Source organism: Lolium rigidum, chromosome 1, assembly GCF_022539505.1.
Source record: "Lolium rigidum isolate FL_2022 chromosome 1, APGP_CSIRO_Lrig_0.1, whole genome shotgun sequence".
Lineage (NCBI taxonomy): Eukaryota > Viridiplantae > Streptophyta > Magnoliopsida > Poales > Poaceae > Lolium > Lolium rigidum.
The window spans coordinates 42,780,198-42,852,063 of NC_061508.1; the positions used below are offsets into that span (position 1 = coordinate 42,780,198).

Genomic DNA, 71,866 nt, shown 5'->3' on the forward strand with positions numbered 1-71,866 from the left:
GGCGGCATAGTCCTACATGAGATCAATTCTTGTATTTAGGTACCCATTTCACAATGGGTCCTCTTTTGTTAGCAACAAGGGTCTTTGGGACCCAAATAGACCAAGCAACATAACCATCATATGGGCCAACATATTTAGCATAAACATCACCATAATAATCTTTAAATAGAACATAGTGAGGGTTAGCATTTCCTGCATCATCATCATTAATGGTTTTGCCCTTAGGGGCTTCACCATTAGTGATATCTTTCTTCTTCACTTGTGCGGGCTTGGCCTTTTGCTTGTTTGCCTTCTTTGCCTTGGTCTTATAACCAAGGCCCTCCTTCCCATTGTTTGATCTTTGCTTACTCAAAAGATCATCCAAAGAAAGTTTACTTTGGGGAGAGGAGGCCTTAGCAAGTTCATCCTTCAACCTAGCATTTTCCTCAATAATATTTGCATGATCACATGAAGGGGTAGAGGAACTAGGCACATCATATGAAGCAAGCCTAATTTGAAGTTGCTCATTTGACTTGGATAGGAGAGTGTATTCACTCTTCAAAGCTTTGTGAGCTTTGTCTAGTTCATCTAGATTCTTCACAAATTTCTCATGATCAACACCAAATTGGGCCTTTTCTTTTTTAAGCACTTTAGTCTTAGCCCTAGCAAGATCTCTAGCTTTGATGAGTTTGTTAATTTCATCTTGAGGCCCTTCAAGATTTTCTAGTCTCTCCTCAAGAGAAGCTATAGTTTCTTGACTTTCCTCAAGAGCATTTTTAAGAGCATGGATTTCAAGAGAGTCTTCTCTCTCTATTTGACCCTTTTTTTCAAGAGTATCATTTTGTTGAGCTATACGAACCATGAGATTTGAAACATGCTTTTTAGTGTTACCTTGTAGGTTAAAAATGAATTCATCAAACTCTAGCATTTCTTGTTTCACTTTTAGACTAGCATCATCTACCCCTAGATCACTTGATATGTTAGGCATAGAGAGGCTAGGAGATGATACCTCGGAGGATTTAGCCATGAGACAACTTTCTTCCTCCACATGAATGACCTCATTGGGGGATTCACTTGGTGATGAAGAGTTGATGGAGAGGGAGGCAAGAGCGACCAATCCATTAGAGGTTGCATCTTCTTCATCATCAACATCATCATCTCCGGAGGTGTGGCGACCCGGACCTAGAGAGATCCGATGTTTACGTGCATCCACTGTACTAGTCCCAAGGATTTGCTAGTACGCACATTCACGAGATAAATATCACAGTCATATCATTATTACAACGCATCAAATCCGAATACATAGTCATTTATTACATAAATGCCCGTAGGCCAAAGTAAACAGCGGAAGACAAATAAAGTGGCGAATCCAGCAAATGTGCCACAGGCAATCGACTGGAGCACGTGACCCTATCATCGTATCTCACTCGTCATCGGAACAACCTGCGACATGAGACGTTGCAGCCACGAGAGTGGTCAACACTTTGAATGCGTGGCAAGTTACACCAATGCAATAATATACCTATTTATACATGCTTAGGGATATCAAAGGAAATGGCTATAGGGTTTAACATTTGCGCAAAACAATATTTTACATTTAGCAAACCACATTTTAACATTTCCAAAGTTCTAACTCGTCCTATCTTTAATAAACAATTTTATCAAGTAATATATGACTAGAGGTCACACAGGTCCAACTAGCCTAGATGAAAGTACCCGTGAGCGACACACGAACACAGGGCTTTCCCCAAAATCCCACCTATGAACGACACACGGACATAGGGTTTGAAATTCATTTTATGTTTAGAAAGAAAAAATTGAGAAGAGACATCTTCAAGTAAAGGTTACTCAGCTTCGCCCGTAACCGTGGGCACGGCTAATCGATTAGTTCTACACCCTGCAGGGGTTGCATACTTTCACCACATGGCACAACCCGAAGGTTATGCCGAGGTCTTTCCCAAATGGCTAACTACTTATTTCCAGGCACGCCCGTTCCAAAATAGACACAAAGTCTCATACCGATGACGGTCCTTAAGTAGGTTTCCACAAGATAATTAACCAAGCCGAGCCCATATGACATGTGGTTGCACGAAACAACCGAGCAATTCTAAACATGAATTTGTTCTTTTAGGGGTCCCTAGGCGGCGGACCCAACCAATTTGAGCACACAGCTCCACACGCGATGACCCATCATACCACTCCGCCCAGGATGAAATAATTTTACATTTTAATTTGGTAAACACCTTTCAAAAACCATTTCTATTTTATAAACATTATTTCATTTGAACCCCCCAACGGATTTTATTTTAGCACGACTAAGCATAACTATATAGTTCAAAACTTTACTAGAACTTAATCTAGCATATATTTACCTAAGGTTACAAAGTGGGTGATAATTCCTTTGGCTTATTTCTACCATAGGACATAACTATATAAAACATCACCATTTCTAAAAATACTTGTCTAACAAAATAAAACTATCGCATGCATTCCTACTTTTATAATCAAAGTAGCATAGCAAAAATAAATGGGACAGACATGTAGATGTAACTTGCCTTTTTTGATGAACTATTAACTCTTTCTTGTCTCCAAAATACTCTCACGATAAATCTCCGTAATATCTATACGCGAAAACTATCGAATAAACTCCAAATTTAAAACATAAGAACCAAAGAGATTTCAAATATTACAAAACGTAAATATGTTTATAGAACTAGCAACCAAAGGCGCGGCGTCACGCCACGCCCATCGAGGCTATGAAGTGAGAATTCAGGAGGCATGGCATTGTAACATGCAAGACTATTCGGTTGTGACGCGGCCTAGAAGCTTAGTGCATCGTCTCCTCTATTTTTGGCGGTTAGCTATAGCAGGTAGTGTTGTTAACCGTGTGGCGTTGCGTTTGTATCGTGGTATCTGTGTGGCGTTGTGTTGTATCGTGGTGCCCATTGGGCGTTGTTCCGGCCATCTTGGTCCTTCTTCTATGCGATTGATACACCTTCCAGGGTGTATTCTCGAAAAAATTCTATGCGACTGATACACCTTCCAGGGTGTATTCTCGAAAAAAACCTGTTACACCATTTTTCATCTATTGCAAGTATCTTTTAGCTCTTTCTCGGTACATATCAATAGGCTCAATACATTTCCCTTTCTTTGTAGGAGGAAGTCATTCAAATATGTAGTTTAGATAACCAAATAAATTGTGGATTCGAAGACTAATATGGCAAAGCAGAGCTAACTACACCGAGGGAGTAAAATGCAAAAAAATTAAAGAATACTTTGATGCACAAATCTGAAAGTTATTAATTCTGTTAGCAAGAAATTCGAGAATGCAATTCCAACTGTCATAGTGTACTAAGAGACATTCAAAGAGTGGTATCACAACCAAATGAGAAGTGCAAAATTTTGCATATAGAAGATATCAACTAACACCAAACAACAGATCAAGAACATCAGGTATGTAAAAATGTGATGGCCTGAAAATGACAAACTGATCAACCAAACAACAGTTAGGTCAACTTCCTTGAGCACTGGCAACAATTTTCAGAAAGTAACACAATATATGTCCATAACTTTCCTTAATTTTACCACCAATACTTGAGAACTTTACTTTCTGAAGTGTACAATTGTCAAAGTAAGGATTTTTTTTGTGCTAGATCTGACGATTATTTTTGTCTCGCTAAGAGAATATCTTCAACTTGCTAACAAAATCAAAATGTGTTTTTCTTTTGGTTGGAAGTGAGAACACAGTTTTAAGTTCAGAACTACCACTTATACCTCTAAAATCTAAGAGCACACAGTTCTTGCTCTATCTTGGTGGTTTTTGCAGAAGATCTTTTTGGACACCACAAGGCTGGTCGCAAAATACATAGATAATCTACTCGTTGGGCTCTGGAATTACATAAAGATGGAAAGCTTGTTTAGCTCCTGGCTGCTCAAGAACATATCCGCATGGGAACTTCCTGCAAGAAAAAAGGAAATAGTAAATCGGATGGGTTTCCTACTATCTGTGAACGTATTCTCGACAACAATATTACCTTACAGTTGGGAAAAGGCCAAAACAGAATAGAACAGGAACAAGTGGATGCAAAGATAAAATTTAATCATAAGGCAATGATGCTTGCTCGTGTCATTTTAAAAGCTGCTGAAGACCTTGATTCATACATTCAAAATTATCTAGAGGTATCACATTGTTTGTAGTTCCAGTTACAGTGCCTCTATTTACTAAATTTGCATGCACTGATATAAACTAATCCCTGTGTTAAAAAAAAACTAATCACTGTTTTTTTGGTAATTTATGAATTAGCCTGATCGATATAAAAAATGCTATAAATACTGTCACTTATTGAGATAAATAACAACATGTGTAATCTATCCAGAACAGGTTATCATCTGAAATTAAATGTTATATGTGTAGTTCAGTTTACTCAAATTTGGGAGTAGCGATAGCTCACCATTCGGAACCATTCTGTGTGTAGGCTTTCTTGTTCAGTTAAATAGCGTGAAAGATCAAAACATAAATGGGAGATTTGATTACAGTTTCAATGCACTATGATCTGTTTATCTTTGTTAGATTGGTTTCAGGCTTTGAGCTAGAACTCAGTATATTATTCCCGTAAATAGGAGAAGGGAAAGAAAAGTTCAGTGGTTGAATATCTATGTTAATCTTATACAATGTTTAAAAACTATAACCATTGTACACCTCTGAAGAGAATATCAGAATATAAAGTAGTAAAAGTTAGAACCAGTGTGATTCTTTGTATTTCAGCTGTTCAGGAATTACGGATGTCTGGTAAGATAAGATGTTCAATGAATCGGGGGAATCATGTTGCACTTTAAACTTATACTTTTTCAATAGTCTATCGTGCAATGGTCATGACAACAAATATATAAGATAACAATATGGTAATTACATACCATGTGAAAAAAAAGACACCAGGGTACATGTCCGTGTCTATCATTAAGTCTGAACCTAACAGTACTACATGAATCTATCTCAATCAAAATTATCCAACCATATGTATCATGAAATTAATCTTGAATTCTTGAAAAAAATCTTGCGTGCTTGTTCCACACACAAAACTCCAGTACACCAAAGCACCATTTTGTATAAAATTTCATCAATTAGCCAGCGAAATAAAAAATTGTGGGTTGATTTGCCAATAATTTTTTACCACAATGAGCAATAACACGGAATCTCTAAAACAACCATTTAAGCCAACCTAAATGGTCCCTTGTTCATTTATCTATCTATGATAGATAACAGGGGCATATAACTATAAGTACGGACAAGTAAAAGTAGTGCAAATATGTACTTATTCTTCTCCAAAGTTGTAAAGAACATAGAGTTAAACATATAAGATTATTGCATCAAACAAAAAAGAATATAGAAATATACTGTAGCGCAATTAAATTGCCAGTTAGCTAGGCAAATTCCCTCTTTTGAGAGTCCATATCAATTGTTAGTAGTGCGCCATGGCCATGAAGGTCTATCATGCAGACCAAAAGAGGACACAATGTGCCCATCCAGATGAACATTGACTAATAGCACGAAATAAGAGGATCACCATTCCACCAACAGTAACACTGGATGTACATCTTCCAAATGGTGATGGAGAAGTTAACATTGACAGTAGCACGAAATAAGAGGACCACCATTCACTAACATCACTGGATATCTCTTTGGCAATTGGTTTGAATAAAAGGCAGGACTGACGGGCCTGCATGGTTACTTCTGCCTGCACAATTTTTTCCCATTTGAGCAATGTCTTTATTTTCCTCAAAGAAAATAGCAATGTCTCATTTCTGTAGGTTGTTCGTTTTGTATCTCAGTGAAACGATGAAAACAAGAAAGAGGAAAGAGAGAACATCGGAGCTCTGATATCAGGGCAGTCGCAGGAGCAGACGCGGAGGCGAACAGAGTCCTCTCCTGCGGCGGCGGTCTGCGGTGGCTGATGTGGCTGGCCGGAGCCCTTTCCTGCACCGCGCCACGGCGGTAATTCGGCCAACATCAGTTGTGCTCGCGGGAGCAGACGCAGGCGGAGTCCTCTCCTACGACGGCGGTTGGCAGTGGCTGGTGTGGGCGGCGGAGCCGTCTCCTGCACCAGGGCGTCGTGTTGGTTCAAGGTGGAGTCCTTTCCTACGGCGGCGGTTGGTGTTGGCTGATGCAGGCGGCTGGAGCCGTCTCCTACGTCGGGGCATGGTGACGTGGTGGTGGTTCAGGTCCTGCCACTCGGCCCTTAGCACCGGCAGCGGCGGTGCGAACAGGCGTATTAGGGAGGGGCAAGATGGAGGCGCCACCGAGAGAAGGAAGGAAACCGGTCAGCGGAAAGTACTTCCGGCGGACCTTGAGTACCCAGGAGTACATCAAATCCGATATGCAACTAATCGAGTAATTGGTAGTTCGGTACGTTCTTCTTTCTTGGGTCACTGAAAACGATTTTTCGTATGTGCTACTACTGCTATCTAGTTAGTCCAGCTAGCTTGGATTTTGTCCTTTTCAATTAGAGAGAGAAAATCTTTGCACTTTGAGTTCTATCTTCAGTTGATTAAACACAGTTCCAAGTTCTCTCTGCACAATAAGCTAAGGCCAATGTAGATTTAGAGCACAGACCTGGGAGTACAACTTCCTTGAGGCTTGAGAGAGATGGTAGCTCCGAAAGCGACTGGCTGTTGATTTCTACAGAACAAAACTTCAAGAGCTCGAACGGCGTACCCCTTCATACTTCAACGACAACACAGCATTTACATTCTCCAGCTCGATCCAGAGCCTAACACCACGGTGTAGAACGTTAGCAGCCGAGGAACACTATTTCTGACACTGCAATGAAATGCCATCCCCTGGTCCATAAATCATATGATCAGGTCTGTCCATGAACAATAACAATCAAAGGAAGAAAAAAAGTAGACGCAACAGGACATATAATCCATGTATTTTCATCACAAATGAGCATATCCATTGGGTGCAGCACCATACACACGTAGAATTGGATTGAAATACGATGATACATTGGTGATACTAAACATAGTACAGACGCGTATAACTGAATTGAAATACAGTGTTACATTGGTGATACTAAACATGGTAGAGGCGGGAAGCAATTCAGATAAGTTGGTCAAGCATGTGGTGTCCTAACAATGGATCTGCACGACCTAAATAATGAACCAGTATGAATAAATTGAAGCTTCATTCTTCTGGCATGCCCGACGATGGGAATCTGCTGCAAAGCAAGATCTAGTTCTTCAGGGGCATGGATACCATATGAACAGAGCATAGCTTGATATGGTAAGAACTTTGTTCTCTCAAACGAAATGGTGAAGACTAATATATCTTTGGCTTGATGCGGGCACTGTCAAAAATGGTAGCAAGCAAGATTTCAAGTCTGTGTGCAAAGTTTGAATTAAATCAACAGAGCCTATACCTCAAAATTAAATCTCCTCTATTCCGGCGACTTCCTTTGGGAGCTATTCCATGTCCCTGATGAAATCTAGCAGCCTGGATTTCACCACCAATATGTAGAAAGCTTCTCAAATTCCTAGAGAAGGAATAGCGAATTGATTTATGTTATCATCATAACTGACTCCCACTTCTGATGAATAAAATACAAAAACAGATTCCCTTAATTCATTGCTATAGATACCTATATGATCATTCCCTTGAAAAATGCAGTATTGTATTTCTCTTTCCAATACCATAAATAAACTTCAAACATCAGTACATAAGCACCAAGATAAATGCCGCACGGCTCATGAATCTATCTGCTAGAAATTCCTATAATTGCAGAACTTCACCCTATAAATTTTTCATGTGTCTATAAACATGCAGAAAGATGTCTAGCAAACATTGTCGTTATCATGACAACAAAATAATATGGTGGAAATTCAATCGAATTAATTCAATTTACACAAGAAACATAAGATCTCCAGGGAACCAAAAAAAAACAACTACTTTTCTGTCCAAGGTGCTACGGCGTGAAAAACGCTGGCATGAACAAAAAAAAACTACACACATTAAATTTCACCTGAACATTAGAGTAAATAAGAAAATATTTAATCTCCAGCTATCAAAATCCAAGTATGCAGCTATCTCCACCAACTCCCCAAAGCCCCAAACAGCAGTTGCAAGTATTGTAAAAAAGAGAAGGCAAAGTCAATCATTAATGAGTTCTTATTATCACTTTTGCAAACAACATAAAAGTGGAGAATGCGCTATAAAAGACCTAAACATTACATATCCATTGTTTTCCTTCAAACCCTTCCTACCAATAATCAACCGAGAAGATCAATCTTTTTTAGAGTTCGTGTCAAACTAAATGGAGAAAGATGGAAACAAAAAGTATTTATAAATCAGAGAACCAAGCAAAAGAACAGCATAAACAGGATCACCATTGATAAACTGCAATAGAAGCCCCAGGTGAACTTTTTAGGCTTCATAGACATATGATCGAACAGTTTTGCATGCACAAATTTATGTACATCAGGGAGAGAGGAGCAGCAACACCTGCCATGTGTGTGAGAGAGGAACAAACAACAACACATGTGCTAGAGGGAGGGGACACCATCTGCAGCTATATGGTGCAGCACATACACAAAAGAGAGAGTAGCTGCCACACAACACGCGCAAGAAAAAGCAGCAGCACCGGGTGAAGATAGTAATGTAGGAGCTTGCTGAAATAGTTTCCTGTGTAGTGTCAAGTGCTTCAGTTGATCAGTGGGCTGAAAAAACTTCAGTTTCGTCTAACAAATATATATACTATTCATGTATTTTTGTTCATGTACAAAATGTCACCTTGAGGAGTGGCTCTCTTTCTATAGAGTATCTGGAGCAGGATTACGACCCAATGCTTCATCCAGCGCGTCGATCATCAAGGTGGCTTTCCAGGAGCACAATCTGCATCCGAACATTATAATAATCTTGTTATACCAAAGTGATGGACAAATTCAGCATCTAAACATAAAAACTTGTGCCAGTTCTTTCAAGATTCAGGATCTGATACCTCTTGCATGTGAGCTAAGAACACACAAAATCGGTTCTTGCCTCTTTTCTCAGATTTCTGTGCGTCGCTCTTGAGCTGGATTCTCTTATTGGCTCCACCATGTAGTTGAGAGTTTCAGTTTCTACCATGCTGGAACAGACCACATGAAAAAAAAACGCTCAGTACTGAGAACCAGTGGTATATAGTATAGAAGACAAACAATAAGAACTCACCAACTTCTGCTGATTCAGTGCTTTCTGTGAGAATGCATCCCTGGCATTTTTCTCCTCTAAATCACTTTCATTACACAAGGAATAAAATGTTTCCTAAATATCATTTGTTGGCATCAACATGAAAAGCGAACACAAAAGTTTGCAGGGGAAAATATCATATTTCAAACCTTTTGGAGTACTTGTGCTTAGCTAGGATGTACAATATAAAACTACACAGATGAAGAAATCTAATGAACCAGAAACAACACCTCAGCGTCATCTTCGTTGCCAGCTGAAAGTGAAACAGAGAAGATGACAGACAGAAAGAATAATAAGAAGCTAATTGGGGTAGATGTAGATACTGCAAAAATCAGTGGTATTTGCAAATAGTAATTTCAGACCTGCACTACCAACCCCTCTAGAGATGTTGAAGGGCAATGCTAAAAGGAGATAATTGTGTTGGTTTACTAAAAGCAAATGCATCTCGTACATACCAGCAGATGTGACATTGGTGCCTTCAATCGGCCACAGCACCTAAAAAAATGCAGTGACATCATAAGCATGGTTTCAGTACAGAAAACAGAGGATCGCAGCAGCTGCAGATATAAAACCTGATCCAATCCTTTGTGAACTCTACTGTAAAGAGCAAACTAAGGGGAAAATACCTTAAATTCAGTTTGGAGGATTAGATTTCTTGAGGGGATTGGGATTCCTGTGACTTCTCCATGGATATGGGTTGAAATAGAAAGGGGGTGGAAAGAAATTCCCACATGGAGCACATGGAGGCGGCCGGGCTCCATCGGAGCTGCTCCTCACGGCGCACACTGACCTCCTCTTGGCTGTCCCCGATCTCCGGCGCCATGCCGAGGTTCTTGATGATGTACCGCACGGCGCCTCTAACACGAAGTCGCGGCTGCGCGACCCCGTCGCGCCCTTGGAGATCGTGCCTAGAAACTGCCGCGCAGAGATTCGCCGAGGCCGGCCACCGCGCCGGCGACGGCCATCTGGTTGGCGATCTTGCTGCTCTGGCCGCTGCCGGGAGGGCCCATGTAGGCCTGCCGAGATGCGAGAAGAGCGGCGCGAGCCAGGCCACCACGGCCTCGTCCCCGCCGGCGAGGATGGCGAGCGTGCTGTCGCGGACGCCTATGTCGCCGCCGGAAAAATGGGTGCGCCGACGGCGTGGCAGTTAACGGAGGCTCCGCTGCGACGACCTCGGGAAGGATGGGGAGGAGGAGAGATTTTTTGTTTTAACTGAAGGAGAGAAAATCTTGGCTGAAAGCGGTGAGCCACGAACCGACCGACAAAACAAAGCGGTGGGCAGAAAATTGTCTAGGAAACCCCACCACTATCTAGCAAGGTCATAGCTACGACCACACTGGAGAAAATACCAAGGCAGCCCACTACTGAAGTCTAGGACGGCAGGCCGGCAGCACAGGTAATTAAAATTTCCCCAAAATGCTACACAACCGCAAACTGTACACAAGATAACCCATGCAGAAATCAAGCCATCCTACCACTGTAGATTTGAAAGAAGCTCAAAATTCTAAGAAAAATCGAAGTTGTTAAGGTTTAATATAGTACTTATATAATTGATACTATGAATCTATGATACTAATTCTGAGTACTACATGAATTTGGGCTTAGGAAAAGGAATGGCCGGAAAATGGTTTGCGGGTAGCTTTCCAACTTAAGTTTAAGCTAAACAGTTTTAATTGGTTTGAAAAGTGAAATAGTAAGTGTCAAAAGAAAGCATTTTAATTCGTAGAGCTACTTACGTGCATTTAAAGTTTGGCCAAAATCTGTAAAATAAATTGGGTTCGGGCTATCGCCATACATTGTCTGCTCGTACAGCTTTACAGGAATCAACTATACGCCATCGGTTTTTGATCTAGGCTGAAACCAAAAACGAAACAAAAGAAAAAGGTGCAACGGTGAGGTGCTCACGGTGTGTGGCCGGCGATGGATTTTGCAACTCCGGTCGTGGATGAAGACGAAGCTACAAACGTCGGATGGTTTGGGCGAGGCTTTGAGGCGATGCTGGTAGATGTGGCGGAGATCCACCGGCTGTCAGCTGGTCCCGGCGAGGTTGGATAAGAACGAGAGCGACGTCCGCAGCGTCGGCGTGTTCGGCTCCCGTTATCGCGGATGCTCCCGAACTTCTATGGAAGAAAGAGGGCATTATTAGGGAGACACGAAAGGACACGGAAAAGACCGAGGAGACATTAGAACGACGAGGCAACCTTTACAGCGACGAAAATCGTCGCCGGCGTCGAAGAAAACGGCGGCGGCTCCTCGACAAAATTCGGGCTACGGGGAGCCCGAGGGAAGATGGGAGTGTGTGGTGTTGTGGAGGTCAAGAGGGTCTCGGGGGTCTCTTATATAGGCGCAGGGGATGGGCGGACATCGCGAATTTGGCGGCGGCGGCCGGCGGAGCAGCGCGCAGAATCCGCGAGGGTGCGGGTGGATTAGGAGAAGATAGGGCCGACACGTGAGGGGATAGGAGTGGCGTCGCTTATCCCTCCCTAGGGGAGCTGCACCTGGACGCGGGGAAGCCGGGGGCACAGGATGCGCGCGCTCTCGCCCAGAAAAACGCAGCGGCGGGCAGAGGTTGAAGATGAATGTTTAGCTGGAACTCCTGGTAGCATGTGGGCCAGCTATCGGTTGGAAAAAAAACAAATACGTAGGAGATAAAGAATAAACGAGAGTGGAGGTGGACTTGATTCAGTCAAACTGATTTCGTTCATGATGCATGCGTGAGTGACCGGTTCACGTACAGGTAACTTCCTTTCTTATTTCTTTCATATTTATTTTCTTTTATTTATTGTTGTATCTTTTCTTTTTCACTAGAAAATACATAGGGCTTTTAACAACAAATTGCTTTCTGAAAAATCCAGAAAAATTATATAAAATCAAAATAAGTATATAGGGCTAGGGAAACTTGTTTCCAAACCAAATGAAATTTTATAAATACATTTCCTTTGCAAACCTTCGGGGAAGTCATTTCATCCACTCTCTCGAACATTTCAAAAAGTTTTAAGAACATTCAATAAATCTGAGAGTAATCAAATAAAAATCCAATTGGAATAAATATAAAAGTTCCTCACCATTTGTTCACTGATTTGAACAAGGTTTAGAGAACATTTAATTAGCCCTCAAAAAGTTTTTATTTCTTCAAAAATTCAACACACATCAAAGCACTCATTCAATAAAATATTTATTTTATTTAACATTCCAAAATGGTAAATTTTGGGATGTTACAAATCTACCCCCCTTTAAAAAAATCTCGTCCTCGAGATTTGAAATGGCTAGAAAGAAAGAACACTCGTCTCTCACTTGTTTTCCTTATTACATGAATCTCTCAAGAAAAGTAGAAAGAAGTTGGCTTCATTTCTCGATGTCGACCTGCTCTTTGTCTGGGCACTGTTTCGCATAGTGACCAACTTCCTTGCACTTATAGCAAGTGATTCCCGGGGCAAAAGGGGGCTCCTCACTTGGTCGTTTGTGCTCTTCCACGACCTCCTTGTGGTTATGTGACGAACTAGATTTTGCAACCTTTGAACGGTCCCTTGTACGGAATTCAGGAGTATTGACCTTCCTCTTGCAACCTTCAATCTCCTTTTGTTTTCCCTCCAGCTTGATTGCCTTGTTGATCAGTGCCTGGCATGTTTTGAAATCACCGGAGGTCAACTGGAAAGAGAGATCGTCATTCAGACCATCGAGAAACCTCTCCTGCCTACCCTCATCCTCTGCCACATCATCAGGAGAGTAGCGAGCAAGCTTGTTGAAGATATCTAGGTACTCAGCCACGGTGCACGAGCCTTGACGCAGCGCGCAAAACTCTTTCTTCTTCAAAGACATAAGCCCTATCGGCACATGGTAGTCACGAAAGGCCTTCTTGAAGTCATCCCAAGTAACATCGTTGATATCAGCGAAGGATAGTTTGTAGTTGTCCCACCAAGCTGCAGTTGGACCCTCCAGCTGGTGAGTTGCATAGAGAACCTTCTCCGGCTCCGAGCACTGCACAGTGTCGAGCTTGTTGGAAATAGTGCGGAGCCAATCATCAGCATCAATGGGCTCATCAGAGCTTGAGAAAGTGGGAGGCTTGAGTCGCAAGAAGCGGGTCAAGCGATCAATGGGAGGTGGTGGAGGTGGGGAATTGTTGTTGTTATTGTTGTTCTGGTTCAGATGCTGAGTCAGAAGCTGCATCAATTGTGCTTGACCTTGGAGGAGTTGCTCCATGGCCGGAGACACTTCATTGTTGCGAACCATCTGTTAGGTATGAGAATAATATAAGGCGAGACATCTAATGGGTATTTGACGAGAGTAAGGAGAGATAGACTCGAGATAGAAAGGAAGAGAACTACCCCAAAACACTTTTGTAAAACTTCCAAAAATAACACATTCATAACTATATCTCAAACATTCAAAACAAATTTAAACATGGATGTTGACAATGATGGATTACAACTCGAGCTGCATACTAAATATTTATTTCTATTGACTAGGAGGGTCAAAACTGGACATCTAAGTGGAAGATGCGTGGTCACATAAACTAGCGCAGATCTATCAAGCATTCCCAAATTTGTGCTTCTTGATTGCCATCTCCGAGAGTATCCAACTCTTCTTGCACATTACAAAGTTGCTTCCTCGTGCGGCGCATCTCGTACAAAGCGTCCTCTAGGGAATCATTAAAGGCTCGAGTCAGATCCACTTGTTGGACAAGCTTCGGGTTGTCTTCAGTTGTGGTTGGGGAGTAGTAAACTAAGGTGTCATCCGAGTATTGCGTGGGGAAGTACTCGAAGCGAGTCCCCTCAAACATGGGCTCATAGAGGCCCATCAACCCACGAACAGCTTCACGGGCGGCATCCTCGACACCAGCGTTGAAGTTGTCACGAGGGATAGGTGCCTCGAAGACACGTAGTGGTTTCGCATCTTCTAAATTCGAGTAGACATGCACCTCCACATTCCACAGCTCCATTCCTGCCTCGGTGAAAAGATATCCCTGATACACCGGCCGAGTCTTCATCCGAAGGTGAGATATCATATCCCATAGCAAACGAGTCCAACGACCAGCATTTACTCCATGCGAGATCTCGGTAGGGACTTTGGCCATCTACAAGTTTGAAAGAGAAGAGAATGAGTAAACTTTAGAAATCGATGGACAAGAGTATCAATTTTTTTTTTAAAGATACTTATTAAATATATTTCCTAAGGTTTCCAAACCTAGGGTCACGACCTAGAGTCGATATGACTCTGATACCATTTGTGGCGACCCGGACCTAGAGAGATCCGGTGTCTACGTGCATCCACTGTACTAGTCCCAATGATTTGCTAGTACGCACATTCACGAGATAAATATCACAGTCATATCATTATTACAACGCATCAAATCCGAATACATAGTCATTTATTACATAAATGCCCGTAGGCCAAAGTAAACAGCGGAAGACAAATAAAGTGGCGAATCCAGCAAATGTGCCACAGGCAATCGACTGGAGCACGTGACCCTATCATCGTATCTCACTCGTCATCGGAACAACCTGCGACATGAGACGTTGCAGTCACGAGAGTGGTCAACACTTTGAATGTGTGGCAAGTTACACCAATGCAATAATATACCTATTTATACATGCTTAGGGATATCAAAGGAAATGGCTATAGGGTTTAACATTTGAGCAAAACAATATTTTACATTTAGCAAACCACATTTTAACATTTCCAAAGTTCTAACTCGTCCTATCTTTAATAAACAATTTTATCAAGTAATATATGACTAGAGGTCACACAGTCCAACTAGCCTAGATGAAAGTACCCGTGAGCGACACACGAACACAGGGCTTTCCCCAAAATCCCACCTATGAACGACACACGGACATAGGGTTTGAAATTCATTTTATGTTTAGAAAGACAAAATTGAGAAGAGAAATCTTCAAGTAAAGGTTACTCAGCTTCGCCCGTAACCATGGGCACGGCTAATCGATTAGTTCTACACCCTGCAGGGGTTGCACACTTTCACCACATGGCACAACCCGAAGGTTATGCCGAGGTCTTTCCCAAATGGCTAACTACTTATTTCCAGGCACGCCCGTTCCAAAATAGACACAAAGTCTCATACCGATGACGGTCCTTAAGTAGGTTTCCACAAGATAATTAACCAAGCCAGAGCCCATATGACATGTGGTTGCACGAAACAACTGAGCAATTCTAAACATGAATTTGTTCTTTTAGGGGTCCCTAGGCGGCGGACCCAACCAATTTGAGCACACAACTCCACACGCGATGACCCATCATACCACTCCGCCCAGGATGAAATAATTTTACATTTTAATTTGGTAAACACCTTTCACAAACCATTTCTATTTTATAAACATTATTTCATTTGAACCCCCCAACGGATTTTATTTTAGCACGACTAAGCATAACTATATAGTTCAAAACTTTACTAGAACTTAATCTAGCATATATTTACCTAAGGTTACAAAGTGGGTGATAATTCCTTTGGCTTATTTCTACCATATGACATAACTATATAAAACATCGCCATTTCTAAAAATACTTATCTAACAAAATAAAACTATCGCATGCATTCCTACTTTTATAATCAAAGTAGCATAGCAAAAATAAATGGGACAGACATGTAGATGTAACTTGTCTTTTTTGATGAACTATTAACTCTTTCTTGTCTCCAAAATACTCTCACGATAAATCTCTGTAATATCTATACGCGAAAACAATCGAATAAACTCCAAATTCAAAACATAAGAACCAAAGAGATTTCAAATATTACAAAACGTAAATATGTTTATAGAATATAATTGATACTATGAATCTATGATACTAATTCTGTGTACTACATGAATTTGGGCTTAGGAAAAGGAATGGCCGGAAAATGGTTTGCGGGTACATAGATACAGACAAAATAGCTTTCCAACTTAAGTTTAAGCTAAACAATTTTAATTGGTTTGAAAAGTGAAATAGTAAGTGTCAAAAGAAAGCATTTTAATTCGTAAAGCTACTGCAGCAAGAAATTCTGAATTTTGAATAAAACTAACTAAGGTACGTGCATTTAAAGTTTGGCCAAAATCTGTAAAATAAATTGGGTTCGGGCTATCGCCATACATTGTCTGCTCGTACAGCTTTACAGGAATCAACTATACGCCATCGGTTTTTGATCTAGGCTGAAACCAAAAACGAAACAAAAGAAAAAGGAGCAACGGTGAGGTGCTCACGGTGTGTGGCCGGCGGTGGATTTTGCAACTCCGGTCGTGGATGAAGACGAAGCTACAAACGTCGGATGGTTTGGGCGAGGCTTTGAGGCGATGCTGGTAGACGTGGTGGAGATCCACCGGCTGTCAGCTGGTCCCGGCGAGGTTGGATAAGAACGAGAGCGACGTCCGCAGCATCGGCGTGTTCCGCTCTCGTTATCGCGGATGCTCCCGAACTTCTATGGAAGAAAGAGGGCATTATTAGGGAGACGCGAAAGGACACGGAAAAGACCAAGGAGACATTAGAACGACGAGGCAACCTTTACAGCGACGAAAATCGTCGCCGGTGTCGAAGAAAACGGCGGCGGCTCCTCGACAAAATTCGGGCTACGGGGAGCCCGAGGGAAGATGGGAGTGGGGTGTGGTGTTGTGGAGGTCAAGAGGGTCTCGGGGGTCTCTTATATAGGCCCAGGGGATGGGCGGACATCGCGAATTTGGCGGCGGCGGCCGGCGGAGCAGCACGCAGAATCCGCGAGGGCGCGGGTGGATTAGGAGAAGATAGGGCGTGGCGTCGCTTATCCCTCCCCAGGGGAGCTGCACCTGGACGCGGGGAAGCCGGGGGCACAGGATGCGCGCGGGCTCTCGCCGAGAAAAACGCAGCGGGGGGGAGAGGTTGAAGATGAATGTTTAGCTGGAACTCCTGGTAGCATGTGGGCCAGCTATCGGTTGGAAAAAAAAGAAATACGTAGGAGATAAAGAATAAACGAGAGTGGAGGTGGACTTGATTCAGTCAAACTGATTTCGTTCATGATGCATGCGTGAGTGACCGGTTCACGTACAGGTAACTTCCTTTCTTATTTCTTTCATATTTATTTTCTTTTATTTATTGTTGTATCTTTTCTTTTTTACTAGAAAATACATAGGGTTTTTAACAACAAATTGTTTTCTGAAAAATCCAGAAAAAATATATAAAATCAAAATAAGTATATAGGGCTAGGGAAACTTGTTTCCAAACCAAATGAAATTTTATAAATACATTTCCTTTGCAAACCTTCGGGGAAGTCATTTCATCCACTCTCTCGAACATTTCAAAAAGTTTTAAGAACATTCAATAAATCTGAGAGTAATCAAATAAAAATCCAATTGGAATAAATATAAAAGTTCCTCCCCCTTTGTTCATTGATTTAAACAAGGTTTAGAAGAAAATTTAATTATCCCTCAAAATGTTTTAATTTCTTAGAAAATTCAACACACATCAAAGCACTCATTCAATAAAATATTTATTTTATTTAACATTCCAAAATGGTAAATTTTGGGATGTTACAGGAGGTATATTCTTCTTGAGTTGATAGCACAATAGATGTGTCGAAGGAGGACCTTGCCATGAAGCAATGTACATTCTTGATATGAGGATTCTCAATGGGGGATTCAAAGAGAGATGAAGAGGGAATGTTGGTGGTGACAATGGCGGCTACTTCCTTTGAGCTTTCTTATTCTTCATCATCACTAGAGCTTTCAACTTCATCGGAAGAATATTCTTCCCAAGTCACTAGCACCACTCTTGAGGGCTTCTTATCCTTCTTGGTCTTGTTGTTGTAGAATTTCTTGTTGGGGGCTTTTGAATATTTGCCCTTTAAGTCTTTGCTCTTGTCCTTGGGAATGAGCCTTCCATTATGATTCTCCCTATTCTCATAGGGGCATTCGGCGATGAAATGGCGCTTGTCATCATAGTTGTAGCATGATCTTGTTTTTGGACCAAAGCTAGTGAACCCACTTTTGTTGTTTCTCTTGATGTTGTCTTCCTTGGCCTTGGAAGGATCAACCCAAAAGGACTTTGCATGGAAGGCCATGTGATCATGATAGTGGCATTTCAAATCTTTCGGATAGGTCATACTCCAAGATGCCCTATATTGTTCTTGAGGGTGCACTTCTTCTACGGAGTTGACCGTCAAGGCAAGATTGTTCCCTTTTGACATACCAATGGCACGATTGCGAGAATCATGGGAGTTTTGCTCGAGCACCTTGAGGGCTTGCATCCCGTGCACGGCTTGTTGAGACGTGAGAGAGGAATAGCATTCTCTCCCAACAAGAGTCTTGACATCAATGGGTTCAAACGGCATCATGCAATCAATGTACTTATCCTTGATCCAAGAGTCATTGATGTGGGATGCACCCACATTCCGGAAAGCATCGGCAACGGTGATGAGTCTTGCATACATGTCTTCATGATCTTCATCCGGTAGCCTCATGAATCCTTCGGCTTTATTCCGAAGAGAATGGTACTTGTTTCTTCTCGTGCTTTCACTTCCACTGCAAGTAGCGGCCAAACCATCCCAAACTTCCTTGGCGGTGGTGAAGTTCCGAACACGAGACAATTCCTTTGTCCCCACACTAGTTTGGATCATGTGCAAGGCCGTGACATTGAGTTGACTATCAACCGTTCTCTTCTAGTGAACTTGTCGGGGTTGTAGGGCTTGAAGCCCTCCACGATGATTCTCCAAAGTTCATTGGAGGCACTACAAACATGAGAACGAAACTCAAATTGCCATGTATCGAAATCTTTAACATTAAACTTAGGTGGGTCACCCCGAATGTTCATATGAGGATGGGGTACCGGGATATCGGGAGATAGGAAAGGCGGAGCCACTCGATTGTAGCTCTCACCTCCACTAGTTCCCCTAGGAGATGCAATGGGAGATTTGATAGTAGTTGAGTTATCACCATCCACGGGTTTGGTAGAGGAGGGTAATGCCGAAGCACCTCCCTCTTCTAACACACTCGTGTCCTTTACCTCTACGGCGGGAGCCATGGGAGGGACCGGAGTCAAAAGCTCGGAATTCATTTTTCTCATGCCTTCCATTTGAGCTTTCATGGAGGACCTCAACGAATTGAAGTCATCCATGGAGACCATCTTAGCGGCCCCTTTCGCAGGCCCATCGTTCGGCATACTCTTAGGCGGTTAAGCCCGAAATAAGAGCCGAGGCTCTGATACCAATTGAAAGGATCGTATGCCGCACCTAGAGGGGGGGTGAATAGGTGCTAACTAATTTTTAGTTCTTTTTCGATTTAGGCTTGACACAAAGGTAAATTCTCTAGATATGCAACTATGTGAATTTCCCTATATGACAAGGTCAACAACTAAGCAAGATATGGCTACGCAATATATAGAGGAGATAAATGATAGGTAATCGAGAGTGGAGCACACGGAGACACGGAGTTGATTCCCGTAGTTCCCTTCCTTTGCAAGAAGGTACGTCTACGTTTGGAAGAGTGTGGTCGCTACGAAAGCCAGACCAACAGTCACGAAGACTTCGCTCAGGTCTCCTGTGAGTAACGCCACGAAGGCCTAGCCCACTTCCACTAAGGGATTTCCTCGAGGCGGAAACCGGGTCTTTACAAGGTTCTTGGGGCACACATCCACAACCAAATTGGAGGCTACCAAATCTGTAACAACACAATAAATCAACAAGCATACATCATCAACAACAACTAAGGATCCAAAGAGGAACACTAGCAAGGGGGCCCTCAAGCATAAGAGGGGGAAATGAAAAACGCTTCGGTGAGGATGTAGATCGGGGTCTTCTCCTTCGATTCTCCAAAGCACAAGGGATTTGGGTGGTTGAGGGAGGAGATCCGGCTGTTTTGGTGTTCTTGGTGGCTCAGCAATGGTGGATGAAGATCTTAGGGTTTGAGCAACAATCCAAGGTAGGTGAAGGGGGGTATTTATACCCCACCAACTTTTCTGCCCGTTGGAGTAGAATCGCCGGCAGTGCCGGCCTTGAGACGCCGGCAGTGCCGGCCACTTTTTTTGTTCAGCAGGTCGACAGACAGGCCGGCAGTGCCGGGCCAGAAACGCCGGCAGTGCCGGCCACTTATCTTATTCAGCAGGTCGACATACAGGCCGGCAGTGCCGGGCCAGAAACGCCGGCAGTGCCGGGGAGCACTCACCGGCAGTGCCAGCCTGGAACCACCGGCAGTGCCGGCCCTCAATCACTGACAGTGCCGGCCATGGACAGGCTTCAGCTTGTTCTTCTTTTCTTCCTTTTTGAGTGGGTCGAGATTTACCCGTAGTCTTTTCTATATCTGTAATCCACTTAGCACATAGTTAAATTGTCACCGGTGTTGTTAACAAACACACAAAACCTCAGAGATCATGAAATGTTCTTTCAGGCTCTGGGAGAGGGGTGGCGGGCGGCGGGGGACAGGTCGGGGGACTCGGGGGACGGGCTGGGTGCGGGATTAGGGTTAGGTCGGGGCTTATATAGTTCTGTGTGTGCTGTCGATAATTTCAAACTTTTCTAGGGGGTTAAATGCAAATGTGACAGAACCTTTGCCTGGGTGGACTTTGCACGAATCTCCAACAAATCTATGGTATAGATAGTACGGGGGGCCTTCCCAGGTTAGGGAAATCCGCACTCCTTCACCATGCTCCTGCTCATAACACGGACACCTGAAGCATAATCATCCTTGGGCATTTCGGCTTGCCCCAACTACAATTAAGCAATCCCTTTGTTATTATCACTCCGCTACGTACCACCACTAGCTACGTGTTGTTGTAGCCCTCTCTCTTATATAGCAGATACAATGATCAGCGATGGAGCCGCGTCGAGCTCAGGTGAAGAGGTGATCTGTCCATTTTTTTCTTTGATGTGGCGTCTCCCATGCTTGATAGTGCATATTATGCTATCCATGATTATGTTGTTGCTGATACTATCAAGACAAAGTTTTTGTTCCTATTTCTACCACGCAAGAAGAAGATACAGAAAGCAATTGGAGTGCGATATTGGTGGAGTGTTTTGTCCTTGAAGGAGTCCGGTTGGGGTCCACCTAGAAGCGTGTTGAAGATGGCGGCGCACCTACAAAAGAGTCTTTTTTTTGCTTTAGTGTGTTGTTTTATTTTCTATTTAGGAAAAGTGGGTCCGGATCAAGTTGTTTTTATTTTCATAGTGGTTTTTCTTGTACGTCAAGTTGAGTCGGCTACTATATAAAGCCAGGGGTGTGCACCATTGTAAGGGGAGTTGAATTTTCGAGTTGAGAATATACAGGAAAAGGTCCCATGTCGGGGGACACCAATATCGTTTGTTTTGCTTGCTGATTCGTAAGGATCTGTTTGTGGTTTCGTGGGGTAGATCTAATCTGCTCAACGACCGAAGTTATCTACCCTCTACCTCGATCGCCGTGAAAGATTGGGCCAAAAACCCTATTGGATCACGTTGATCCTCATCATCTTGGTATCAGATTCGTCGGGTTTCTCACGGCGATTTTACCGCTGAGATTGTTCTGATTTTCGATCTGCTGGAGTATTGCTGCCGGAGGCTCAGGCCAAAACACCGGTTCTGATTATCTGCTGGTTCTACTGGAGGTCCGTGTTTTGGATCGCGACGGAATCCCTGCCGCCGCCATACCAGTTTGTTGCGGCGATAGGTCTTATTGCCGTTTGGTCCCTGTCCTCGATCGAGTACTGGACCGAGCCGGACTCCAAGATTACATCTGATCTGTGTCGTATTACTGCAGGACTGCTCCGAGTCCTATTTCTTGGACGTGTGCTGCTGGCTGTGGAGTTTGGTGCTAGGTAGTACTAGCGGTACTACTTGCAAGATTTGTTGTGTTGTTTGCTTCGGATCGAAACCAAAGGAAAAGGGAAATCAATTGGAGCAGATTCACGTATTGTTCAGACTCAGCGCGTCCCTGTCGCGCCTCGGCCTGCCATTCAATTCTTGTGTGCTCCGCTTAGTCCTACGTGTGACGGCTACTACTCTTTGCTGCTGCTCAACTTGAGACTATCTTGAACGTTAGTCTGCAGTGCCCTGTTATCTGTCCGACGGACCTGCAGCCGACGCCAACGTGTACTGCTGCATGTTCTGCTCAGGCCCTGGTTCTGCTGATGTTGGATGCAGTTATGGAGGAGAAATCTGTTTTCTCTCATTGGTTTCAGAAGGAAGAGAAAGGGCATGCTGAGCAATTGTTTCATACCCGTGTGATTATACAAGACCGAGTGTGTGCTTTAACCATCGATCACACAGCTTTAATCAACGCCGTTAGCAATGAGGTTGTGGAAAAGTTAGCATTACCGATGACACCAATTCAGCAGCCATATTTTTTACGTCTCGGTGATATGAAGCTTGCTATCACACATCATATACTGGTTCAATTTACTTTGGGAAAATTATCTTTTGCAGTTTGGTGTGACGTTATTCCTCTCCACATGGTTTCATGTCATCTTCTTCTGGGAAGGGCATGGTGCAAGGACCAAGGTGCATCATATCACATGGAAAATTACTACTATACCAAGTATATTATTCCCTATGAAAACAAGACCTACAATCTACTGTCCATGGGTATCGTGAAGTACAAGGCTTGGAGAGATGAAAAACTTCAGCAAATTCACGAGGAAGAAGAGAAGGAAAAGCAGGAGCCTAAGGAACAATTCATAGCGCATGAAGAAGCAAAGAAGGAGGCCGAAGCTACTGAAATCGTCTCTGCACCTGTTGAAGATACGGAAGAGACTGCCAATACTATTGTGGCTGCAAGTAATGAAGTGTTAGTCACATCTCCACGTACTTTTGTTTTGAGTACAGACTTGAAACCGAGGACGGTTTCTCCTGAAGAAGGGGAGGATGATGTGGCGTCTCCCATGCTTGATAGTGCATATTATGCTATCCATGATTATGTTGTTGCTGATACTATCAAGACAAAGTTTTTGTTCCTATTTCTACCACGCAAGAAGAAGATACAGAAAGCAATTGGAGTGCGATATTGGTGGAGTGTTTTGTCCTTGAAGGAGTCCGGTTGGGGTCCACCTAGAAGCGTGTTGAAGATGGCGGCGCACCTACAAAAGAGTCTTTTTTTTGCTTTAGTGTGTTGTTTTATTTTCTATTTAGGAAAAGTGGGTCCGGATCAAGTTGTTTTTATTTTCATAGTGGTTTTTCTTGTACGTCAAGTTGAGTCGGCTACTATATAAAGCCAGGGGTGTGCACCATTGTAAGGGGAGTTGAATTTTCGAGTTGAGAATATACAGGAAAAGGTCCCATGTCGGGGGACACCAATATCGTTTGTTTTGCTTGCTGATTCGTAAGGATCTGTTTGTGGTTTCGTGGGGTAGATCTAATCTGCTCAACGACCGAAGTTATCTACCCTCTACCTCGATCGCCGTGAAAGATTGGGCCAAAAACCCTATTGGATCACGTTGATCCTCATCATTCTTGGTGGCTGCTACGGTGGTGCCAAAGAAGATGGATAGGCGTTGGTTTGTCACATAGATTTATCCTATCTTTCCAGATCTGTAAGATCGGTGTATACGTACTTTGTATCTCGTCTTTTATTTATCAATGAGAATCGTATTACCATGCAAAAAAAAAAGATACAATCACATAAAGATACTCACACGCGGCTGAATTCGGCGGTCACCCACGTTTTCCCAAGGGTGGGCGATGGGGGTTCGCATCGCGTACCAGTTTCTAAAAACCGCGTGTGAACTGGCAAGTTTGGGAAAACAAAACGTGACAGGATGCCTTCTGTATTCCTACCGACGACATAAACTCACATGTCGTGTGACACACAAGAACTAGGAATACACCAACACCACAAAAATTCCTGCATTACTCTAATTTGTGACACTTTAAGTGTCATACTTCCTCCGTCCCACGAAGTTTGTCTAATGTTTGTTACAATTTGGATGTACAAATCTCAAGAAAACCTTCAAGGGACGGAGGGAGTATATCTTACCAAAGATCAGGTATTCTTTTTTTGCGAGGAAACCACTGATATTCTATGAGAGAACAAAACATATTGATGTCATGTACCATTATATTCGCGGCATTGCTGCATAAGGTAAACTAAAGGCATGAAAGATTAGCACTCATGATAGTCAGTTTCTATTGCCAAGTTTGAGCTCTGCTAGAGCTTGCTTGGTATAACTGTTTAGCCCTAGTGTATGTTTGGGGCCGAAAGTATTTTCTTTGTTGTTTAGGAAATTGTTATTGTTGATGCTACAAGATGAAATTTATCTCAATGTGGAGTTTGTTATGTTGTGATCCAAGTTCATATAAAAGGGGCCTCACTTCTAGCTAGCGAAGCGAGGACCGTCGCCGGGAGGCTAAGGCCGAGAGATGGCCCCAGGATCTTCGATTTTCCTTGATTTTCCATCTTGTCGCCTAGCTTCTCTGTGTCGCTAGAACTCCACTCGCGGGCCGCCGGTCCTTCGCGTACGCTGCCAGCCCAGGACCTCTGCAATCTTGTCCCCCCCACTTGCCTGGCCATCGACCATCGCATCGCCCTGGTAACCGTTGACACTGCTTCCTCGCATGCATGCGAGCCCAGAACAAGTGCCTATACATGGAACTCGACGGAAGCTCCTCAACCAACAGTCACCACCTCAAACTTCGCCATTTCGTCTCCCCCACCACGGCGGAGTATGCACTAGTAGGAAAAAGCCTACCAGTCGCGGGTCATTTTTGCTACCAGTCGCGTGCCCTGGCCCGCCACTGGTACCTCGCCAGTTTTAAGTCTTAATAGTCGCATGTGAACCCGGCACGCGAGTACTATGGCAGGTACTAGTCGTGTGCGGGCCTGGCATGCTGCCACTAAAGTACTAGTCACATGCGCCTATCAGATACGCTGCTAGTGTCATTTTTTTGCAATTTAAAAAAAAAGCTGGGACCATTGCCCAGCTATCCACGTGATTTTACACAAAACACCTAAAAATAAAAGAAAGCAATCTAGTCCATGTCGTATCCTTGTGGCGTTGACGAGAGGAGATGGTGCGGAGGAGGAGGTCGCCATCGCCGGAGGAGGAGGTCGCCATCGCCGGAGGTGGTGTGGAGGAGGAGGCAGTCGCTGCCTCCGTAGGTGGTGCAGAGAAGGAGGCGGTCGTCGTTGCCGGAGGTGGTGCAGAGGAGGAGGCGGTCACCGTCGCTAGAGGTGGTGCGGAGGAGGAGGCGATCGCCATCGCCGGAGGAGGAGGCGGAGCAGGGCGCCGGATGTGGGCGGAGGAGGCGGTCGCCATCGCCAGAGGTGGTGCTCATCTTTGGGGAGAAGGGGGGGAACTGGAAGAGGGGGAGAGGAGGAGAGGAGAAGGTGGAGAAATGGAAGAGAAGAAGAGAAGAAGGTGGAGAAGTGAAAGAGTAGAAGGGAAAAGGTGGAGAAGAGGAAGAAGCGGAGAGGATAAGGTGGAGAAGGGGTAGATGAGGAGAGAAAAGTTTAAAACTAGAGAAAGAGAATTCTTTAGGAATTTCTTAGATTCAAAATTTTTTTGCGCCAAAATTTATGTAATATCCCAGGTATTGGGGTTACAAAAATAGAGGAAACAGATGTGTGCATTGCATTCATGCATAGAAAATCCGGGGAATTTTCGCGCTTTAAAGTAAAACAGTCACAGTAACTGAAGTTTCACTTGACCTTGGTGGAAATAAAGTAGCTCATCAAGTCAAGCGCTATAAACCTCAATGTGACTTTATTTAAAACCTTGTTTTGGGTAGAGATGATTTGATCTAAAGGGTTAGATCAAATGGAACTAAAACCAACACAATAACATATTAATCAAGGATCAATTACTTGATCTTATTAAAGATCATAATATGGTAATCCTTGCCATAACTTATGAACCATCCCATTTAGGAAGAACAAGAAACAAATGAGAAATCATTCTTGACTTATCTTTTCCATATCTTTAACAAATAAATATTTCTACCATGAACCTCATGGTATTTCTTGAACTAAAATTGTGAATTTAACACCAACACAAGCTTATCATTAGACCCTAAAGGTGGGAGAGGTCTATACCCATCAAAGAGATAATAAACAAAATCTAAATTATTAACACTTAAAAGTTGAGCAACTAACTTTGGGATATAATTTAATTCACTTTAAAACTTATTATCAAATATGGTAAAACACAAGGACCTAAGTGCATAAAAGCCACACATTCTGATTTTAATCATAACTTATTAAATATGTGGAATATCACAAAACTAAATTCGTTTACATTATGAATTATAGTTCAAACTATTTGAATAAAATAAACTATGAGTATTTTGAAACTCATATGATCATGCCTTGGTGAAATCAAACATCACCATTCAAAATTGGGGTATAATACTTGTCTTTGACATTTTGATCCCAATTAAAATATAAATATAATCATATATGATATAGTGACTCAACCACAAGCATAAAATCATTCACAAGATATTTAGTAACAAAAGCCACTTGGCCATCCAAAAAAAAAATCAAATGAGGGGATAATACCATGCCACATAGGATGAAAATATCTACATAGCTTGAATCCTAAGCTATGCCACCTCATGCTTAAAGGATTGCTATGGATGAGAGCATGACAACCAAGCACCTTACTCATCAAATCAAAACAAGAGTCACTCACCTATGTGCATGACACTAGAGCATGCCCAAGCCTATAAAAGGAACCCTCTACCTCATTCATTCCATCATCTTGTACCATGATACAAGAAAACCAAAGAGTTGGGCCACTCCATAATTTAGATAGGACCAAGATGAAACAGCTAGGAGGTGGAGGCATACCACAAGAAGCAGGTTTATCGGAATTCCTCGAAGAACAAGCTTCGAAGATAGCAAGGTAGAATTATTAGGCAAACCACATATTCAGATAATCACATCATCATTCCTTGAGTAGAACCTAAGAACTTGAGGTAGAATATATTAAGAACTAGTTGATCATGTCTAACCCATGGCCATGCTTTGGAGATATATAATTACCAGTTAAACCTTAGTGGGTTAGGCAGATACAATCCAGTGCATAAAATCATAGGGGAACTACTAGCAACTCTAAACCATTTCCCATAGGTTAATTAGAGAGACAACTGAATAGTAACAAACCTTGCATAGTTCAACCCTATATCAATCAAAAGGATTTTTGATTGAATAACCCTATGAGTGGTGAGGAAGAGCAACCCTAGTCAATGTTATATGGTGTGAAATCACATATAGAACCTATACCCATATCTCCAACTAACTTGTGAATTAAATTGATGACCACAAGTAAAACCCTATACCATACCCCAATTCTAGTTTGTGTATCACTTGGGGGATCACAATTAAAACCCTAGGTCATAATTAAAATCAAACCATGATGGAAACAATACCTACCTTAGATAATTTCTAAGATAATCATAGTGTTAACCTTACAAGGGGGTTATAATGGAAATTATAAAACCCTAATAAATTGGTGCTCACATAAAATCATATGTAAGTCATCCAATTCCCAAATAGAAATCAAATCTTAATAACAACCTCTGAAATAGTATGAGTTGAAATTATCAACTCTATTAATTCCAAATAGATTTGATTCATATAGAAAAGAAATTAAGATAAGAATACAAACTCATGTTTAATTGCTATTTTGAATAATCCCACATATATGAAATTTAATCAAATATAAAATACTTTCTTCAATTGGGAGAGTGGTGTAATATTTATTGCACTAGATATTAAGTAAATTAACACAATTGAAACACCTGCAAAATAGAAAAGCATTCAAAATTGAATTAAAAACAGAATACTAAATAGAAAATAAAAACAGAAAAGAAAAAGAGAGAAAAACCTTACCTGGCTCACCTGGCCGCCACAGCCCGTCACCGCAGCCCAGCAGTAGCCCACGGGGCAGCCCAACAGCCTCAGCCCAGCACGGCACAGACACGCCCAGGTACCCCTTCGCGTGGATAAAGACGAGGAGACGTCGTCGTCTTCGTCTCCGTCTCCGGACGCGCGGGAGGTCGACACGGCGACGAATTGAGCCACGTCCCGACCGGCTGTTGTGGACCGCACGACCGTCGACGATCGCCCTTGACCCTATAAATACCCCGCCACAGTCTCCACCGCTCGCGTTCTTCTTCTTCTTCCAATTTCCGAAACCCTAGCTCGTCGGCCACCAACTCGCCCTGGCGATTCCGACCACCCCAGGGTCTGCCGTTGAGCTCAGGAGGAGCGCCCTGATGTCCTCGTTCATCTGGTATAGTGGCGCGTCAAGGGGAGCTCGGAGGAGAGCGAGCTCGGCCATTCCCTTCCGCGAGTACCGCGAGGGAAATGGCGACCGCCGCGTCGCCTTCGTCCTCCATCGACCCCTTCTTCAATCCCTTCACCATCAGGGTGAGCATGCACATCTAAGGAGCCTATTACTGCATCCTAGTTCGCCTTGTAGCCTGCTGTCGCCGTTGCTCGCCGAAAACCGCCGCAGTTCATGGCCACCGGCAAGGTTCCGGTGACCATTTCTGGGCGGCGCCGCCACCATATTGTTCGCCTCAACGTCCTCTTCACAACGAGCACGCGCACGCCCCCGCGGGAACCCGGAATCACCGGCGTCGACCACCACAGGCCGCCGGTGAGGCACATGGTTGCCACGTCGTGCCACCGTGGCTGATGACGTGGACTAACCCCACCAGTCAGTGACTGTGTGGGTGTGCCAACCGGGTAATCTTAGTAATTTCCTTTTAAAATTTAAATCCAACAATTACTGCAACTTTACCAATTTATATAAAATTCATTATCACTCAAAAAAAATATAAATGAGATATCATAATTCTTATAAAAATAAACTCTATCCAATAAAAATATAATATGAAATTTTCATTTTTAATAAAAATTTAATTGTTTAATAATTGTTATTTAAGCATTTCTCTTATTCTTAATTGAATTAAAAATTCAATAATTAGGATAACTTTCTAAATTAAATAAAAACCAATTAGAAATGAAAGAAAATTTTAAAACTAATTTTCTTTATTTTTTATTTCATTAAATCCTTATTACAAGGATTTAAACCCTGATTAATAATTATCTTAATTATTAAATTCCTCTAAAATAATAAAATGCCAAATCCAATATTATTTTTATTTCAAAGTTATTAATAACTTCAACTTATTAATAAAGTTATTACCTTAATAACTATATGGTGGATTAGAAAACCCTAATTCCTTATTGAATAAAATTACAACCTTATCACTTCATGTGAAAACCCTAAAACCCTAATTCCATTTAGGAACTTTAGCTCCACTAATTCTTGTGAACCTAAATTTACTTCTAACCTAAACCCTAGGTTGGATCATCTGATCATGATATTTTCTTTCAAACATAGAACCATGATAGCAACTAAATAATTGCCATGACCACATAAAATGTAAGAACCCTATCACTAGTTAATTGCTATGCTATGTTCTCATCTAAATAAAACTTGTTGATTTAGTAGGATCAACCAAGTATAAAACCCTAGTTCCTATTCTCTAGACCACCGTCCTTAATTATCCATAATTAGCATCACACCATTGTGATGAATCCTTATGGCAACTATGCTAGTGTTGACATCATATCCCATACACACTAAACCCTATTAGTGTAGATACTCATAAGCCATCGTATTTAGGAATCAACCATTCCTTATTTAGTAGATCCAATAAGAAACTTTAGACAACCTCAACTCTAATTGTTATACTTCTTATTATTTAAGAAGTATGTTCTTCAAAAGTTATTCTTTTGAAGTAAATAAAGAATCATCATCAACCCTGCCTTATAGGACCGATAAACCCTAGCTAGCTATCACCAGCAAGATAAACCAACCTTGACAACAACCTTGTATAATGAATTGCTTAGGATGTCTAGGCTTATCTCAACCTTACAAGCCCTAGTTGTTGATGAATCCAACTATGTTGTGATCCATCTAATACTTACTCCAAAAACCAATTGGAACCATAGAAAACCATAGAACCCCACAAACCCAACTGTCATACTTGTTCTTTATTAAAGAACATGTTCTTCAAAAGTTATCCTTTTGAAGGATATCACAAGTAATAATTAACCATGCCATATAGTACTAAAACGGACAACTGTTCTTTACATGTTAACGTTATGCCAATTATCATTCCTTGTGTACTATATTGATTACTATGCTTTATTATATAACTTGTTTATAATACCAAGTAACCAAACCTTAATAATAAGAACCTTGTTTGTGAATCACTCTAAAAGTACAACACACCCTAAACAAATCACTACAACTCACTAATCCTAAATCATCGGGGTTAGGTCACGCTTAGAGCAATTGCATCTCATACTTATGTATTATTGCATTCTTGCCAATCTTTTAAACATCGTCCTTACGGACGATGATGCTATTTCAGAATTTGGAGTTATTGCGTATCGAAGACCTTGACTGCATAATCTTGCAGTCAAGAAAGGCAAGTTCATCGCTTGCTCATGTCGTTTGAGTATTTTTACCAAATTACTTGCAAAGTACTATACTTATCACTCTTGCATAAAAAGCAAAAGAACTACTTTCATAACTATGAATATGACTATGTGGTGGGCAATGGAACCATGGTATGTGTTGATATGGTGGAGGTTCCATTGCACGGGTTTATATCCATCTAGGATTAAACAACAAATGTCGTCCAGTGATTCTTGTGCCGTAATAACCGTGTTAACCATAATATCTGGAGTGGGACGGAGTAGCCAATTGTATTTCCACCTCTCGTACATCAACGGATGCGCTTACCGTAGACACTTGACCCAGGTTGGGCAAGCGGTGGGGTGGGGATCCCATTCTAATTCCCCACGGAAAGTGGTCTATGATGGGTTGCAGCTACGGCGAAGGAGTTTGGTTAACGAGTCCCAAACTATTGTCGTGGTCGGGGTCCATCCTTAATTGGTGTAAGAGGACCGACGAGGACCCAGGGTCGGGGTATGCAACAAAGGGTGGGTGTGCGAGGTAGCGGAGGAATATGAACGGCTAGGACCTTATACCGGGCCTCACACCAAAGGAAGTGTGGACGAGCACGCGGCTCGGTTGGCACCAAGGTTAAGATCTCTTATGGGTAAAGCAACACACCTCTGCAGAGTGTAACGAACTGTGACCAGTCACTCCCTGTTCCGGGATATGGAACTGCGAACGCGGCCGGAAAGGAACTCCATGAAGTTCTAGTCAACCGGTGAAGGCTGACGGACATAGCTCTTCGAATAAAAGCAACCTTTTGAAGAAATGTTTACAAAAACTTGCATTGCCTATGACTTTCCGGTCTATGGCTGTAGCTAGTGCATTAAACACCTCTTTCCTATAATGAACTTGTTGAGTACGCTCGTACTCATCCCACTCTTAAATCCCCTGCTTAGGTATGGAGGCATCAAAGGAGGATCTTCAGTGCAACTCGAAGGCCGAGGAGTCAACAACTACTTCAAGAGACAGGACCATGTCAGAAGAGTCAGATACCACATTCAACAAGGAGAAAACCTAGATTAGCAATAGAAAGGAACTAGTTTCCTAAACCTAGCTCCTATTTAGCTAGAATCTATTCATAGCCTCTATATCTAGTTAAATACTCTACAAGTAGAGTTCGTGATAGGATTAGGCTACGAGTCGTTCTTTTGGAGTTTATTTGCAGATTTACCTCATTGTAAAGTAGGAGGCTGTGCTGATCTTCTGTAACAGAGTCGGAGTTGTAATTCTATAGACATGCCTTGGACCCGCATATGTTTCTGTTGTACCACTCTGAGCGATATAATACTAGTGGAACGGTGTTTCATTGGTGTTATATCGGACTTGCATACTACACCATGCGAGTGGTATGTCGGGTCACCACAGTTGGTATCAGAGCAAATGCTTTGACCTTAGGATTAAAACCCTTTAAAGGAGACCTATAGGATTGGTAGTGTCTATAGGAATTTGTTTGAGCTAAACCAAATTCTCTTATGACTTGAGATGGGTATTCACTTGAGAATAATCTTGACACACTTGAGTCAACCTTTCTTACCTATATTTCCTAAGTAATGTTAGTTAGCTAGTCCCAAGTATATAGTATACCATTAAGTCCTTAAAATAATATATGAGTAGACCACAGTTGGTATACAATCCATGGTAGTCCAAAGAGAGGATACAACCATAAGGAAGATATCCTATTGGAAGATGTATACCAACACATGTTGGGTTCAAGTAAGAGTTATCCAGACCTATAATAGGAGTATTATCAAGTGATAAAGATAACTAAGATATCCTATTATAAGGTGTAAACCAAGACAAGTAATGGGTAAGTAGAAATCTATCCAAACTCGTGCAACAACTGGTAGTAAGTGATAAATATAAGTTATATGAGGTAGTATAGACAATTATGAGTCAATCATGGGAGGTAAGGAAGAGTGATAGGAATATAATATGTATACTCTCATAGTAGAGGTAGTAATCATATATGATTCACTTGAGAATCATTATGTGATGGAGTAGAACATCATAAATACTTAAGATGAGTACAATAAGAAGTGAGTGGTTCAACGATAGTTCAAGATTTATATTCTAGAACCTTGGCAACTGTGCCAAGTATGCCAGAACCATAGTTTATAGTCTGAAGTAGGATTTATAGAGCATAGCTTATGGAGAAACCCTGGAATTATAGGTGATATACTCTAATAGTTATGAGTTTAGAGTAGCTATATTAGAATCTAGAGATAGCATGTGTAGTAGTCCTCAACCAAATGGAAGTTAAGTTAGTACTTACAAAGGAAATTAGGTTAACCTTAACTACCCTAGACCCTTTTGTTTCAAGTTTATCTCATTGCAATTGTGCAATTCAGGTAAATGTCCAGGCAAGTAGTAGAAATCCACATATTCGTGCTAAGTATCACGATATAAACCTATCTTATGTGGTGTTATATACTACACATATCAGAGCCTGATGTTTAGAGATGTCTTACTCAACTATTCTATTCAGGCTTATGATGGTGTGTATTATCTGCACAAAGCTGAATCTTCTTGGATTTTATTGGATTTTCATTGTTTGACTAGATCCATACATGAAGTTTGACTTTGATATGCAAATGCATGTTGCAATATCAAGTTTTTACTTGATGCTATAGATCTAGAGGGTAATGGTATTCGTGTGAGGAAGTGACGAATTCTGGAAGATTCCGAAGATAAGATGAAGGTTCATCAGAAGAAATGAGAAAAGTTGTGGGAAGCAACCACAATATTCAGAAGGAAGTACCAATCTAAACTCATGCTTTACCTCAACAGAGGAGTACTTTAGTACATAGGAAGCATGAAGGGGAGAATATGCTGATCATGGTGAAGCTCAAGCAGATCCCTAGTCATCATGGAAGAGGGAATGCATAGGAGATCACTTCGGATACTATATTCATAGTGTCAGCTAGTGGTATTCTTGCAAAATAAACCCTAAATGAAGGAAGATGATATATGAAACTATAGCAGATATAAGAAGAACATAGTTGATATCAGAAGACCACAATTGGTATAGGATCAATACTCGCGAGATAAAGTAGAAGATGTCTCGTCCGATTGATCGAACCTATAATAGAATCCATTTTTTTGATATCAAATAGCCACGATTGGTATAATAACCACAACTGGTATCAGTTGGTATTACTGAATAGTCCACGATTTAATTATTTGTAACAAAAGTTTGTGAACAAATAAAAATCTTGTCAGCCAAATAGCTAGATCTATAATCATTTAGTCGAAGGATTCACATTGGATGTCCACAATTGAGTGGATGCACCACAGATATTCTTCGCAAGACCTTAGAAGAGTACAAACCATAAGCTAGACCCAGACCAATATTCTAACCATAAGTCCAATGTTTGGAAGAAAAGGAGTTGAAGACCATAAGAAAACTCTAAGGGGTAGAGTAAAGATTGAGTTGGAGGTACAATGACTCAATACTTTGAGCCAGATAGAAGAAGAAGGTCTGAACTGAGAGGAAGTTCAATCTTATTTTCATAAGATAATTGGACACTACTTTCAGAAGGATGTCACACCAGAAGCCGAGGTTTAGACCTCGAGGAAGTAAGAAGTGGACTTTAACTTGAGAAAGTGAGTAGTATTTACTCAGAAGTACGAAAGCTCAAGTAAGTCAAGCATAAAGAAGTTGGACGAAGAAAATACCATAGACCAAATACAACTCAAGAATGCCAAAGACCGAAGGAAATTGACCATACCAGAACCACAGACTAATAGAATGATTCCTTTCATGGAACCTAAATAACCCAAAATAGTTATAGGTATCAACTATAAACCATGATTGGATAGGCTAAATGAGTCTAACCTTCTTAGTAAAAGAAACCGTCAAAATCATTTCCATGGTAAGTACCTTACTAAGTACCATTATTGCAGCTTTGGTAGTACGGGAAAACAAAGACCTATTTTACCAATTAGGAGTATGTTATCAAATTAGTCCTCAGTTAAGACTAGCAGCATCAGAAGAAGTCTCAATCATTGAATCTTCAATGAGAAAGGAAACAAGATTATGATATTGAAAGAAATCATGGTATTAAACTAAGAAGCCATGGTTCAGAGACAGAGGTTAATGGATTCCAGGAAGAATCTGGACAAGGGATATATACAATTATATCCAGTGAGATCACCACGGAGTTCGAGAGAAGTCATAGTCTGCACAAGTCAGATCCACACTCCGGAAACGTGAGAGAGTTCAAACTTCGAGGACGAAGTTTAGTTTAAGGGGTAGAGACTGTAATATCCCAGGTATTGGGGTTACAAAAATAGAGGAAACAGATGTGTGCATTGCATTCATGCATAAGAAAATCCGGGGAATTTTCGCGCTTTAAAGTAAAACAGATCACGATGAATCGAAGTTTCACTTGACCTTGGTGGAAATAAAGTAGCTCATCAAGTCAAGCGCTATAAACCTCAATGTGACTTTATTTAAAACCTTGTTTTGGGTAGAGATGATTTGATCTAAAGGGTTAGATCAAATGGAACTAAAACCAACACAATAACATATTAATCAAGGATCAATTACTTGATCTTATTAAAGATCATAATATGGTAATCCTTGCCATAACTTATGAACCATCCCATTTAGGAAGAACAAGAAACAAATGAGAAATCATTCTTGACTTATCTTTTCCATATCTTTAACAAATAAATATTTCTACCATGAACCTCATGGTATTTCTTGAACTAAAATTGTGAATTTAACACCAACACAAGCTTATCATTAGACCCTAAAGATGGGAGAGTTCTATACCCATCAAAGAGATAATAAACAAAATCTAAATTATTAACACTTAAAAGTTGAGCAACTAACTTTGGGATATAATTTAATTCACTTTAAAACTTATTATCAAATATGGTAAAACACAAGGACCTAAGTGCATGAAAGCCACACATTCTGATTTTAATCATAACTTATTAAATATGTGGAATATCACAAAACTAAATTCGTTTACATTACGAATTATAGTTCAAACTATTTGAATAAAATAAACTATGAGTATTTTGAAACTCATATGATCATGCCTTGGTGAAATCAAACATCACCATTCAAAATTGGGGTATAATACTTGTCTTTGACATTTTGATCCCAATTAAAATATAAATATAATCATATATGATATAGTGACTCAACCACAAGCATAAAATCATTCACAAGATATTTAGTAACAAAAGCCACTTGGCCATCCAAAAAAAAAAAATCAAATGAGGGGATAATACCATGCCACATAGGATGAAAATATCTACATAGCTTGAATCCTAAGCTATGCCACCTCATGCTTAAAGGATTGCTATGGATGAGAGCATGACAACCAAGCACCTTACTCATCAAATCAAAACAAGAGTCACTCACCTATGTGCATGACACTAGAGCATGCCCAAGCCTATAAAAGGAACCCTCTACCTCATTCATTCCATCATCTTGTACCATGATACAAGAAAACCAAAGAGTTGGGCCACTCCATAATTTAGATAGGACCAAGATGAAGCAGCTAGGAGGTGGAGGCATACCACAAGAAGCAGGTTTATCAGAATTCCTGAAGAACAAGCTTCAGAAGATAGCAAGGTAGAATTATTAGGCAAACCACATATTCAGATAATCACATCATCATTCCTTGAGTAGAACCTAAGAACTTGAGGTAGAATATATTAAGAACTAGTTGATCATGTCTAACCCATGGCCATGCTTTGGAGATATATAATTACCGAGTTAAACCTTAGTGGGTTAGGCGGATACAATCCGAGTGCATAAAATCATAGGGGAACTACTAGCAACTCTAAACCATTTCCCATAGGTTAATTAGAGAGACAACTCGAATAGTAACAAACCTTGCATAGTTCAACCCTATATCAATCAAAAGGATTTTTGATTGAATAACCCTATGAGTGGTGAGGAAGAGCAACCCTAGTCAATGTTATATGGTGTGAAATCACATATAGAACCTATACCCATATCTCCAACTAACTTGTGAATTAAATTGATGACCACAAGTAAAACCCTATACCATACCCCAATTCTAGTTTGTGTATCACTTGGGGGATCACAATTAAAACCCTAGGTCATAATTAAAATCAAACCATGATGGAAACAATACCTACCTTAGATAATTTCTAAGATAATCATAGTGTTAACCTTACAAGGGGGTTATAATGGAAATTATAAAACCCTAATAAATTGGTGCTCACATAAAATCATATGTAAGTCATCCAATTCCCAAATAGAAATCAAATCTTAATAACAACCTCTGAAATAGTATGAGTTGAAATTATCAACTCTATTAATTCCAAATAGATTTGATTCATATAGAAAAGAAATTAAGATAAGAATACAAACTCATGTTTAATTGCTATTTTGAATAATCCCACATATATGAAATTTAATCAAATATAAAATACTTTCTTCAATTGGGAGAGTGGTGTAATATTTATTGCACTAGATATTAAGTAAATTAACACAATTGAAACACTCTGCAAAATAGAAAAGCATTCAAAATTGAATTAAAAACAGAATACTAAATAGAAAATAAAAACAGAAAAGAAAAAGAGAGAAAAACCTTACCTGGCTCACCTGGCCGCCACAGCCCGTCACCGCAGCCCAGCAGTAGCCCACGGGGCAGCCCAACAGCCTCAGCCCAGCACGGCCCGGACACGCCCGTGTACCCCTTCGCGTGGATAAAGACGAGGAGACGTCGTCGTCTTCGTCTCCGTCTCTGGACGCGCGGGAGGTCGACACGGCGACGAATTGAGCCACGTCCCGACCGCCGTTGTGGACCGCACGACCGTCGACGATCGCCCTTGACCCTATAAATACCCCGCCACAGTCTCCACCGCTCGCGTTCTTCTTCTTCTTCCAATTTCCGAAACCCTAGCTCGTCGGCCACCAACTCGCCCTGGCGATTCCGACCACCCCAGGGTCTGCCGTTGAGCTCAGGAGGAGCGCCCTGATGTCCTCGTTCATCTGGTATAGTGGCGCGTCAAGGGGAGCTCGGAGGAGAGCGAATTCGGCCATTCCCTTCCGCAGTACCGCGAGGGAAATGGCGACCGCCGCGTCGCCTTCGTCCTCCATCGACCCCTTCTTCAATCCCTTCACCATCAGGGTGAGCATGCACATCTAAGGAGCCTATTACTGCATCCTAGTTCGCCTTGTAGCCTGCTGTCGCCGTTGCTCGCCGAAAACCGCCGCAGTTCATGGCCACCGGCAAGGTTCCGGTGACCATTTCTGGGCGGCGCCGCCACCATATTGTTCGCCTCAACGTCCTCTTCACAACGAGCACGCGCACGCCCCGCGGAACCCGGAATCACCGGCGTCGACCACCACAGGCCGCCGGTGAGGCACATGGTTGCCACGTCGTGCCACCGTGGCTGATGACGTGGACTAACCCCACCAGCCGGTGATCGTGTGGGTGTGCCAACCGGTAATCTTAGTAATTTCCTTTTAAAATTTAAATCCAACAATTACTGCAACTTTACCAATTTATATAAAATTCATTATCACTCAAAAAAAATATAAATGAGATATCATAATTCTTATAAAAATAAACTCTATCCAATAAAAATATAATATGAAATTTTCATTTTTAATAAAAATTTAATTGTTTAATAATTGTTATTTAAGCATTTCTCTTATTCTTAATTGAATTAAAAATTCAATAATTAGGATAACTTTCTAAATTAAATAAAAACCAATTAGAAATGAAAGAAAATTTTAAAACTAATTTTCTTTATTTGTTATTTCATTAAATCCTTATTACAAGGATTTAAACCCTGATTAATAATTATCTTAATTATTAAATTCCTCTAAAATAATAAAATGCCAAATCCAATATTATTTTTATTTCAAAGTTATTAATAACTTCAACTTATTAATAAAGTTATTACCTTAATAACTATATGGTGGATTAGAAAACCCTAATTCCTTATTGAATAAAATTACAACCTTATCACTTCATGTGAAAACCCTAAAACCCTAATTCCATTTAGGAACTTTAGCTCCACTAATTCTTGTGAACCTAAATTTACTTCTAACCTAAACCCTAGGTTGGATCATCTGATCATGATATTTTCTTTCAAACATAGAACCATGATAGCAACTAAATAATTGCCATGACCACATAAAATGTAAGAACCCTATCACTAGTTAATTGCTATGCTATGTTCTCATCTAAATAAAACTTGTTGATTTAGTAGGATCAACCAAGTATAAAACCCTAGTTCCTATTCTCTAGACCACCGTCCTTAATTATCCATAATTAGCATCACACCATTGTGATGAATCCTTATGGCAACTATGCTAGTGTTGACATCATATCCCATACACACTAAACCCTATTAGTGTAGATACTCATAAGCCATCCTATTTAGGAATCAACCATTCCTTATTTAGTAGATCCAATAAGAAACTTTAGACAACCTCAACTCTAATTGTTATACTTATTATTATTTAAGAAGTATGTTCTTCAAAAGTTATTCTTTTGAAGTAAATAAAGAATCATCATCAACCCTGCCTTATAGGACCGATAAACCCTAGCTAGCTATCACCAGCAAGATAAACCAACCTTGACAACAACCTTGTATAATGAATTGCTTAGGATGCCTAGGCTTATCTCAACCTTACAAGCCCTAGTTGTTGATGAATCCAACTATGTTGTGATCCATCTAATACTTACTCCAAAAACCAATTGGAACCATAGAAAACCATAGAACCCCACAAACCCAACTGTCATACTTGTTCTTTATTAAAGAACATGTTCTTCAAAAGTTATCCTTTTGAAGGATATCACAAGTAATAATTAACCATGCCATATAGTACTAAAACGGACAACTGTTCTTTACATGTTAACGTTATGCCAATTATCATTCCTTGTGTACTATATTGATTACTATGCTTTATTATATAACTTGTTTATAATACCAAGTAACCAAACCTTAATAATAAGAACCTTGTTTGTGAATCACTCTAAAAGTACAACACACCCTAAACAAATCACTACAACTCACTAATCCTAAATCATCGGGGTTAGGTCACGCTTAGAGCAATTGCATCTCATACTTATGTATTATTGCATTCTTGCCAATCTTTTAAACATCGTCCTTACCGGACGATGATGCTATTTCAGAATTTGGAGTTATTGCGTATCGAAGACCTTGACTGCATAATCTTGCAGTCAAGAAAGGCAAGTTCATCGCTTGCTCATGTCATTTGAGTATTTTTACCAAATTACTTGCAAAGTACTATACTTATCACTCTTGCATAAAAAGCAAAAGAACTACTTTCATAACTATGAATATGACTATGTGGTGGGCAATGGAACCATGGTATGTGTTGATATGGTGGAGGTTCCATGCACGGGTTTATATCCATCTAGGATTAAACAACAAATGTCGTCCAGTGATTCTTGTGCCGTAATAACCGTGTTAACCATAAGATCTGGAGTGGGACGGAGTAGCCAATTGTATTTCCACCTCTCGTACATCAACGGATGCGCTTACCGTAGACACTTGACCCAGGTTGGGCAAGCGGTGGGGTGGGGATCCCATTCTAATTCCCCACGGAAAGTGGTCTATGATGGGTTGCAGCTACCGGCGAAGGAGTTTGGTTAACGAGTCCCAAACTGTTGTCGTGGTCGGGGTCCATCCTTAATTGGTGTAAGAGGACCGACGAGGACCCAGGGTCGGGGTATGCAACAAAGGGTGGGTGTGCGAGGTAGCGGAGGAATATGAACGGCTAGGACCTTATACCGGGCCTCACACCAAAGGAAGTGTGGACGAGCACGCGGCTCGGTTGGCACCAAGGTTAAGATCTCTTATGGGTAAAGCAACACACCTCTGCAGAGTGTAACGAACCGTGACCGATCACTCCTCGTTCCGGGATATGGAACTGCGAACGCGGCCGGAAAGGAACTCCATGAAGTTCTAGTCAACCGGTGAAGGCCGACGGACATAGCTCTTCGAATAAAAGCAACCTTTTGAAGAAATGTTTACAAAAACTTGCATTGCCTATGACTTTCTGGTCTATGGCTGTAGCTAGTGCATTAAACACCTCTTTCCTATAATGAACTTGTTGAGTACGCTCGTACTCATCCCACTCTTAAATCCCCTGCTTAGGTATGGAGGCATCAAAGGAGGATCTTCAGTGCAACTCGAAGGCCGAGGAGTCAACAACTACTTCAAGAGACAGGGACCATGTCGGAAGAGTCGAGATACCACATTCAACAAGGAGAAAACCTAGATTAGCAATAGAAAGGAACTAGTTTCCTAAACCTAGCTCCTATTTAGCTAGAATCTATTCATAGCCTCTATATCTAGTTAAATACTCTACAAGTAGAGTTCGTGATAGGATTAGGCTACGAGTCGTTCTTTTGGAGTTTATTTGCAGATTTACCTCATTGTAAAGTAGGAGGTCATGCTGATCTTCACGTAATGCAGTCGGAGTTGTAATTCTAAAGACATGCCTTGGACCCGCATATGTTTCTGTTGTACCACTCTGAGCGATATAATACTAGTGGAACGGTGTTTCATTGGTGTTATATCAGACTTGCATACTACACCATGCAGTGGTATGTCGGGTCACCACAATTTAATACCTTGAAAAAACTCTATTTTCCTTTTCTTCCAGGCGTTGAAATTGTAAAATTTTGTGTAGATATGTATTTATAATAAAAAGATTTTCATCAGAGTTCGTATGCAACCAAAAAAGCCGTTTTACCGAAATATGACGCCATTTTACATAATATATAAAAATTCATGTTTGTTAATTTTCCTTCAAACTAGATAACATAACACATGGCCATCTCAAAGTATTTTATTTTTTGAATTTTCTATCATTTTCTATAAAATTTTTTGAAAACTGAAAAGGCAATATCGATTTGAGGGATGGAAATCCTAAGATTAGTAGCAGGGTGCCCAAAGTTGGGCAGGCTACTACTAAGTTGATAGTACTTATGTTCAAAAAAAAAATGTTGATAGTACTAGTATTTTACCTGATTCGCGCCCATCAGTGTACTATATTGGCAGCGGGCGGGCAAAGGCACACGCGAATGGTATGGATATAGCAGTTGCATGCCCCGTGGGCGCGCGCTGCGGGTACTTTATGGATCCGAGTATAACCGTGCCACACATACTAGTCATGTGCCCTGCCCTATGCTACGCTGCCATTATCCGCGTACTAGTCGTGTGCATATTTTTGGCATGCGACTACTAATACCGGTCGCATGCGTTTAGACAGGGGCGCTACCAATGAGCGTTCCCCTATAGCGTTTTTCCTACTAGTGAGGGGTGGCGCCGTGAGTGAGGAGGTATGCGACTAGGGGCACAACCGACCAAGAGTTGTGCATGTTGCGACGACGCCGCCGGTGAGGAGGTCCGTGGCTAGGGGCACTGCCAGCTAGGAGTTGCTCAGGCGGGGCGGCAGTCGGGCACGAGCGGCGAGACGACGTCCAATTCTCCAAATTTATACCTTTTTTTCTTTTTCCAAACTAGTGGGCCCACCATTTCCCCCTAGACAAGCCGTTGATGGTGTGCCGTCTCTGCATGCCACGCCTGATTTTTTTCGATAAAGTGAATATATTAATATCAAGAGATACCAATTACACAACCTCTGCAACAACGAAAGACCTTAATGGCAATACGGATGCACACAACAAAGAAAAAAATAAAAAGAAACTAGGAAATAAAAGTCCTGCTATGGAATTTCAGCCCTAGCAGCAACAATATAACCACCACAAAGACAACACATAAACTCCAATCTCTCTAAAAACGATGCCTCTAAGAAGAAAACAATGCACAAGCACCGTCGTCGTCCGATCAAAGATCTTAAGTTTTTACCCTGAAGATAGTCCCCAATCTCAAAGCACAACCAATTAAGGCCAGACGTTGGATTTTTATCCTGAAAGATAAGACTTTGAATTTCACATGTGATGCCGCCCCCACTTACATACTGCTGTTGTGAAATCTGGAACACCAAGCAAGTCCCTCAACAGCGCAGAGACTCGAACCTCCATTGCTAGTCCTCCAATCCGGCCTCCATGATATTCTCCGCCTCTGACTTCACCATGGACCAAAATGTCACATGGTTGCAAGAAAGAACAGAGCTTCGCACCACTCCCTCTAGAACCAAATGGTAGGAATAAAAGCATGAGAGCGCACAACCCAATACCACCCATTCCAGCAAACCCTAGTCATAAGGTGCACTGTTACATTCGCTGGAGAGCCTTCCGGAACTCAACACGTTGGCCAGATCAAGAAAGCCCGGCCTCAGGTAGGTCTTCATCTTCGCACAAGAGAAACCCTAGGACAGCCACCTTTATTCAATGATGCAGACGAAGGCCCCCATGCCGCCAGTCGCCTCCATGCCGGATAGGTCGGAGAGGAAAGAGGCAGTCCAGGTGCAAGGTTGCAGGTGCCTGCAATCCGAGGAGCCGCCAGACCACGTCGCCCCGACCGTGGCTGAACCCATCTAGCGAGATCGGCCTTAACCTAGATCTTGGACCGATGATCCAGCACGCCGCATGCTCGTCGAGGACTCACTAATGGCGCACCACCTCCTCGTCGCCGCCACACCGACGGAGGGCCTTAGGCCCCGACTGGAAAGCCTCGCCGCCCCGTGCTCCAATCGGAATTCCCCATCTCCCAAGGAACCTACCGGGTGGCACCTCGCCATCCCAGCCGCCGTCTTTGACGCGGAGGGCGATGCTACCGCCGCCGGCGAGGGCAGCGGCGGCGGCCAGTGGGGCAGGGCTAGAGGCGGCGGGGGGTTAGAGATGGGAGGGCATCTCCAGAGTCGCCCGGGAGGAAACAACTCGGGAGAGAGTATTTTGTCTAGATTTGGAAAAAATGGGCAAGCATTTTGCCACGTTTGCCTGAAGAGTGTTTCCCACTATCAGATTCGTGGTTTTAGTGCACCCTGCGAAAAATATGAATGGTAAGCATTTTATCACGCTGATGTAAAATGGTATTTTCAGAATTTAAATTGAAATGTGGTAGTTTTATGCTAAAGACTTGACTCATGATAGTCCTGGTGATATGATGACAAGGTCAATTTTTATTGCCAAGTTTAAACTCTGCTCGAGCTTCCCGTTGGTACAATTGTTTAACCCTAGTGTCTAAAAGTGTTTTCTTTGAAATTACTACTGTTGATGTTGCAAGATAGAATTTGTCTCAACGTGGAGTTTTCTATGTTGTGATTCAAATTCATATAAAAGAAGTCTCACTTCTAAGGAGCGGATCGAGGACCATCGCCAGGAGGCTTAGAGTCGAGAGATGGCTCCAGGATATTTGATTTTCCCTCGTCGCCTAGCTTCTCCGTGTCGCTAGAAGTCCACTCGTGGGTCGCAACATTTGGGGCCGCTGGTCCTTGGTTCTGCTGCCAGCCTGGGACCTCTGCAAGCTGCTCCACCCCCCCCCCCCCCCCGCCACATGCATGGCCGGTCGACCAGCACACCGCTCTGGTAACCACTGCCACCGCCTCCTCACATGCATGCGAGCCTAGCAGACGGGCCTTTACCTAGAACCTGACGGCAGCTCTCAAGCAACAACCGCCACCTCAATCTGCGCCATTTCTTCTCCCCGACACAAACATGACATCTTTAAGGGCGACGCGGGTGGAGTATGGCTGTATGGGCGGCGCTGCGAGTGAGGAGGTCTGCGACTAGGGGAACCTCTGACCAGAAGTTGCACGGGCAGGGCAGCGGTCGGGCGGGAGCGATGAGATGGCCTCCGATGCTCCAAATTTATTTTTTTCTTTCTTTTTCCTAACTGGTGGGTCCCACCATTTTCCCCTAGACAAGCCGTTGATGGCGTGCCGTCTCTCCATGCCACGTTTGCCTCAAGAATGTTTCCCACTATCAGATTCGTTATCAATCCGTGTTAAAATTGGTTTGAGTGCACACTACGAAAAATATGAATGGTAGTATTTTATCACGCTGACGTAAAATGATATTTTTCAGAATTTAAATTGTGATATGGTACAGTAGTTTAATGCGACTCCGAATGATAATCGGGAGAACCGAACTGCGTCTCAACAAGAAAAAGTTAGAGTGCTGAATAATGTCAGGCTTGTCAGCTCAAACAAAACGCCTATCCGTACAAAAAAACGAAACCTTCCAAGAACACGTTAAACTATCAGTTTCTGCGCGTCATGGCACATAGTGGGGTGCGTGCATGGATGCATCTCTGATGCCTCGGAGGTCGGAGCATGGAGATGCCGGCTAGTGCTCGCCACGACGCCGTTGACCTCTCCCGGAACGCCTCCCTATGTATTCGCCGCTGCCTGTCTCTCCCACCGGGCTGGGCTTGATGAAGCGATCGAGAGGGCCGTACACGATCCACCATCGCAGCATGTCCAAGCGAGGAGGATGGCGCCGGGTCGTCATCTTGCTGCTGCTCTCGCTGCCGCTGCTTCTGCTGCTCCTTCTCTCCGCCGAACGCCGCGTGCTGATAGCGTCAGAGTACCGGCTGCTCCGGCTCGTAACGGCAAGAGGTACGTTGATCGGTGTGTCCGGATCATTAATCTCAGATCTTGCCTGGGTTTTCGAGTTTTCTCTACTTCTAGTAGATCCGGATGTTCAGCTGAACCGTCAATGGGGAAAATGTGATCTTGATGTGGTTAGTTTACGATTTTCTCACTCGATCGACGTAATTGGCAGGCAGGCATGTGCGTGGCTTAAATGCCTAGTCAAACTCGTCGGTTAAAAATGTTTTAGGCTCGAATCTACAGATCAATGGTACAGTAGTTCTCTCCTCCCAGTCCTCCGTCAATGTCGAATCACACATTCAGCGGCAGCGCCGGCGCTCCTTCGTTCAATGCTGAATCACGCAATCAACGCAACAGTTATTCAACGGTGCCAGTGCCTCAATCTAATTTCTCCCAGCGAGGTTTCAGATCGCGTTATCTCTGCAACTGGTTCGAGCTAAGCTATGACCAAAGGCCGGCTGGCAGCTATCACTAGATAATACAGTACCGTTTAATAGAGTATTTTGAAGTATTAAAACTTATGACAAAAAATTCTACAGGTATATCTTCACAATATATGTGTGTTCTTCAAATTTCATGAAAAAAAACAGATACTCCCTCCGTTCCTTTCTATAGTGCCTATCGTTTTTTGGCACGGAAATTAGCGCAAGCAAATTTATTCACACAAAACCCCCCAACACTATTTGAGTGAAAAAAAGAAATTGGAAACAGATCGGACGTGATCTGCTCCCTCGCAAGAAAATACGCGGCCGTTCCTTGAGTAGTACAGTTTCCTTAACTGTTACAAATACTATACTCCCTCGCGGCCAAAAAACGTGATCTGTTTCCATAACCGACGCCCACGTGATCGGCCAAGTCTGATCGCTCTGGATACTGCAGAACAGACATACGTATTGGTTACCATATTTTCAGGAACGAGATTTGTTTCCAGATTTGCTGACCAAAACGTCTAGGTGGAAGGGGTTCTTTGTAAATAAAACATAGTATTACTCTTATATTCTGAAACAAAAACGAAAAATCAATAGGCATTATAGAAAGGAACGGAGGGAGTATTTTTTATGGTCAATGTAAAAAAAGAGAAAATTTATCTTATGAAAAGTCTTATTTTTAGTACCAATATTTGTTTTTTTGCACACATCACACGAAAAGTCGATTTTTCATGAAAAAACTTTGTGAGCGTGTACGTGCGAATTTTTGGTTTCAATTTTTTTAACATTTCAAAATGTGTCTAAGATGCATTTTAAAATAAAGGAAGCATATGCTCCCAAATGACAAAACACCACTCCCACAACCACAATTCGGTTTGCGTGTAGTTTTAATAATACTTAGAATATTAAAGTATATAAAACACACGTGAAAAAGGCATATCAAAATATTAAGAAGCCATAATTTTATACATATACTGGCCCTTCTTCATATCACCAATTTTCATGTTTGGAGAGCAAAAAAACTAGCCAACGACATATTTGGGTATGCTTTGAGTTTTCAGTACATTTCACCGTATAATTAACGGCTAATCTAATTGGAGGACGTGTCCATTATGCACCTAGAACATCACGTAACATGAATTCAGGAAAATAGTCCAAGAAAAGACAATACAGTTCAAACTTGAAGGCAACATAAACCATGCACTCAAGGCATACAAAAAAAAAGGTTCGTTGAATCATATTAATATGTGATCTGGTTTTGGCGCGGCTAGCATGGTTGTGAATATGGATCATGAATTCGATGCTCGGCTCAACATGAATTTTACATTTCATATTTAATTATAAAGAAAAAGGAAAAAACAACCAAAGCAACAAAAGGTACAAAACGAAGAAAAAAGGAATTATCCATTGAAGGGAGGCTAAAAAATTTCATGAAAAGATCTAGTTTTATAGAGCTAGACATGACTAACACGGCCGTGAATACGGATTGTGATCTAGACTCATAGTAAAAACTATTTTCTTCTTCCAAATCAACAAAAACATAATGGCCCAGCAAAATTCATCCCTAGCCCACACCCACCATGTAATTACCAACAGCTTGACATGATGTGGTTCACCTTTGGGGTGAGAGAGCTCCCCACAGCACCACTTGTCGTGTCAAGGAGACTACACCTTCTTTAGAGAGGATGCCCTTTTTTTTTTTGCAAAACTAATGGTGTATGTGTAGTTTTCCTTTTTTCGATTGTGCTATTTTGTGCAGAAAATATTAGAAAACTGGTGTGTCGCAAATAACGAGATGATTTCTTATTTTATTTTAATTTTAATTTTTTTTCCATATATATATACCACCATACGGAAATATATACGACACATTATCGGTTTGAGTATGTTCCTACACTATATCTAAGATACTTCAAACCAAGTTTGGTAAAAATTAGATATGAACACGTAGTTTGTACTATAAGTTTAAAATACATTCATATTTATACTTAAAAAATGAGTAGACGTATAAAAATATACATACTACCTACAAAGTAGTATATATACTACCAAACTAGTCTTATATATTTCATACTACATGCACATACTATACATTACGATAGATATTGCCTAGATTGTGTGAAACACACGTGGGTCTACACCACCCATGCGACCGTGTCTGGTGCATTTGTTTATTGTTTAAAATATCAAATGAATACTTTATGTGTAACACAATACTTTATTTTTAACTTGTAACTATTATTTTGAACTTTGAATATTGTCTCTCACATGAACATATTTACAAGTCCTGACTATTTTTTTAACGGCGTGATTTTTTTTTGTCATACTTCCTTCGTCCGCGAACAAATGTACTTCTAGCTTTGTCTTAAGTCAAACTTAGTGTTAAATTTTACTAACTTTATAAGAAAACATAACAATCTTTATGATACTACGTTAATTTCGCTAGATTTGTCTTAAAATATAATTTCAATCTGCCAATTTTACATTGCTGGTACTCATTTCTATAAAGTTGATCAAATAAAATTGTCTTAGTACAAAGCTAGAAGTACACTTATTTAAGGATGAAGGGACGATGTAATTTTGTCAACCTCGTGAGCAATTGTTTTCTAGCTCTATAAACATTATTTCTATACTATCTAAAGTATTTTTAGCAAAATATTATTTGTAAACATTTGTCCCTCGGTTCCCGACGACCATGGCGCACGGTGAGTGCGAGGAGTATAAGCTGTTCGGGTTCAGCACGGTGCCGGATGATCCGGTTTTAGAAAGCCCATGAAGTTTGCCAGCTCATCGGCATCAAGAGGAGCAGAGAGCTATGATCTTGAATTTTGCTCGTGGAAATCAGGAGTAGCTTTTTTTTTCAATATTTGTTCTCTGCTCTTTTATTGGAATTCTTCTATGATGTTTGTTGTCGATGGTCACCGAGCAAGTTTTTTACCCAAACCCCATTCTGTGTTGTTCCAATTTGGTTGTTTACAAGATTTTTTTATGGGACATTTTTGTTCATGATTTTGTTTATGGGACATTTTTGGCGAAACCAATATGTACTAATTGGTCCTAATATTGTACGTAATAATTATGTACTAATATTGTACGTAATAATTATGTACTAATATTGTACGTAATAATTATGTACTAATTTACTACTTTGCTCCAACCCACCTCCTCTGGTATAGGAAAAATGGAAAATGCAATGCAAAAGCCTATTATTTCCGGAATCCCATATCCTAGAATTATTGTTCATTGTTCATGGTAAATTGTATAAGATTTAAAACTGATTGTTTCGTGATTTGTTACAATTCTAAAAATTGAATGCAGTGTTGAAGAAAACGAATTACCAAATTTGAGTCTCTTCTTTCCATGTCAGATTTGTTGAATAAAATTTGGTCCATGGGATTACCATTTGCTATTTTAAAGGTTAATTGATTGGAAATACATATGCTTGGAGGGTTTTCTTATCTTATTAAAAATGCACGAATCTAGAGGCACCTTGGGGGCCTGGATAAGAACATGAATGCAACTGTGGGAGATGCATATTTCTTTTTATAAAAAATACAATATGATTTCGTCTAACGATTTCTTATTATGTTTGTATGGCAGGATCAGCAACCGGACAAGACAGGCTTCTCGGCGGCCTGCTTGCCGACGGCGTCGACGAGCGATCCTGCCAAAGCAGGTACCAGTCAGCCATGTACCGCCGGAAAGCCGGCAGGAAACCCTCCCCTTACCTCGTCTCCAAGCTGCGGCGGCACGAGGCTCTGCAACAACGCTGCGGCCCGGGCACCGCCGCCTACAGCGAGGCCGCTGAGCAGCTCCGGTCAGGGAAGACTGCCGGCGTAATCGGGTCACCCAACTGCAAGTACCTTGTCTCAATATCATACCGCGGCCTCGGGAACCGTATGCTGGCCGCCGCGTCGGCGTTCCTCTACGCGATGCTCACCGACCGCGTGCTCCTTGTTGACCCGAGCAACGAGATGGGCGAGCTGTTCTGCGAACCCTTCCCCGGCACGACGTGGCTCCTGCCTCCGGACTTCCCGTTGACGAGCTATACAAACTTCAGCGCCGACACCGCCGAGAGCTACGGGAACATGCTTAAGAAGAAGGTGATCGGTGCCTCGTCCACAAAGGCGGAGCAACTGCCGCCGTTCGCGTACATCCATCTCGACCACGACTACACGGATGAAGACAAGCTGTTCTTCTGCGACGAGGACCAGAGGGTTCTCCGTGATATTCGTTGGCTGGTGATGAGGACGGACAACTACATCGTGCCGGGGCTGTTCTTGGCCACCGGCTTCCAGGAGGAGCTCGACATGCTCTTCCCGGAGCCGGACACCGTGTTCCACCACCTCGGCCGATACCTGTTCCACCCCAACAACCACGTATGGGGCCTCGTCACGCGGTACCACGACGCATACCTCGCGGCGGCGAACCAGCGAGTCGGCATCCAGGTGCGCGTCTTCGGCAACGTACCAGAGTCACCGGAGGTCCTGGAGCAGATCACCTCGTGCACGCAGAAGGAGGGTCTGCTGCCGGAGGTGCTCGCCGTGGGGACCGCCACCGCTCCGCCAATGCCTGACGGCAAGTCTATAGCCGTGCTCGTCACATCCCTCAAGACCTGGTACTACGACAAGATCAAGAGCATGTACTGGGAGCACGCGACGGCCACGGGCGAGGCGGTGGGCGTGCACCAGCCCAGCCACGAGGAACACCAGCAGTTCGGCGCCAAGTCGCACGATGCCAAGGCGTGGGCGGAGATATACCTGCTGAGCCTCACCGATGTGCTGGTGACCACCGGCTGGTCGACGTTCGGGTACGTGGCGCAGGGCCTCGGCGGGCTCACACCGTTGATAATGTACAAGCCAGACGACAACGGCTCCGTTGTGCCCGATCCGCCGTGCAGCCGGGACCTGTCCATGGAGCCGTGCTTCCACGCGCCGCCGTACTACGACTGTAGGGTCAAGAAAGGGGCGGACACCGGGAAGATGGTGCCGCATGTCCAGAATTGCAAAGACATGAGCTGGGGATTGAAGCTTGCTCCTCGTAGTGCATAGTGTCTAACTCTATATATACTTTTGCCCGCATAAGTGAAGGAGAGAAATCCGGCCATTTACCCCAACCCTGTTTACTTGGGGTTCTACTTCACCAGTTATAAAAGATGTCTCGCTGTCCCCAAGTACAACAACACTAGACGGATGTTCAAGTGCAAGTTTCACCTCGCCGCCTACATTGCGTTTAGGCACTAACTCTTGGTCACGCTTTTGGGCCTCGCGTGCGGAGAAGGCAAGGGTGAGGTTATATTTCTCGATAAAGAGAATATATTAATATCCTGAATATAACAATTACACTCAGCCTCAACACCAAAATGATGTCCAAAGACATCACGGCTGCACACGACCAAGAAACACACTAACCACCACCAAAGACAACACCCGTGCTACAAACTAAATTCTCCAAAAAAAAACAACACTTCCAAGAAGGAAACAATACATAAGAGTTGTTGACGCCCGATCAAAGATCTAGGACCTCGGAGAAAACCCGAGTTCCCAAAACAATGTATTCAGCAAAACCGCTGCCAGATACAACCAATTAAGGCCAGACCTTGGATTTTCACCCTACAAATCGTGCCTCGATAGTGGAGGAGTGCCACCAAGAATGCAATTCACCTATGCTACCACCACCCCCCCCCCGTGTTGTGGGATGATGGAGGATGCTATCAAGCCTATGAACTTGGTAGCTCCTAGAGACTAAGTTTACCGCACTATTACGAAAAACCTTATAGGTAGAAATGTATTATGTGGTGCACCTAAAAGTGCGTGCTCGACAAAAATATTTCTGTGGCGCATAGGTTAATATGCTCCACAAAAAATTTCAACTTATGTGGCTCATCAAACAGTGGTGCGCCATAGAATTCTTGCTTTCTGTGGCGCATGTATCCAGATGCGGCACACAAACTTTGGGAGGCTGACGTGGGTTCCGGTACTGCACATCGGTGAAAGAAATTCTGTGGCGCATGTGCCAAAACACGCCATAGAAAGATGGACTTCTGTGGCGCACGATGCGCCACCGAATTCCGTGTGGGGGCCTAGACCTGAAATGTAGCTGTTGCGCATATGTTACAGAAGTTTATCTTTCTGTGGCACATGTAGGCATATGCGCCACAGAATGTGTAGTTTTTTTTTGTTGCTCTCCACGCAGCCTACCCACCCCTGGTGGATCGCCTTTTTTTAGTTTTGTAAAATACAAAAGAAATAGATAAAAAATTCAAAAAATAAAAGACTTCGAGGTGCCCATGTATTATGTCATCTTGTTTTAATGAAAATCAACAAACATGAATTTCGATTTTTTTTTTGCAAAATTGCATTGTGTAAACTAGATTTCCGGTTGCATACGAAATCGAAAAAAACGCACAATATATCAAAATGACCGGGAGAAAATTCTACATCAACTTTACCCGGGTTAACCAGATTAGCCAATTTTTAGAATCGGCAAATTCGAAAAGAATAAAAAGTTATGGCAAAGTCAAGATGTTTTCCTTCAAAAAAAATTCGAAAAAAAATTCGGTGGCGCACCATATGTACATGCACCACAGAATTCTCAGCCTGAAATTTGAATTTCAACGGTGTCCTTCTGCTCCTCCTCCTCTCCTCCACTTCTCCTCCACTCCTCCTCCTCTCTTCTTCTCCCTCCTCCTCCTCCTCCTCCTCCTCGGGCGGCCACCACCACGTCCTCCTCCTCCTCCTCCGGCAAGCTCCACCTCCTTCGGAGACCACCAACACCACCTCCTCCTCCTCCTCCTCATCCTCCTCCGGCGACCATGACCACATCCTCCTCCTCCTCCTCCTCCTCCACCCACCACACCACCACCACCACCTCCTCTTCCGGCGACCACCACCACTGAAATCGATGTCATTCCACCCGGGGGGATTGACGCGAGGAATGACTGCGTTGAAGGCGCATTAACGGGCGCGGGGGGCGCGGTGGCTACCGCTGCCGCCGACCGCCGCCGAAGGTTGATGCTCCCACTCGGAGGCCTGCGGATCGAGGGAGGACCGGCTGTAGTGGGCAATGCATCTCCCGCCGGGTCTAGGTTCGCGGTCTTTGTCGAGGAGAGAACAGAAAATCAGCTGGTGGTGGAGGTCTGGACTCTGGAGGAAGAGCATCCGGGGTAGGAAAAGCAGCCAATGAAAGAGCCGAATCCACCGACGGCGGGCGATGGAGGGCCGGCGGCCCGACTCTAGGCCACAGATGGACGATGTCGCGCGCTTCCGAGGGTATCAGGAAGAAATAGCAAAGGGCGAGCCATGGGCGGAGAATACGGGATGGTGGCGGGTTGTGTGAGGTTGGCGGCGGCAGGCGTCGGTGGCGGCCGCCAAGAGCCAGGAAGACGACCCTCAGCACTTCATGGGAAAGTAGACAAAGTCACACAGTGTGCTGGGCTGTAGCATCCGGCTCGCGACACCGAGCCGAGCCTCGAGCTTGACCAGCCAAGCCTTGAGCCCGTTTTTTGAAGAGCGGTCAACAGCAAGCCGAGCCAGGCCTGGCTCGAGATTTCACGAGCTTGGTGGAGCTGAGCATCGAGCTGACTCGGCTTGGCTCGATTCCACCCCTACACGAAGGGTGGTGGTTTGGATAATATATCACGTGCAAGGATTACTAGGGTTTGGATTACTTCTTCACCATGAATCTCCGATACAACTTTCGTTTCTCACTCGGGAAGGAGACGGGAAAAGTAGAAGCAAGGAGGAAGGGAAACCCCGTCGTTCAGCATGATCTGGATAGTTTGCCGAAGCTACACGCCATCGTATATGTACGTGTTCACTGGCCCAGTCCGCACCTCGGAACTTGGTGTGAAGCTTGGTGGGCCACATCCATCTTCGCCTCATTGGTGGGCCTTCCTTGTTTGAATGGTTGACCATTCCCGCACTTGCCTCCTTCTCAATCACCTGATCATCCGTGTGGTGCTTGTCCCGTCATGAATCCTCACTTGATCATCTGTGGTGGTGCTTGTCCCGTCATGAATCCTCACATGCAGAAAGGATCTTGGAGCTCACGTGCATCCGAGAATCTTACGAAACACTGCCCAGAACAGCTTGGCTAGAATGCAGTAAAAGAAAATGTGATTTTGGTATTCCTGAAGACGACAAAGAGGGACGAGCCTATCTCTGAGCCCATGTCACCACTAGGGATTCTCCCACGGGCCATCTTCCATATGAAGTGTTTAACCTTGAGAGGTATCCTGACTTCCCATGACTCCTTAAATCTGAACACGGTGGCCTCAGCGCTCTATACGGGAACCAGTAGAAAATAGTCCAAGATTCAAGAACAAAGATAATTTATCATCATCGGAGCTAAGGTTGACCAAGCGCAGAAAAACGTGAAGTCAAGCCATTGATTTCTTTTGAACTTAGTTTTAAAAGTTTTTATTCATTTTTTAGTCTATTCTACTTGGATCTTTCCACATGCAAGATATCCCAAACATTGTCGGAGCAAAGTAATTTCCCATTCAGGCAACACAACAATTTTTTTCCTTCATGTTTCTGAAAAGAATTTTCTTATTTTGTTTTCATTCACCTCAAGGATACGAATGATTTTAGGAGCATTTCTTATTTTTCTATGATACCACCTTTTGTTTTTCTAGTGTTTGTGCAAATCATTAAAAATGTAAATCTTTCAAAAATCACCCACTTGTACTATAGTGGGAATGTAGGATAGATTTAAAATATTGCGTAAAAAGTGGTAGCTCATTTAAGTTGAAAGTGACTTTTACTCATCCGTTATATTTTCCCAAAAAATGGAAATAATAAAATTTGAAGTAATAACCAGAAGAAACCTATTTGGTCCAACAACACACACCAGCAGAAAAGGAATACGCGGGAAAAACAAAATTGACGGGCGTGGGAGAAAAACAGTGCATGGAAAATAGGGAAAAGACGCCGGTAAATTGGTGATTTGGTCCAAATCACAACGAGTGAATCAGTGAATAAACATTTGAGCTAAGTCCACTACGAGAGTCTAAGTCTACATCGTGTCCCATATTCGTCGGTCAGAGGCTCTGAGCTGAGTATCCCAACTTGGATTCTAGAAAGAGTGCCCGTGAGCTGCCTCGATTTTTATTTACTTCACGTTTTACATAGTTTAGTTAAAGTTTATTTTTTTAGATTTGACCAAAATCATAGAAAAATATATCAACAACCATAATGCTAAAGCCATATAATATGAAAACATAGTTTTTGACTAAACCTATAATTAACATAATTATAATTAATGCATTAGCCAACTATTTCAAAAGTCCAAATTGATAGAAAAAACTAGGTAATAAAATACTCCTTCTCATATCAAACTATTTTAGTGTGAATTCAGCATTTGCCGTTGAATTTTCCTTTTCTCAATATGTGTCAGCACAGTCTTAAAACTGAGAGACCTCGTAGATTTTGTACCCTATAAAATTAAATTAATGCAGAAACTATTCTAAAAGTTCGAAACTCGATGGGAAGAGACTAGGGTATATTTATTTAACACCACGCACACTCCCATTACTAGTGTAGCGATCGATGCCGCAACTGGACGCTGAGACGGGCAGCGTTGGCGCTGCGGCGTCACTGAGGGAGCAGAGGCAGCGGTCGGCTGCGGGCTACTGGCAGCACGCCGAGGAGGCCGCGCCGGCGTTCATGGCACCACGGTTGAAAAGGCCGGACCGCAGGTACAGTCACTGGCGCTGCATGGTCAACGCCGTGCTTCTAGCCGTCATTGTCACCGTGCCGCCGATGATCTTTCTCTTCCCCGCACGCACCAGCACGCCGCCGGTCTGGATCGGCGCCGCAAAGGCCTTACGCCCAGGTATGCTAGTAGCTTGAACGTGTACACGCAAATGATTCATGTCTGTCGTCAGTGCACATATGCAATCAGGATTCAAGGCATGAATGCAGTTGTGGCAGCAGATGCAGTTTATCACAAAACGATTCTGCCTGACGATTTCTTAATCTGTTCTGTATGGCAGGATCAGTGACAGGACACGACAGGCTTCTCGGCGGCCTCCTGGCCGACGGCGTCGACGAGCGGTCCTGCCACAGCAGGTACCAGTCCGCCATGTACCGCCGGAAGGCCGGCAGGCAACCGTCCCCTTACCTCGCCTCCAAGCTGCGGCAGCACGAGGCTCTGCAACGACGATGCGGCCCGGGCACCGCCGCCTACAGCGACGCCGCTGAGCAGCTCCGGACGGGGAATAGCCGCGACGGCGGCACCGTGTCGCCGGACTGCAAGTACCTGGTCTCGATATCATACCGCGGTGTCGGGAACCGGATCCTGGCCGCCGCCGCGGCGTTCCTGTACGCGGTGCTCACCGACCGCGTGCTCCTTATCGACCCCAGCAACGAGATGGGCGAGCTGTTCTGCGAGCCATTCCCCGGCACGACGTGGCTGCTGCCGCCGGACTTCCCGCTGACGAGCTACACCAACTTCAGCATCGACAGCCCGGAGAGCTACGGGAACATGCTGAAGAAGAAGGTGATCACTGCCGCGCCGACGGCAACGCAGAAACTGCCGGCGTTCGCATACGTCCATCTCGACAACCACCTCACGGATGAAGACAAGATGTTCTTCTGCGACGAGGACCAGAGGGTTCTCCGGGACATCCGGTGGCTGGTGATGAGGACGGACAGCTACATCGTGCCGGGACTGTTCCTGACCACAGGCTTCCAGCAGGAGCTCGACATGCTCTTCCCGGAGACGGACGCCGTGTTCCACCACCTGGTCCGGTACCTGTTCCACCCGAACAACCACGTCTGGGGCCTCGTCACGCGGTACCACGACGCGTACCTCGCGGCGGCGCACCAGCGAGTCGGCATCCAGATTCGCGTGTTCGACGGCTCGGAATCCCCGGAGGTCCTGGAGCAGATCACCACGTGCACGCAGACGGAGAGCCTTCTGCCGGAGGTGCTCGCCGCCGGGATCGAGCCATCCGTCGCGCCTGCCGGGAAGACCACAGCCGTGCTCGTCACATCCCTCAAGGCCTGGTACTACGACAAGATCAAGAGCATGTACTGGGAGCACGCGACGGCCAACGGCGAGGCGGTGGGCGTGCACCAGCCAAGCCATGAGGAGTACCAGCAATTCGGCACCAAGTCGCACGACGCCAAGGCGTGGTCGGAGATATACCTGCTGAGCCTCACCGACGTGGTGGTGACCAGCGGCTGGTCGACGTTCGGGTACGTGGCGCAGGGCCTGGGTGGCCTGACGCCGTGGGTGATGTACAGGCCGGAGAACGCTTCCATGGTGCCGGACCCGCCGTGCGTCCGTGACCTGTCCATGGAGCCATGTTTCCACTCGCCGCCCTTCTACGACTGCAGGACCAAGCAGGGTGCAGACACCGGGAAGATTGTGCCGCATGTCCAGCATTGCAAAGACGTGAGCTGGGGGTTGAAACTTGTTCCTCGTAGTGCATAGGATCTCACTTTCTACACTCTTGCTGCCTTCAATGAAATCAAATTTTTGTAACGATACATTTGCAAAAGATAAAGGCTGACGATGTTCATCAATTCTTTTGGTTTCGAACGAGCGATTTGAGAGACAAGTCGGTCTTATGTGAAAAGATACACAAGGACGATACTCACTAATTTTGTGTGTGTGCCTAATTCTCATTGGACCGACAATTAGCTTATTCATTAAGTGATACCATCTTCACCCCTTTTTATTTTAATGTTTATGCCCTTCTTTACGGCGGTGGCAACATTTTACGGCGGTGGCAACATCTTAAAATTAGAATAAGGTCCTCCTGGTCGTATCCTTACTTTGGTGGTGCACCTAATGCCGGCGGAGGGTGCACTGACTCGTGTCTGGCGAATTTATTGGGATCCGGTCGGTTATCATGCATGTTCGTTGGTGTGGTTTGAAGTTAATCTCTTTCGATCTACAGTTGTTAACATTAATGCTAGTTGCCGCTCTGGCGCACTTGGTCCCTTGGGGTCTTAGCACGACGATTTTTCGTGTGTCTATTACAATAAAGTTTTACTACGATAAGCTTTGCCTGGCTCCAGTAGTAAAGGAGCGAGGATGGAGCGCCGACACGCCTTTAGCCGTGCTAGTGTTTGTAGTCATCCTAGATGGTCCAATAACCTATTTATAAATTTTATTACTCTTTCTACATATATTCATAATTATTGATAGATGGGTGAGATTTTTGAAAAACAAGATCATCGTGCGAAATCATGAGTCATTGTCGGGTCATCCTTGTGAAAGGACTGTCATAAAATTTCAGACCAACTTGTTCGGAGCTTTCACTGTGGTGTGAATAAGGCTCGATCAGACAAGGACATAATTTTGGCGGCCATGCCACGCAAATAATTAAGCTCATGAGATAAAGCATGTCATCCATGTGTGTATGGCAATCTTTTATCATCGCAGCCATGGTCGCGCCTTCTTTACTACTTACTAGTCATGAGCGGCGTTGGGACTACAGGACCAAAATTATCACCACCTTCAACTCCGACTCCGACTTCGGAACGAGGAGGGCGCCGCCAGCGCGCCTCTGAATCATGGACGGCGTCGCGTACTCGGGCTCCTCCTTCACCTCGCGCTTCGGCACGCTGTACGGCGTGACGCGGTGCGAGAAAGACGTCATCGCGCCGGCCCCAAAAATGAAGAGTTTGAGGAGGACGAGTACGTCCTCCTCGGTTGCCAGCGCGCTGAAGCCGTAGGAGATGGCGGTGGAGAAGGTGGCATCTCCAACCTTGTGGCGCCCCTATGGATGTCGTCGACGACGGCCGAGAGAGTGCGCCCGGGAACGCTCCAGAAAAGGACGCACCCCTCCTTGTTCCACGTGTTCCTCCGGCCGACGAGGCCGTCGATGCTGTTCATGTCGGCGTCGTACTACGCCTGGAAGAAGTCTGCCCACCAATCATCGTTACCGGTGAGGGCCCATGTGGGAGCGCCGCGCTCCTCGGCACTGAGGCGAGCGCTCTGGGTCTTGATCGCGTCCCTCCAGCGATCGGTTCCCGGCGGCGGCGGGAGGCTGATCCCGTTGACGGCCATCCTCCAGCCACCGCTCCTTGGCAGGCGCATGTTCGGCGGGGCAGGGGTACCGCGCGCGGTACAGCGCCCACGCCTCCGCCCAGCCCCGGCCCTATGTATTTTGGTGCCCTTGGGCGACGTAAAAAAAGGGCCCTTTCAAAACGATATGTAGTATAACTAGATATATATAAAGTCTCAGTTTATTCGCATATTATAGTAAAAATAATTATAAAATGGCAGCAAAATATATAATGTATTTTGTACTAGTTTCATTACCTCAAATAAAGACCAAATTACCATGAGTACTTCAATGCTTCTCAAAAAGCTTCTCCGCGCATTCCTCGATGCAAAATCATTGGGTAAACACTAAAGATCGTAGTCCGATGGAACAGAAAACATCGGACCCGTTCGACGCCGTCCGATTCTCAATCCATCACACGGCCCGTATGCATCGCCTGCACCTCCTCACCCCGATATTTACGGCGAGCTCCTCCGAAACTGATCCCAAAAATCTCGCTACCCTCGCCTAATTGTCGTCGATTCAGTTTTCTAGACCAATAATGTTGACTCCGCTGACCTTGTCTTCCCCGCTGCCCTGCATCGCCGACGAACGTGCCCCATGCCGTTCTGGCCTGCGACATGGTCTCATGCGCCTTTCGAGCCAACCACACGTACGTCCTAGCGTGGGGATAGTGGTGCCGCGGGGGATGGGTCAGGGCAGCAGGCAGCAACCGGGCATGGCAGAGCCGGCGGGCGTGGCGGTGTCGTACGTCAGGGTCTCACGCTGCCGCTGCTGTTGTCCACGCCCCTCCCGCGCCACCGTCCTCAACAACATCGTCCACGTCGTCCTGAACCAAATGGCTGGCGACTGGCGAGGCACGTCGACGAGCGCACCCTCCTTCAGGCACGTATAATATGGGTGCTCTCTCCTTTGTGCAGGTTCATCTTTGTAGCGGCGGCATCATGGCGACCAACTGCACGAAACTATGCCTTGGTGTTCTCCACTTGCATAGGTTACGTTACAGTTTATATCCTCAACTGGCCTACTTCACTGTCAATGAGGGCATGAGGACCTTCGCTAACGTTCTATCCATGTAGCAGCCTTGCAGCTTTGATCCGTCCTTGCCGATATGATCCCTAGACTACTCAGCTACGGTGGGAAGCAAGACCACCATCTGTAGGCAGCACAACCACCATAGGAATGAAGCACGATCACTAAGGAAGCATGGTCAAAATCAGTCTGATGCGCCTGAAGAAGCACAACCATAATATGAAGGAAGCACTAATTAGCCTTGGGAAATAGCATGTCGATCCATCGTCGCATGCCCCAATCGGAATGAAGCAAGACAACCATCATAAGGAAGCATATCGTCACCATGCATCATTGTGGCTAGATGGCAAAAACTCAAGACCTCCATGCCAATTTTAGTTGCAATGGAAGCAAAAAAAATTCGAGTGGAAATATTACTCATTATTGGTCTTATAAAAATATGTGATTTGTGGACGGCGGCGGAATGCACAGAAGCATGGTGTGGAGGAAGCAAGTAAACATTTGTCATTAGTTATCGTCCTATTGTAAAATATGGATTTTCAAATTAATATAATTTTTCCATGGAAGAAACTCTATCTACTTCGCTAGGAGCAAATATTTATTTATTTAGAAGCACACCCGAGTTCATTTGAAACATATCTATATTTATGACAGTGAAAGTAATTTTGTGATCGCTTAATTTTGTTTTGTTGCATTCACCATGGAAGCACAATTTTATTGCATTGCATTAGAATCAGATTCGTTTGGTATAACAGAAAAATATTTGTCTTATGGAAGCACACCTTCCAATCGCATGGGAAGCAAACCCTACTAAAATTGGAAATAAATTTGCTTGCCTATGGAAGCATATAACGCATATACCTTAATCGTCTGTGTCCTTAAAATCCTAAAATAGTTTCCTAACCTGTTAAAAAAATAGTTTCCTAAAACTTAGAATAAATTTCGATTAACTACTAAGGAAATTCACTTAATTAGTGCTAGCAATTAGTACTAGATGGGACGTGATTTAGGGGAGTAGCTTTAGGAAGCAGACCGTGGAAGCTGGCAACCCATATGCACATGTTTGAGGCCTTGTTTACTTCTCTCGTATTTTTCTTTCCAATGGGTATGGGGATGGGAGGGGATTTGGTGTTCACCCAATTCCCTCAAATACCCTTCCCCAAAAATACACTAGTATGATGTAGAGTTTTTGATTTAGGCAAAAAATATGGGGATGAGAGGGGATGGGAGGGGATATCTCAGGATTATGTCGTTCAAAACCGGAGAAGTAAACGGACTAGTGGGGATTTTCCGGGATACAAAATAATCCCCTCCCATCCCCATAAATACCCTAGAAGTAAACAAGGCCTGAGTGGGACATGATCGCACGGTCCAAACAAAAAAGATCCTACGGTGCTACTTTGGTCCGACGGGAAGCTTGAAATCGGCATCCGATTCTTAGTGATCCCCAAATCATTGACAATTGTTTCAAGATCAATGCTTTGCAAGATATCATTCTCAATACAACATGTAGCCAAGCCATTCAATCTATCTTGTAACATAGTTGACCTCAAACAATTTTTTAGTAGCTTCAGTTTAGAGAAACTTCATTCAGCTGAGGCTACAGTCACAGGTATAGTCAAGAGGATGCGATATGCAACTGACACATTTGGATAGCAATCACGAACTGAAGAATCTCAAGCGCTGACAAATCATCTGGCAATTTTACTTGGAGAACCTTTAACTCAGAAACAAAATGATCAAGATCAACATCACACGCCTTATTATGAGTAAAAGTTTGTGCAAAAGTAGTGCAATTATTTTGCAGATTACTATCATCTAAGGACTTTGTGCAAAAGTAGGTGCAATTATTGTGCAAAAGTTTGTGCAACATCAATCGTTTTATTTTTGCTCAATCTCAACCTTAGTTCATTCCATGTATTCATGTTTGTAAAATGCTCGACGCTTCTCTCATGTTCTTTGAGTCTCGGACTAAGAAGCTTCCAATCACTCAAACCATCAAATGCTAGCAAATAGTACTTGGTCTGATTTGATTTGAACAACTTGCAGCAAAAACAATAAACTTTGTCCACCTCTTTTGAGTAAACCAATCATTTTCGGTCAACAAACTCATTGTTAGCTAACTTTCTGGAGTAATAAGCATAAGAAAAATGTCTACCATCGGCATCCTTACGAAATTGTAGATTCGGTTATCTGAGAAGCCCCTTTTCAATCAATATATCCCGTTTGGAGTTGTCAAGATTATCCCATGTTCCTGGATCATACATAGATAAAAGAATCATCTTGATCATCACCATTAGGATTAGATGAAGGCTGCAAATTTTCTTCCTCCATATTGTCCTCATTAACATTATCATCATCATCTGCAATTACATTCAAAAAAAATATAGTTACTTACTTACTTACATTTGGAAAACATGATGCTAGTTAGTTACATACTATTATTTGAGGACTGTTCATTGACCTCAATATCTCCATCTATATTATCCTCATCATCTTGTGCCGGATCAGATATTGGCCTCTGACTATTGTTGTTGACATCAACATTACGTTTAACTGGAAAATACTTATTCAAATTGCCTCTTTGCCATTCCCTAATCTTTTCATCTTGCTTTTTCTTCCTTTTTTTCGCAGCACCAGACAATTGTTTTGGCGGCATTGTAACACCTATAGTGATGAATGAATTTACCTCAAATTAAAACCCTAGAAATAGTTCTGGATTAGAAGAAAAAATTAGCCGGAAATCAGTCAAGGACTTACAAAGAGGCCGGACGGGGACGGTGGCCGGGCGAGCCAAACGCAGGGAAGAGATCGGCGCAGCCCCTAGATCGGCGAGGCGATACGCACGCGCAGGCGAGGCGACTGGATCGGCGAGGCGACTGGCACGCCGACTCTTCGTCTCGTCTATTCACTGGCGCTGATAGTTACGTATCGGGGGAGGCGCTGATCGGTAGTATCGAGCCGAACGCTGGTTGGGCCTGCTCACCAATTTTTTTTCCAGCACATATAGTACAGAAATAAAGCCTCCATCTTGGTCCCCCCAGGCCTGGGCCCTTGGCGACCGCCCAAGCCTGCCAAGGGTCGGGCCGGCCCTGCCTCCGCCACCGTGAGGCTGCCACGTCCGAAGCCGTTCGCCGCGAGGATGTTCTTGTGGGAGGACGACATTGGCACCGAGGAGAGAGGAAGGAAGGAGGTGCAGCGAGATTGGAATGTGGCACGTGGCGAGAGGAAGGAGGGGCGCTCTTTATTGTACAGCGGCGGCAGGCGAGGCGGCAGCGGGCCGTTGGCCGCAATAAACGCCGGCGCGGATGGCCACACGGCCATGCACGACGAGATGCTTCACTGCGTCGATTGGGAAAGCCTGGGCGCCATTAACGTCGGTTGACCAAAGGTAGGCGACGGACTTCCGTGTCAATGACGCGTCGGGCCTGACACTCCCCGTCACGCTTCTCGATGCATCCGGCGATGAAGCGGGAACGGGCTTGAGACGCCGGACACCATATTTAGCTGCGCCAGGCGGAAGGATGCTTTAGGACGTGCAACTGAGACTGAAAATATGTTAATGAATATGGCTGGAGATGCTCTAAGAACCTCTAGCAACCTTTCTTTCCCAAGTTGAGAAGTGTCCCTTGTACCCAAGGTCAATCAAGTTACACAAATCCACTGCGTCACGAAACAACTGGATCTGCGATAAGCTCATGTGACCAATTCCCACATATTCATCGGTCGGAAGGACCTCGTTAAAATCGCAAAGGCAGCGAACTATCTCCAAAAATATTCTTCAACATATTTCAGGTTTTGTATCTCTCTCCCGTCTAGGCCTCTCCATACACAGCAGTAAGCCTCCACGTGTTGTCACCAATTCGGTGGACTGAAACATCAATATGATATTAAGAGGAACCCAAAACATCAATATCCAAATCATTATTCAAAAACATGCCTAAACCTCCACTCCTGCCATCACTACTATCGCCAAAAGCTCTACCAAAACCCAAAGTGCCAGCTAAAGCTTCAACTCTTCTTTTACTTATTTGTGTTCCCAAAATACAGTGAATTTTAGGGGCAGACTTTGTGGCCATGCCACGGAGCTCCGCTCCTCGACACTTCAATCTAAGAAGACCCATTGGACCTGGTGGAACTCGTCGAAGGAGCCCACTGATCCTAGCTTGTTTGTGTCGGCTTCACTTTCCATGGATTTCTTGCCATCATCTAGACCCGTTTTGGATCTCTTTGGGCCCCTTTTTGAAGGTGGACTCGGCGGAACTTCAGGTCTAGGCGGTGTAGGATGCTGAAATTTACTTAGTATGGCTCCCACAGTTCTCATTGTTTTAGTGTGCAGATACATGCAAATTTTAACAAAAATAAGATATCATGTCATGGACGGAGGGAGTAATACACTGATACTCCACTGCGAAACAACAATATCTCATTACACTGTGAAATTGGTGCAGTCTACTATATTTGAAAAATGTTTGCATATATGCTCCTTTTGTCCTCTTTCACCAATCCTTTGTGTCTACTAGCTTCAACCCCGTGGGCCTGTCCTTGCAGTGTCGCACATGCGGCACGATCTTGCCCGTGTCTTCCCGTCGCTTGCAGCCGTACGTCGGCGGGACGTGGTAGCACGGCTCCATGGACATGTCCCTGCTGCACGGCCAGCCCACCGTGCTGTTGACCATCCCCGTGTCGAGCACCCACGGCCTCATCCCGGCAAGCCCCTGCGCCACGTACCCGAACGTCGACTCGCCGCTGGTGACGAGCGTGTCCGTCATGCTCAGAAGGTAGATCTCGGCCCAGGCCTTGTGCTCGTGCGACTTGACGCCGTAGCGCTGGACCTCTTCGTGGCTCGGCTGGTCGAAGACGACCGCCTCGCCGCTCGCCGTCGCGCGCTCCCAGTACATCCCCTTCATGTTGTCGTAGTACCAGGCCCTGAGAGAGGTCATCAGCACGGCGGTGGGTTTGGCACCACCACCGCGCGGCGCCACCAGCGGCTCCTCGTCCTCCTCGCCGAGCACCGCTGGAAGCAGCCCCTCTTTCTGCGTGCACGTCTTGATCTGCTTCAGTGTCTCCGGCGACTCGGACCACCCGACGCGCACCTGGATCCCGACGACGCGCCGCGCCCACGCCAAGTGCGCGTCATAGTAGCGCGTGATGAGGCCCCAGACGCGGTTGGTCGGGTGGAACAGGTACCTGCCGAGGTGGTGGAACACGGTGTCGCGCTCCGGGAACATCCTGTCGAGCTCCTCCTGGAACGCTTCCACGAGGAACAACCCCGGCGCAATGTAGCCGTCAGTCCGTATCAGCAGCCACTGGATGTTGGACAGCAGCCGCTGGTCGTCGTCGCAGAAGAAGAGCTTGTCGTGGGCCGTCTGGTTGTAGTCCAGGTGAATGTAGGCGAACGCCGGCAGCTCCCCCGAGGCGGCGGAGCCGTTCACCGCTTCGGTTCTCAGCAGTCCGTCCTCCCGCATCCTACCGTACCGCTCCGGCGTGGAGAGGTAGAAGCTCTGGTACCAGACCGGGAAGCCCGGAGGCACCAGCCATGACGTGTTGGGGAACGGCTCGCAGAACAGGTCGTCCATCGCTGCGCTGGGGTCGACGAGGAAGACGCGGTCGGTGAGGACCGCGTACAGGAAGGCGGACGCTGTGGCGATGATCCGGTTGCCGAGGCCGCGGTACGAGATGGAGACCACGTACCTGCAGTCCGGCGACGTAGGGCTCTTGCCAGACTTGAGCTCCTCCAAGGCGTAGGCGTAGGCGGCGGTGCCCGGGCCGCACCGTCTTTGCAGGGCCTCATGGTTCCGTAACTTGGAGACGAGGTACTGCGAAGGTTTCCTGCCGGGGTTCCGACGGTACACGGCGGACTGGTACCGGCTGTGGCAGGATTCTTGATCGAAGCCTTCGACCAAGAGGCCGCCAAGAAGCCTTTCGTCGCCAGTTGTCTCCCGGTGCAGGAAGGCATCGTCTCCACCTGCAGAGGTATTTCGTCATGTTTTGAAACTCCCATATTCTTTTTGCCATGAAATTGGTGCCACTATTGATGCAGAGTCATAAACCATAGCTACCAGTCTCACCTCGCCGTATGCCGCCAACGGCCGTCTTGATCCAGACCGCTGGCTGCTCGCCAATGCGCCCACCGAAGAGGATGACTAGCGTAGGCACGACCAGTACGAATGCGACGAGAACGCCGTTGACCGCCGGGATCCACCGCTTGCAACGGGCGGCCAGCTGCGTCGTCTTCGTCGTCGTCATCGCCGGCGGCGGCGTGTGCTAGCTGCTGGGGCTGGCCGCTCTCTTGCGTGCCGCAACGCCCGTGCGGCTAGTGCTGCTCTCAGTGCCTACGGTTTGCAGGATTCGCAGGAGCTGCCGCTTCCTGCTGCATGCTTGTTTGCTGTTGACGTGGTCCTTGAAGTGATTGTCAAACTGCTAGATCCAGTAGCCATCTGACTCTGAGATTACTCCGATTCCGATCAATTCATTTTTCCTGTGATCGATTTTCAATTACTAGTTGAAGTGATTGTCAAACTGCTAGATCCAGTAGTAAACCACAGCCATCTGACTCTGAGATTATTCCGATTCCGATGAATTCATTTTTCCTGTAATCGATTTCACTTACTAGTTGGAACTTGGAAGACAGAACTGGAATCCACGTATAGTAAAAAACTGGACCCTACTACTGTAGTAGTACTAAGTAAACGGCTGTACATGTTCTTTTTTTGATAACTAGCACAGTGGCCCTCGCAAATGCGAGGGCATCATCTTTGCTGAGGTCTAAGTGTTCAAAAAGTATACTACTGAAAGTTTCATAGGCATCATATTATGATAAGACATAATAGTATCCTATGACTATCGCAAATGGTATGGTAAATATTATAGCACATATGTGCGAGTAGAATCTTTAAGCATCTTAAAGTAGTGAGAAAATAGTTATTGTTATGTCAACTCTTCAAACCGTAATGTGTTTATTTTGGAGGTGATATTAACATAGTATATATAACTATGGTAATTTTTAGTGTTAGACCAGTACACGACATTAATAATATTTATAATTTTTCTTGATGAAACGAAAGAAAAATGCTCGTCCTCTCGTTATCAGGCATGCAAAAAAAATACCTTGTTCTTTTTTCCTTCCTCCTTGCAAGATATTAAAATCTGCTAGTACTTTGGGGGGGGGGGTGTCACATGTGCTTACAACGTTTAGTTTCATTTACAAAGGATTATCAAATGCAATGTGCTAGATGAAGTTCTTTTGGTGATATTTATTTTTGGAATACACACACACACATATATATATATATATTTATTTACTACAAATCTATCCCACCAAAAACAAATATGTACAATACTCCCTTTATTTCAAATTAGTTGACACAAATTTATCTAGATACGTATATATCTAGGTGCATTTTAATGTGTAGATACATGCGAATTTAGATAATGAGGGGCAACAAATTTGAAAAAGATGCAGTAGTGTCGTTGCCTAATCGACGGTACCTCGGAGGAGGGATCCTCACGAGGGGAGAAGAAGTAGGGGCCATAGGGCGGAGTGCACACGGGACGGTGGTACGCGAGTTACCCAGCTTCGGAACACCCGCACGATGACAGGGGCCTACTGCTGCTTGTCCGGAATTATCCGGGCGCTTGCGCGTTGTTACAATGGTTGTGGTTGTGCCTCTAGGGCTCCCAGGATCCGGCTTATAAAGGCGCACGGATCTAGGGTTTACATGGAGAGTCCTAGCCGGATTACAGATTGCCTATACTACGGTACAATATCTTGCCGTGCACGTCAAGGATCCGCCTTCCTTATACGTCGTACCGGATCCGGGTTCCTCATGGGCCTCCACGGATCCGGGTTCCTCCAAAGGTCGGTGCGGATCCGGCTAACTGATCCTGGGCCGGACTTCATCCTTCATGATCAACAGCAACTGGGCCGCCCGATGGGCCATACGCCACCATCACCGTCTACGGGCCACCCGGGCTTGCCGGATCAAGGCACTGTCGATGGTACACCCATGAAGTATACCCACAACAGTAGCCCCCAGAGTTCTCCGAGTTTCTCCTGCAGTTTCCGCCATGCTTGCACCTCATGGTCTCCGGCATTGATGGTAACGCGGAGAAAGTTGAAGAACTCCAACTTCATATCTTCTTTTTTCCAACCATAAGTCGGAAAATCCCCCATCCTGCGGGACTTCATCCATCGACAGCCTTAAAACGTGTCTCCGGGTTACTCCCCTGCTTGCGAATGTGAATTGCTTATCTTCACGCTTTTACCCGGAATCTTAACAGACTCAAACGGTTCCGCCAATTCTGGCGCCTTTTTCGCGCGATTTGAGCGCTAACTTATCCTTAGCCATTTTTACCGTTTAGGGTTTTAACACGTGTCGCGCATCCAACAGGGCGACGCTTGCGTTCCGACCACAGGATGCGGAGCACGAATCTCGTCCCGTCAGCCTATAAATATCCACCGTCGACACCCCGAACCTCCATTCACCCCCCTTTTCACCTCTATGCGAAGCGCCGGTCCGAGCTTCGTCTCCGCCGTGCCGGAATCCCGCCGGAACCTCTCCGGAGTTGCTTCATCGCCGCACAGTGTTCGTCCTGTTCTTAACTTCAGCGAGCCACCGCGCCGAAACCCCGTCGCCGGCGACTCCGGCCACCGCGGACTCCATTACGGTAAGTTTCTCGAGCTCTGCCTTCGCGCCGTAGTTGGTGGTGATGATCGTTAGGTTGACGACGTTGGATCCGACTAAGGATTGTTTCCGCCTATGTCTTTTCTTCAGATGTCTTCTTCGACTCCGCCCCCAACCTCGGAACCAATCCTGGCCATTCCACTCTCTTCCGCCCCTCCACGCTTCGCCCCGATCAGGCTGGATCCTTCAAAGGATTCCGGCAAGGAGACTGAAGGGACTTCTGCTAACCCAGAGAAAACCTCCGGGGCGGATCAGACGGAGCACAAGGCCGAGGAGGTTGTCAAAAAGTCAAAGGCTCGCTAGCGTGACTCTGAAGCCAGGGGAAAATGGTGGCCCTGTACCACTACCGAGATGGAGCTGAAGAACCTCGAGGCGGAAGGCTTCCTGCAACCCGGAAGCTGGAGGTCAGTTCCAAACGCACTGGCCCCAACACCGGAAGATAACGAGATGGTTCTGACGAAAGCACTGGTGGAGCGGGGCTTTTCATTTCCGCCTTCGGATTTCTTCCTGGAGATCCTGAAGGTCTACGGGCTCCAGCCCCACAACATTTCTCCAAACAGCGTGCTTGCGATCAGCAACCACGTCACCCTATGCGAGGGCTATCTCCGGGTACCTCCCGAGCTCTCCCTGTTCCAATATTACTTTTCCGTGAAGAAGGAGAAAGTCCGCAATCCACCGAATTGGCTACATGCGGATCCATCACCTTCATGATCCGGCCAGGCCGCGTCTACCCCCACACCGACCGCCACGAATCCGCGCGGTACTGGTCCGGGGGCTTCTTCTATCTGAAGGACGTCTCCGACCCAGCAAGCACAAGAAATTTGCCGCCGTTCAAGAACTGCCCCGCCACCGAGCTTCCGGCGTGGTCACACTGTCCCCATCTCTCCGACTCGCCCCAACTCACACGCGCAGTTAGGCGGATCTGCAAGCTGACGGAAGAGGGGCTGACAGGGAAGGACTTGACCCTTTCCTGGTTCACCAAACGGATCCAGCCGCTCCAACACAGGGACCAGCTTATGTTCCAGTACACAGGGCGCGACGACCCAATGCGTGCCACCAAGGACAATCTTTCCGCCGACGCCATCGACAAAAGGATCCGGATCCTTATCAAGATTCCGCGAGAACTTCGCGTTCACGTGTGTAACAAAGACATCCACATGAATGGTTCCGGAACCGCGGTGCGTCGTCTTTGACATTTAGTCCATCGTGTCTATTCGCATTCAAACTTTTTTGCTTAAGCGTTTCAACTCTATGTTTTAGCTCGAAGCCCTTGAAGAAAGTGAACTCGGAACTCTCCTCCGGGTTCCTTCCACCGGCAACACGGATCCGGAAGCTGCATCAGAGGCGGAAGCTCACGACGCTCCACGCCCCGCTAAGAGAAAAAGAGCTGCTCCCTCCAGCCCCTCGGCCAAACGTGCCCGCGACGTACTTAGCATCGCGGCAACTCGCAAGGCGGAGGCGGAGAAAAAGCGCCTCAAGCTCATTGATACCAGCAACCGAGCCCAATCAGATATCTCTCAGTTCTTCAGGCCTTCCGGGTAAGTGCTAAGTCTTCAAAGGATAATTCTTCCGTTGTCATGAATCAATCATATACCTAATCGTAATGCTCTTTTCGTTTCACAACAGAAGTTCCGAGAGCCAGCCCCCCAAGGCCCCTAAAGCCCCCAAGAAGAAAAGCAAGCCATCTCCGGCTACCATACCAGTCACACCAGAAGTCGGAGTTCCACCCAAGGCTCCTTCAACAGCCAAGCCGGATCCTAAAGACGTCATCAACGTTGACGACATCCCTGAAGATCCGGCCGCTGAAACTGCGGAAGGTGATTCCGGCAAGGGTGCCTCCTCATCTGCTCCTCCGCTTCGAGCAACCCACCGGTACTTCCGCCGAGCCAACGGCCGAGCAGTACGAGCAGAAAGTGCAGCTGATCCATGCCACTGGCGCGTCCAAAACTCCATCACTGCAGAAGCTCCCCCTTTCTCAACGTCACGCGGAAATCTCAGCCATGATGGAGAAAGTATGGGGACCTGCAGACACGGAGATGAAAGTGCTCTCCGACCTTGAGAGCGAACTCAAGGTCTTTTTTGCTAAGCATAAGGAAGTGCGCCAGGTAACACTAGCCCCCAAGCATTGGTTTAGACATTTTTCCGTGTAACATGTGTTAGCCGATGCTTCTCTCAACATTAGCCTTAGACGGAAAATTTAAAATTTTCTCAATCCAGAACTTTTAAGTTCCTCGCCAGCCCCCAGAATTTTGAATTCCGCCTAAATCCTTTCTGCATTTGTAGAGCACGCGTAAACTGCACGAAGATCTGCGCGTCCATGTGCTGGAGCAGATGACGGAAATAGAAGGGCTGCGCCAGAATGCTGAAAGTAGTCGTCAAGCTGTGCTCCGCCTGGAGGCCCGACTGAAGGGTAAAATCTCCGCGTTGCTTAAACTTATACTGCATTGAGCAAATCATAGTGTATAACTTTGTGTGTTGTTCCATGTTTCAGAAGAAACTGACAAGCGCCCCACCATCGATGCCTTATCCGCCAAGATCCAAGTCTTGGAGGCGGAGAATGAATCTCTGAAGAACTTCTTGAAAGAAACCTCCGAGAAGGAGACGAAAGAAAAGAAGGAACTCTCCGAGAAACATGCCCGCGAGATGGCGGAACTGGCTGACAAACTCAAGAAGAGCCAGCAAAGGGTGACCACCCTAGCGGCCAAGAACAAGATCCAGGAGGCAGAGGCGGAGGCTATTGACAAGCTGATCTTCCGTAAGGATCTTTTTTGTTATGTGTCTTGATACCGGCTTCCTCAAAATTTTCTCTGTCTGGGGGAGAAACTGATCCTTTTGCTTTGCAGCAAGCCTAGGCTTTGAATGGACCAAAGAGTCAACCCTCCCCAGAACTGAGGCATATGATGAAGCGCGGACCTCCATCGTCAATCTCGTCGAAGCATTCCGCGGAATCGCCAAGTCCCTTAGCCTGAAGAAAGCCAAGACAACGGTGATTGACCGTATGACAAAGCTCATGCAGAATGTGCCGGAACTTATCAAAGATTGGCAAGAGTCTTCTTCTCGCGGAGTCGCTGCCCTCGTGCTAGCCACCTGCAAGGCGCACTTTCCGACCATGAAATTTGCAGATGTCGCACGCGGAGTCCACAAGGATACCGTCATGAGACAACACCTCTCGGAGGCCATGGGATTTGATCGCCTTTTTGCTGGTCGAGTTAACCACTCGTTCTGGTACAACAAGTATGATCTTCCCAAAGGCTTTTCCAATCCAGAGGAAGAGGAAGAGGCTGCCGAGGAGGGCGATGAGGAAGGCTCCGGGTCAAGCGCTGACCATGACGAGGAAGATTCCGACCTCGATGACGGCGGCTCAGATGGGGGTTCGGACGATGGCTCCGCGTACGTGGCTTCTGACGAAGAACAATCCTCCGAGAACCTGTGAAACAATGAGAAACAATGCATCACTTTTGACCCCGGAGTGGGTTTGTAATAACTTAAATTCTTAAGTTAGTTAGGGGCGAAAACATGTTATGTGCGGGCGGAAAACACTTATCCTGCTATCCGTTTTAATATTATTTGCATGTTTCGTTTTGTTGGAAAGCAAGTGCT

At 44.5% G+C, this 71,866-nt stretch overlaps 4 protein-coding genes and 1 long non-coding RNA gene across 18 annotated transcripts; 2 read left to right on the forward strand and 3 right to left on the reverse strand.

Annotated features, from left to right (window-relative positions):
• Positions 1–3,537: 3,537 nt before the first annotated feature.
• On the reverse strand, positions 3,538–11,542 carry LOC124685251. 14 transcript variants are annotated; one of them, XR_006997358.1, is made up of 10 exons: positions 11,404–11,538; positions 11,108–11,322; positions 9,658–9,697; positions 9,433–9,455; positions 9,185–9,277; positions 8,973–9,101; positions 8,765–8,866; positions 8,564–8,656; positions 7,398–7,511; positions 6,881–7,325 (listed from the first exon to the last, which is right to left on the reverse strand). XR_006997358.1 is itself a non-coding variant. In XM_047219583.1 (7 exons), the coding sequence occupies exons 1-5, from the start codon at positions 9,961–9,963 to the stop codon at positions 9,087–9,089; spliced, it is 399 nt and encodes a 132-aa protein (XP_047075539.1). In that variant the 5' UTR covers positions 9,964–10,104; the 3' UTR covers positions 8,417–8,656; positions 8,765–8,866; positions 8,973–9,086. The 14 variants fall into 14 exon arrangements, 1 of the variants encoding a protein (XP_047075539.1); XR_006997349.1 differs by lacking the exon at positions 6,881–7,325 and adding exons at positions 3,538–3,938; positions 6,590–6,816 and having other exon boundaries at positions 9,185–9,697; positions 11,404–11,535; XR_006997351.1 differs by lacking the exon at positions 6,881–7,325 and adding exons at positions 3,538–3,938; positions 6,590–6,746 and having other exon boundaries at positions 9,185–9,697; positions 11,404–11,534.
• A 2,970-nt stretch (positions 11,543–14,512) lies between these two features.
• LOC124671836 lies at positions 14,513–16,867 on the reverse strand. Its single transcript, XR_006992692.1, has 3 exons — positions 16,689–16,867; positions 16,393–16,607; positions 14,513–14,703 (listed from the first exon to the last, which is right to left on the reverse strand). It is a non-coding gene; the product is annotated as an uncharacterized LOC124671836 (long non-coding RNA).
• A 32,276-nt stretch (positions 16,868–49,143) lies between these two features.
• Positions 49,144–50,574, forward strand: LOC124707110 (galactoside 2-alpha-L-fucosyltransferase-like). The gene has a single exon (XM_047238771.1). The coding sequence runs from the start codon at positions 49,213–49,215 to the stop codon at positions 50,572–50,574; it is 1,362 nt and encodes a 453-aa protein (XP_047094727.1). The 5' UTR covers positions 49,144–49,212.
• A 4,557-nt stretch (positions 50,575–55,131) lies between these two features.
• Positions 55,132–56,965, forward strand: LOC124707119 (galactoside 2-alpha-L-fucosyltransferase-like). Its single transcript, XM_047238782.1, has 2 exons — positions 55,132–55,360; positions 55,521–56,965. The coding sequence occupies exons 1-2, from the start codon at positions 55,192–55,194 to the stop codon at positions 56,963–56,965; spliced, it is 1,614 nt and encodes a 537-aa protein (XP_047094738.1). The 5' UTR covers positions 55,132–55,191.
• Positions 56,966–64,078: 7,113 nt separating this feature from the next.
• On the reverse strand, positions 64,079–65,828 carry LOC124707130 (galactoside 2-alpha-L-fucosyltransferase-like). Its single transcript, XM_047238795.1, has 2 exons — positions 65,642–65,828; positions 64,079–65,541 (listed from the first exon to the last, which is right to left on the reverse strand). The coding sequence occupies exons 1-2, from the start codon at positions 65,826–65,828 to the stop codon at positions 64,079–64,081; spliced, it is 1,650 nt and encodes a 549-aa protein (XP_047094751.1).
• Positions 65,829–71,866: the final 6,038 nt, after the last annotated feature.

Bases quoted from the DNA above. Each gene is read 5' to 3' on its own strand.
- LOC124685251 (XM_047219583.1), bottom strand. From the start codon at position 9,963: ATGGAGCCCGGCCGCCTCCATGTGCTCCATGTGGGAATTTCTTTCCAC. The intron at 9,698-9,828 runs GTATTTTCCCCT...GCATTTTTTTAG, and splicing joins TCCTCCAAACTGAATTTAAG to GTGCTGTGGCCGATTGAAGG. The intron at 9,456-9,564 runs GTCTGAAATTAC...TTTCACTTTCAG, and splicing joins TAGAGGGGTTGGTAGTGCAG to CTGGCAACGAAGATGACGCT.
- LOC124707110 (XM_047238771.1), top strand. From the start codon at position 49,213: ATGTACCGCCGGAAAGCCGGCAGGAAACCCTCCCCTTACCTCGTCTCC.
- LOC124707119 (XM_047238782.1), top strand. From the start codon at position 55,192: ATGGCACCACGGTTGAAAAGGCCGGACCGCAGGTACAGTCACTGGCGC. The intron at 55,361-55,520 runs GTATGCTAGTAG...TCTGTATGGCAG, and splicing joins CGCAAAGGCCTTACGCCCAG to GATCAGTGACAGGACACGAC.
- LOC124707130 (XM_047238795.1), bottom strand. From the start codon at position 65,828: ATGACGACGACGAAGACGACGCAGCTGGCCGCCCGTTGCAAGCGGTGG. The intron at 65,542-65,641 runs GTAGCTATGGTT...CTGCAGGTGGAG, and splicing joins CATACGGCGAGGTGAGACTG to ACGATGCCTTCCTGCACCGG.